General features: G+C 45.7%; 1 protein-coding gene across 1 annotated transcript; it reads right to left on the minus strand.

The window, feature by feature from the left end:
* Nucleotides 1-6,916: 6,916 nt before the first annotated feature.
* LOC129385858 (uncharacterized) lies at nucleotides 6,917-45,149 on the minus strand. The gene is made up of 8 exons (XM_072289467.1): nucleotides 45,113-45,149; nucleotides 44,511-44,792; nucleotides 43,685-43,901; nucleotides 32,597-32,744; nucleotides 29,852-30,100; nucleotides 20,365-20,541; nucleotides 8,236-8,352; nucleotides 6,917-8,174 (listed from the first exon to the last, which is right to left on the minus strand). Exons 1-8 carry the CDS (start codon nucleotides 45,147-45,149, stop codon nucleotides 8,022-8,024), a joined length of 1,380 nt encoding a protein of 459 aa, XP_072145568.1. The 3' UTR covers nucleotides 6,917-8,021.
* Nucleotides 45,150-72,089: the final 26,940 nt, after the last annotated feature.

A 72,089-nucleotide genomic window follows, 5' to 3' on the forward strand; every position in this document is an offset into this window, starting at 1 on the left:
CTCTGTGTTTTTGGCCGTTGAATATAGTCTCCTGGCCCAGTTGTTTACCCCCATATCGCACGCTATGTTGCCTGTTGTGTGTCGAGTTTAGGTGCTCCGGAGGTTTGGTTTATGAATGAAGGAGTCTTTGCAGCTCATATGCTAGGTGTCCTCGTATCTCACGGTCAGATTTACAGCTCCCGAGGCAAAGAATTTTTGCCGCAGGCTGCACCTGTACTTTGTCTGGCTATTTGTTTGTTTGGTCTTTCTCATAGAAGTCTTCCAGCGTGGTAAAGTTGGTAATACCTGTCAGCACCTGTATCCCTGTGCTCAATAAATTGTATTTTTTTGTGCGCTCTTGGTAATTCACATCGTACAATACGCTCTACACAAGAACAGCATCGGCGATTTAGAAACAAAACAAGAAACGATAACAAACAACAAACAACCTAAATACAAAAGTCCACGATCATGACTGCTACCAGGAAAACAGTGTCATCACTCATTATATACGCAAATAACGGCACTCCACTTAACAAGGTTGAAGACCATAAATATGTAGGCGTTACGTTAACCTCGGAGCTTAAGTGGGACAAACAGATGAGTACTATAATCTCAAAGGCGCTGCGCAAATAATATTTCTTAAAGACAAGCCTGATGCTCGCAACCACGTAAACGAAGTTGCTAGCTTATACATCTCATGCAAGGCCTGTTCTCGAATGCGCTAACACAGTCTGGTTTCCGCATACACTGACTAGCATAAGCAAACTCGAATCAATGCAAAGGGAAAGGTGCGATGTTCATTCATAGCAAATGTAAACGTACAGAGTCGCCAACAAATCTTTTAACCCAGTCTGGTATGCGAAGGCTATCCACAAGAGCGAAACGGCCTAGCTTAAAATTCTTGTTTCAACTACTTAAAATAACTATAGGATAGATACTGCCAAATATATGTAACTTTCCCAGGCTCGACCTACACGCAGTAAGCTTGTGCACAGATTGACAGAATACATATGTAAATACGACACGTTGAAGTATTCTTTCTTCCCGCTCGCAATATCAGAATGGAACCAACTTCACGCTACTATCACCAGCATTGAATCATTATATGGATTTATCTCATAAATATTAAAAGAAACTGCATGTGCGTATCAGTACTTGTGCATGCAGGGGCATCGGCACAGATTTCTTTGTTCGTTAGGAAATTTGAGTAAGCCTTCTCATTTAGGACAATTCATTCGTTTGCCATAATGATTCTCAAGCGCTAGAAGTTATATTTGTTTCTCTTGTTTCATTACTTGGCCTCCGTGATACCTGTGCTGTCGTGGTTCTCCTTGGAAATTTCTCGTAAAGCCTAATGAATTTTTTTTCCTATTCCGTTTGATCTTAACATTGTATTACTTGCATAGTTCAGTGGGAAGCGGCAGCACCGCAGCAACAATGTCGCTTACACATGCCTTGCTTACCTTATAGGTGAGTTACTATAATGAGGTATCAAACTTTCGTTCAAACAATATTTCCTTAATGGTGCTGCCGCTCCCATGTGTGGAACTCTTGAGTGTGTTATGGTCCTGTTTTGTTCCCCTGCTTTCTGCAATCCACGTCTAACTACAGAATAACTACTTCAGCTCATTCTAGAAAAACAAACCCAGTTAGAAGCTAGATTGACTAACATAGAAGAGAAACTTGCCACGTTTACTGAACACTGCAAAAGTTATCAAGCCTTGAAAGTACTGTCTATGACCTGCCGCTCACAGAGCAATATCAACAACAAAAATAAATGTATGGAAGATCGATAGAAACGAAACAATATTATCGTGTTTGGTGTTAAGGTGGACCCCAATGACACGAGGAAAGATTTGGAAGACAAGGTTCTCAAACAAATCTTTTATGATTAGCTTGGCAATACCGTTACGTGGCTAGAACGAATGCACAGATTGGGTCAAAACAGCCTGATCCAGTGAGACCAGTTATCATGCGGTTGTACGACTTTAACGAAAAAAACAACCATATTAACGAACTGCAAGAAGTTAAAGGGCGAAGACGTAAGCATATCAGCCGATTTCTCGCAAGATACGCTGCAGAAAAGGAAACAGTTGTGGTGTTCGGCAAGGACTGATAAGCCAGAAGGTGCCAAAGTTAAACTTGTTCATGATAAACTGATAATCAATTACTAAGGTAATACTTGGCACCTGCACACAAACGCTCGCGTAAAGCTCTCCGGCAGTGAAAAAAGCAGATTCCCCAAGAGGCTGAGTGACATAAGCAGTCACAAGAACTAAGGCTAATAAATGGGAATTCTCGGAGCATTATTAATGAAATAAAAGAACTCGAATATTTATCAATTATTCGTGACCCTCATATCATCGGTATAAAAGAAACCTGGTTACATTCCGAGATTCAAAGCAGTAAACTTTTTCCCAATGCATATGGAGTTCTTCGGAGAGATCGGATGGCGAGATGTGACGGCATAGCATTACTCATAAAGAAATCTGAAATATGAATCACTACCTCCCATTAATGATCATGAAAGTATGTGGTGCAAGCTATCTTTTGATGATGCAACACTGACTGTTGGCGTACTCTATAGGACGTCATCAAGTCTAATCGAATTTATCAAAAAAATTGGCGAATATCTTATGACCGTCGTGAATACCAGGAGCCGAGTAGTCATTTTGGGCGATCTTAATCTGCCAGGCGTAAACTGGGAGGCAAGAGTCCCAGGGTCGTTAGACAGGCGTCATGCTGATAGCATGTTAGAAACGATGGCTACACACGGCCTTATTCAGGTTGTTCGGGAGCGAACGCGAATAGAAGAAAACTGCGCAACAGTACTGGATTTCTTACTTATATCCGATGACACGTGTGATTATGAATTCGCAATAGAAGGAATTTCAGGTCACCAGGCCGTTGTTGCCACTCATAAATAGAGCAAGAAATATTTTAACGATAAAACCATAAAAGTTTATGACTTTCCCCACGCCGATGACACGTCTATTCTAGACTACTTGGAAATCTCTCTCGATAAAATGCCCCTATACAGAGACAAATAAAATGTGGAATTACTTTACAGTCATCGTGAAAGAATGTTTGTCTCGATTTGTTCTACAGAAAGAAAAGAAATTAGGGAAACCTAATCCTTGGATCAACGGGAATATAATCCATCTAAAACGACGCCTACGGCGCGCACGGCATAGATTCCCTAGGAATCCAACACTGCAAACCACACTTAGTAGCCAAGTCCGAAAAGAGTCAAAAAGGGCAAGAATAATTTTTTTTCAGAACACTGACTGAATAACAACAGAATTATCCAGAAAAATTTTGGAGGTACTTGTCTGGTTATAATTCTACTGTAAGCAGCATCTTAGTAAATTGAAATATCTGTAACAAGCCACTGGTGATAACCCAAGAATTCTATCGTTTCTTTATCTCTGTATTTGCATCGAAACTTGGTAGAGCATCGGTAGAATCGCCATGTAAGATGCACTGTGATAGCAATGTTCTGGTATCAAAAGAAGGCGTTATCTCCCTGCTTTTAAACTTAGATAGCAAGAAGTCCGCAGGGCCAGACATGATTCCAAACAAATTTTTGAAGAGGTACTGCAAATGGGTTTCACTTTTTTGTTTAAAATCTTTTCGCTTTATTGGATCAGTGTGCTGTGCCGAGTGAATGGCTGTTGGCAAGAGTTGTACCCGTACATAAATCTGGAGACAGGTAATGTTTTGAAAATTATCGTCCTATATCGATCATATCCACAGTATGCAAAATGCTAGAGCATATTAATTGTAAATACCTGGTGCAGTACCATAAAAACCATAATCTTCTTTACAGCAAGCAACATGGGTTCTGTAGTCGCCCCTCAACAGTTACACCATTATTCGAAACTGTTCACAGCTTTGCTGCAGTCATTAGCTCCAAAGAACAAATTGACCTAATAGCATTAGATTTCTCGAAGGCCTTCGACAAGGTGTGTCACAAGGAACTTATTGAAAAAATATTCACGTTCGGCACCAATCCGAATGCTATAAAATGGGTACAGGCCCATTTAGATAATCGAAACAATTCGTTGAGATCCATGGTGAGCGTTCAACTTTAAATATGTCCTCTTGTATCCCGCAATCACGTATCAGAATCGGGTTTTATTGAGATCATTAGAATGATTACAAGTTGTTAATATTCAGGAGGAGGTCCCGGAGTCAAAGACTGCAATGGGACTGCAAGACTGCAATGCCATCTTATTTTTTATATATATTAGGCATACTGGGAAGGACATATATTTCTTTGTTTAGGTGCGGCTATTCGCCAATGATTGTTTATTAATTTGTCGCGTTGAAAATATTCACAATCAAGTTTGATTAAATGAGTCTCTGAGAAAGATTCACAGTTGGTGTGTTCAGTGGGGAATGAGTATTAATCTTGCAAATACATTTTACATGATCATTTCTAAGAAAAAAGAGCCTCTAGTTTTCCCATATACAATCAATAACACCGAAATAAAACGCGTCAGCAAGCTGCGGTACCTCGGCGTCACAATCACTAGCAATCTAAAGTGGCATGAACATGTAAACCGTATCTGTGGTTCGCCGCAAAAAAAAAAAAGAAAAACAACTCGGCTTCCTAAAACGAAAACTTAAGATAGCTAACCCTGATGTTAAACTTAAAGCATATAAAACTATCATCAATCCAGCTTTGGAATATGTAGGCATAATCTGGCACCCCTATCAGCAGTATCTCACTGATAGATTAGAACGGGTTCAAAGACATGCAGTCAGATCTATTCTTTCCGCCTACCAACAACACCAGTCAGTAACAGGTCTGCTCGCTTTAGGGCAACTCCCAGAACTCAGCACTAGAATAAAAATAGCCTGATTAAAATTTTTGTATCAACTATATAACAGCAAAAAAAAAATTTCGATCCTGGCGACCTCCTAGAAGACTAACGCCTCGTATTAATCACCTATGGATATGAAGTGGATGTTCTTAAATATTAATTTCTTCCCAAAACAATAATAGATTGGAATAACCTTCACCCGCAATTAGTTGTTGACACTAAATCAACAGTGAGCTTTGTGTGTAAGTTGAGAACTTGTGTTAAGTAAGAATTATGCTTCCTTGTATACATGTCGTTTCAACGGTAATTGTCATGTATTGTTGTTATTCCAGCCTTGCATGACGTGCATTTTTACACTTCTCCTCTGAACTTCTTGTTTTGTTTGTTGCCACCCTGTAAAAGCTCAGTAAGGCTTACAGTATTTGAATAAATAATAAATAAATAAATAAAATAAATAAATAAATGATTTTTATACCTTGCGCTGCATGTCGTTTATTGCATGATCAGCCCTTTGTTTGTCTTGTAGTGTACAAAAGAATTATTGTTGAGCCCAACTGCCACGCTCTCGAAGGAGAGCAGCTATACTGAAAATAAATAAATAAATAAATAAATAAACAAACAAATAAATAAATAAATAAATAAGTGAATAAATAAATAAATAATTTAATAAAAAAATTAATGATTTTTATACCTTGCGCTGCATGTCCTTTATTGCATGATCAGCCCTTTGTTTGTCTTGTAGTATACAAAAGAATTATTGTTGAGCCCAACTGCCACGCTCTCGAAGGAGAGCAGCCTTACTGAAAATAAATAAATAAATAAATAATTTAATAAATTAATTAATTAATGATTTTTATACCTTTCACTGCATGTCCTTTATTGCATGATCAGCCCTTTGTTTGTCTTGTAGTATACAAAAGAATTATTGTTCAGCCCAACTGCCACGCTCTCGAAGGAGAGCAGCCTTACTGAAAATAAATAAATAAATAAATAAGTGGTCTATACCTTGAAGGAATTCGAAGAAAGTTAAATAGGTTAAGAGGAAGCTTTAGCTCGGGCCCAACTCCGACGCGGCCTATTCAAATACATGTAAAAACGCAAAAACGTTTTCCTGAGATAACCCCTGGACCGATTTTAATGAAATTTGTTGCATTTGAGAGAGAAAGTTAAATTCTAGTGACTGGTGGAAGCGGAATATTGATTTAGGGTTCGAATTTTGTTAAAAAAATTCTCAAAAATTCAGACGTTTGAAAAAAATAGAAGCACGAAGTTTACAAGCTAATAGCTCTGCATCAAGAACAGATATCGCGATTCCGTAAACGGAATCCATTAGACCATTCAAAGCGGACAAACTTGATATGTCAGTTTACATCTTACGTGAATTTGTTACGTTGTTTACGAAGGTTCTGCAAAAGTTGTAATTACAGATTACTCCATTTTTTGAGGTTCATTTGTAACATATCGATTTTGTCCGCTTTAGATGTACTATCAGGTACAATTCACAGAATTGCGATATCATTTTTTCTTGCTGAGTTACGGAGTTGTAAACTTGATAGTCTCGTTTTCTGAAAATTTGCTATTTTTTGCCGAATTTTTATAAAAATTTGACGACCTAAATCGAAAATTCCAAACCAACAGTCACTAGATTTTAAGCTTTTCTTTTAAATGCAGCAAACCCCGTCAAATTTGGTGCAGTGGTTGCCGAGAAAAACGAATTCTCCTTTTACATGTATTTAGATACGAGTACCCGAGCTAAAGCTTCCTCTTAAGGCCTAAGTCAATCAGGAGCCACAACTACGGTGTGCCTTTAATCAAATTATGCCTTTGCACGTTAGTTAGGAATTTGAAGAGCCCACCCGCTAACACACAGTGCTGGTTATTTAAGTTCTGCCGTCGACGTAAATGTTCCCTGTACAATGCACCCGGCTGGCCTTGGTTATTTTCAATTATTTAACGAATGAAAAATAATAGTTTATTTATTTACTCAGTCTTTTTTCCTGATTTATTACTTACCGGAAAACCTATGTCTGTCCAGAAAGCTTAGAATGACTTCGTGAATATACCGTCACGGTGTCATAAGTGGTTATTGACCCTTAATGAAAAAAAAAGCATTATGTCATTTCATTGAATCAATAATCCTCCGAAATGTCTTGCCTGATTAAAAGCGTGGTGCTGGTCCTGTACAGTACTACAGCTGCCTCGGTGTCACTGCGCACTGATCTGTCATGACACAGACTTACCTTTAGCGTCACGTGCACCATCTGCTAATAAAAAACTAGTTTTTTTTTTAAAGTATAATCTCCGTCATGGCCGACAAAACGTAGAATTGGTTTCCTCTAAATCACTCATTGAATCAAAACTGGGATATGCATCTTATATCTGGAGGGCACAAGCAACATATGTAATCCACTTAGTTGAATCTGCTCGGAGCCGCGCTACTAGGTTCATCTATCTCACTATTCATATGACGTCGGTATTTCTGCACTGAAACAAGCATCCGGGTTAACATACTTATCTAATCGCCCAAGTATTGCTAGTCTTGAACACTAACACAAGCTCTCGCTCCACACCCATCATCTCCGAACGATGCACCATTGCCGCAGCACGGCATCTCTGACCGCACCAGCCATCCACAGCAAGTGACACGCCCGCGCGGCAGTACTGCTCATTTCCCGGCCTCGATCATTACCCGAACTGCGAGAGACCACAGCGGCCTTCCTGCTGCCATCAATTAGCCCGTCCTGGCACCAACAACATGTAATTAAAAACGTTCAATATAGTTAATGATATGAAAACGATGTGGAACATATGTAAAACCGATCGCTTATGTATATGCCCTCTCCCGGGGCCTTTTAGGACAATAAAGGGAAACTGTAATGAAGATAGCACGGACAATGTTCCCGACAGGTTACTTGATGTGAGGATGTGGTGCATAGAGGGAGCCATTGCACCCTGTTATTGCTGTCTGAAAAAAAAAAGAAACAACGATTACAAAACGACCACCCTAACGCATTCATCCCCAAGTACGGTGATAGGGAATGCGCACTATAGTGTGTCTCGTTGCTCCAGGTGTCAGGTACTGGATAGGGTCGAGAGAGCAAGTTTGCTATAGTCGAGACCACAGACGGGAAGTGAATCCACCAAAATGTCAGCAGAAACACCGAGCATATAGTAAGGGAACTACGCTCCATCGACGCATTTATTGCCGCACTACCGGGTGGTCCTCATGAATTCGTCGCGCAGTACTTGAATGGGCTCATACGGGCCGCTGAAGGCACATCTGCTCAAGAAGTCGGTGAAGTGAATGTCGAAGTACATCCACGCAGCGCGCCTTCGGTCAAGTTTGCGGGCGATGGTCTGCGCCTGCGCAGCGGGATGTTCGTGTCACTCACATTCTTCGGGCGCTACGGACTACGGGACTCACCTTTTGCCTGACTGTGGCGGTATTGTCGTACAAGAGGACCATTTTCTTCGTGCTGTTGCCGAAAGCAGCGTTGAAGTCCTTGATAGTGACCCGCCCTGCTATTTCACTTTCGCAAGCCTGCAGCAGAGGGCGCAGGTCCTAGATTAGGAAGATCGCCTTGGTTAGGCGCCGTTGTCATATCACACGCGAATAAAGCCAGTTAGTCTGGACGTTGCCTCTGCGGTATGTCCAACTTCACCAGGATGGATCAGTGCGGCTCAGAAGACTATATATATATATATATATATATATATATATATATATATATATATATATATATATATAAGGATTGCGACGTCCGTTGGATTTCCTTCTAAACACGCTATACATGAGAGAGTGTTGTGCGCAATAAAACAACAGAGAAGTACCACTTAAAATTGGCGATAACACCGGTGAAGTTAGTCATATGGTAAGTGATAGGAAAAGGAACATTAAGAAAAGGTGACATACATTATGTACTCGCCAGATCGCACGTGACACACGCAAACAAAACAAAAACACAAGAAAAACAATGACATACACTTCAAAACTACACTACGTACATTTTCCGGCCGGAAGTAATCAAGTAATGTAAGCCGGGATGGCAGCACAGTAGCCACGTGAGAGGCAGTAGAGACATGATTAGTTACTTTGCTAAGAATCCCTGGCTCCGGACAGGCCGCCATTGGAATATGAACCTGGCAATGTTTAACGCTAGAACGTTATCTAGTGAAGCGAGTCTAGCAGTGCTATTGGAGAAATTAGAGGGCAGTAAATGGGATATATTAGGGCTCAGTGAAGTTAGGAGGCCAAAAGAAGCATATACAGTGCTAAAAAGCGGGCACGTCCTGTGCTACCAGGGCTTAGCGGAGAGACCAGAACTAGGAGTCGGATTCCTGATTAATAAGAATATAGCTGGTAACATACAGGAATTCTATAGCATTAACGAGAGCGTGGCAGGTCTCGTTGTGAAACTTAATAACAGGTACAAAATGAAGGTTGTACAGGTCTACGCTCCTACATCCAGTCATGATGACCAGGAAGTCGAAAGCTTCTATGAAGACGTGGAATCGGCGATGGGTAGAGGGAAAGCAAAATACACTATACAAATGGGCGACTTGCCAAGGTAGGCAAGAAGCAGGCTGGAGACAAGGCAGTGGGGGAATATGGCATAGGCACTAGGAATAGCAAGGCAGAGTTATTAGTAGGGTTTGCGGAACAGAATAATATGCGGATAATGAATACCTTCTTCCGCAAGCGGGATAGCCAAAAGTGGACGTGGAGGAGCCCGAACAACGATACTAGAAATGAAATAGACTTCATACTCTGCGCCAACCCTGGCATCATACAAGATGTGGACGTGTTCGGCAAGGTGCGCTGCAGTGACCATAGGATGGTAAGAACTCGAATTAGCCTAGACCTGAGGAGGGAACGGAAGAAACTGGCACATAAGAAGCCGATCAATGAGTTAGCGGTAAGAGGGAAAATAGAGGAATTCCAGATCAAGCTACAGAACAGGTATTCGGCTTTAACTCAGGAAGAGGACCTTAGTGTTGAAGCAATGAACGACAATCTTGTGGGCATCATTAAGGAGTGTGCAATGGAAGTCGGTGGTAACTCCGTTAGGCAGGATACCAGTAAACTATCGCAGGAGACGAAAGATCTGATCAAGAAACGCCAATGTATGAAAGCCTGTAACCCTACAGCTAGAATAGAGCTGGCAGAACTTTCAAAGTTAATCAACAAGCATACGACAGCTGACATAAGGAAGTATAATATTGATAGAATTGAACATGCACTCAGGAACGGAGGAAGCCTAAAAGCAGTGAAGAAGAAACTAGGAATTGGCAAGAATCAGATGTATGCGTTAAGAGACAAAGCCGGCAATATCATTACTAATATGGATGAGACAGTTCAAGTGGCTGAGGAGTTCTATAGAGATTTATACAGTACCAGTGGCACCCACGACGATAATGGAAGAGAAAATCGTATAGAGGAATTCGAAATCCCACAGGTAACGCCGGAAGAAGTAAAGAAAGCCTTGGGAGATATGCAAAGTGGGAAGGCAGCTGGGGAGGATCAGGTAACAGCAGATTTGTTGAAGGATGGTGGGTAGATTGTTCTAGAGAAACTGGCCACCCTGTATACGCAATGCCTCATGACCTCGAGCGTACCGGAATTTTGCAAGAACGCTAACATAATCCTAATGCATAAGAAAGGGGACGCCAAAGACTTGAAAAATTATAGACCGATCAGCTTACTCTGAGTTGCCTACAAACTATTTACTAAGGTAATCGCAAATAGAATCAGGAACACCTTAGACTTCTGTCTAGCAAAGGACCAGGCAGGATTCCGTAAAGGCTACTCAACAATAGACCATATTCACACTATCAGTCAGGTGATAGAGAATTGTGCGGAATTTAACCAACCCCTATATATAGCATTCATTGATTACGAGAAAGCGTTTGATTCTGTCGAAACCTCAGCAGTCATGGAGGCATTACGAAATCAGGGTGTAGACGAGCCGTATGTAAGAATACTGAAAGATATCTATAGCGGCCCCACAGCCACCGTAGTCCTCCATAAAGATTGCAACAAAATCCCAATAAAGAAAGGCGTCAGGCAGGGAGATACGATCTCTCCGATGCTATTCACAGCGTGTTTACAGGAGGTATTCAGAGACCTGGATTGGGAAGAATTGGGGATAACTGTTAATGGAGAATACCTTAGTAACTTGCGATTCGCTGATGATATTGCCTTGCTTAGGAACTCAGGGGACCAATTGCAATGCATGCTCACTGACCTGGAGAGGCAAAGCAGAAGAGTGGATCTAAAAATTAATCTGATGAAAACTAAAGTAATGTTTAACAGTCTCCGAAGAGAACAGCAATTTATAATAGGTAGCGAGGCACTGGAAGTGGTAAGGGAATACATCTACTTAGGGCAGGTAGTGACGGCGGATCCGCGTCATGAGACGGAAATAATCAGAAGAATAAGAATGGGCTGGGGTGCGCTTGGCAGGCATTCTCAGATCATGAACAGCAGGTTGCCATTATCCGTCAAGAGAAAAGTGCATAATAGCTGTGTCTTACCAGTACTCACCTACGGGGCAGAAACCTGGAGGCTTATACGAAAAGGGTTCTACTCAAATTGAGGACGACGCAACGAGCTATGGAAAGAAGTATGATGGGAGTAACGTTAAGGGATAAGAAAAGGGCAGATTGGGTGAGGGAGCAAACACGAGTTAATGACATCTTAGTTGAAATCAAGAAAAAGAAATGGGCATGGGCAGGACATGTAATGGGGAGGGAAGATAACTGATGATCATTAAGGGTTACGGACTGCATTCCAAGGGAAGGGAAGCGAAGCAGGGGGCGGCAGAAAGCTAAGTGGGCGGATGAGATAAAGAAGTTTGCAGGGACGACATGGCCACAATTAGTACATGACCGGGGTTGTTGGAGAAGTATTGGAGAGGCCTTTGCCCTGCAGTGGGCAAAGGCCTGCCCTGCAGTGATGATGATGATGATGATGACTTTACTAAAATTTGAATACCATCTACCCGCCGTGGTTGCTCAGTGGCTATGGTGTTAGGCTGCTGAGCACGAGGTCGCGGGATCGAATCCCGGCCACGCGGCCGCATTTCGATGGGGGCGAAATGCGAAAACACCCGTGTACTTAGATTTAGGTGCACGTTAAAGAACCTCAGGTGGTCGAAATTTCCGGAGTCCTCCACTACGGCGTGCCTCATAATCACAAAGTGGTTTCGGCACGTAAAACCCCATAATTTAATTGTGAATACCATCTGGCTACGCTCCCGTGAAACGAAGCACGTTGCAAGGTGTGCGTGCATATGCAAACTACGCAGAAAGTGATTAGTACCTTTCCGGAGGTTACCCTAAAAATTCGCGGATCCTTTATTTGCGATACATCCAACGTTATGCACATGCTTGACCAAACCGTGTGAAGAAAACAGTATATTGGCCAAACAAAAGCTCGTTTTGAATACGTTTTATTAACCACAGATCGCATGCTAATACGCTTCCTATACCTACCATTAGCAAGACGTGTTCGCCTACCAGGGCATCCCTTCGAAAAACTAAAGGCCTCTATACTTGAATCACGCCTTCATTCCTATCACGATCGCGAAGTCCGCGTGTCGTAATTAATATAAAAGGTTAACACCGTGTCATCTGGCATTAACGAAAGCACAGACAGGCTATCCCGCCTGCCTATTAAGCATCGTTGACGTTAGCCGTGACTCCCTATGCACGCTATTAGACGCTTTTGCTGTTTCTTTTTTAAACCTTCCCTTTTTGCGATGTTGCGTTAATTAAATGTCAGTGACGTCAATAGTCTCTGCACGACACACTATTCCGCCATACAGATGCCAACAGCTGCCCTCATACTTCATCTAGCTCGCTATGGCGGTTACTGAGCGTTGTGTATCACCTGCATTCAGGCTGTACTGTCGAATGGCGCTTTATTAACTCCACGTTTTTTTATTGATCTCGATGGTTTGCATTGTGATGTTCAGTAAAGTAACGATCCATTTCTGTACTGCGTGCCGCGTGGGTACTGTGCTGCCACCCCTGCTTATATACTTGATTAGTTCCGGCCGTAATACGTCTGTATATAGCTTAGTTGTGAAGTGTATGTCTTTCTTTCTTTCTTTGTCACGTGCCATCTGGCCACATGTCGCGAGTACAGAATGTATGTCAACTGTCTTTAATGTTCGATTTCCGATCACTTACCATATGACTAACTTCGCCGGTGTTATCGCCATGTTTCTGTCGTCTTTCTCCGTTGTCATTATTGTGCACAACAATATCTCAGGTATAGCGTGTTCATAGGGAAACCCAATGACATGCATTGTTACTTGACAAAGGCTGGTTCGGCAGCCGAAACGTTGTAAAACACACTGTGCAAGAGCAACGTACGTCGAACTGTCTGCTTCTTCATTATACCACTAGGGCCATCGGGATTCCCTTTACCACAACTATATATATATATATATATATATATATATATAGAGAGAGAGAGAGAGAGAGAGAGAGAGAGAGACGTGAGCTCGTATCACATCAGCGCTGAATTGATTTTTCACTCACTTTCATTGCCATTAATTTATTATGTTTCTGTAATTAAGTTAGGAAATGCAGCTAATTGCGCCTGTTGCCCTTGGTGCCCTTGCCTTATGGTATGACTGATAAAACCAAGCTTCTCGGTTTCCTTTATTCTAATTCGCACGCATACCCGCACGCTTACACATGTATACCCATATAACACACACACACACATACACACACACACACACACACATATATATATATATATATATATATATATATATATATATATATATATATATATATATATATATATATATATATACAGATGTCTCACGACTTCAAGGGTCCAAGAGAACTGGAAGAATGCCAGCATTATACTAATCTACAGAAAGAGACGTTAACTAATTGAAAAATAATAGGCCCGTTAGCTTACTTCCTGTATTGCATGATATATTCACGAAGCTAATTTCCAATAGAATAAGGGCAATACTTCAGTCAACCAAGGGAACAGGCGGGATTCAGGATGGGATACTGTACAATGGATCACGTCCATGTAATCAATCAGGTAATCGAGAAATCTGCAGAATAAGATCAGCCTCTCTATAGGGTTTTCATAGATTACGATAATACATTTTATTCAGCAGAGATACTAGCTGACAGAGAGGGATTACGTAATCAAGGAATACAGGAGGCATACGCAAATATCTTGGAAAATATCTATAAATGTTCCACAGCTACCCGAATTCTCCATGAGCGGGAAGACACCTGTAAAGAAAGCGGTCAGGCAAGGAGACACAATCTCTCCAATGCCATTCACTGCATGCTTGGAAGAAGTATTCAAGCTATTAAATTGGGAAGGCTTAGGAGTAAGGATCGACGGCGAATATCTCAGCAACCTTCGGTTTCCACATGACATTTTCCTATTTAGCAACACTGGGGACGAATTGGAACAAATCATTGAAGACCTTAACCGAGTGAGTGTAAGTGTGGGGTTGAAGATTACTATGCACAAAACAAAGATAATGATCAATAGCCTGGCAAGGGAACAAGAGTTCAGTATCGCCAGTCAGACTCTAGAGTCTGTGAAGAAGTACGTTTGCCTAGGTCAATTACTCACAGGGAACCCTGATCATGAGAAGCAAACTTACAGAAGAATAAAATTGGGTTGGAGCACATACGGCAGACGTCATCCGATCCTGACTAGAAGCTTACCATTGCCACTAAAAAAAAGAGTGTACAATCAGTACATTCTACCGGTGCTAACATATGGGGCAGAAACTTGGAGACTGACAAAGAAGCTCGAGAACAAGTTAAGGACCGCATAGAGAGCGATGAAACGAATAATGTTAGGCGTAACGTTATGAGACAGGAAGGGTGTGGTATGGATCAGAGAGCAAACGGAGATAACCGGTATTCTAATTAAAATTAAAAGAAAGAAATGGAGCTGAGCAGGTCAGGTAAGGCGTAGGTTATATAATAGGTGGGCCATTTGGGTACAGTAGGGCTGCCACGAGAAGGGAAACGAAGTCGAGGACGGCAGAAGACTGGGTGGGGTGATGAAACTAATAAATTCGCAGGCCCAAGTTGGAATTTGGTTGGCGCAGGACAGGGGCAATTGGAGCTCGCCGGGAGAGGCCTTCATCCTGCAGTCGACCTAAAATAGACTGATGCTATATATATATATATATATATATATATATATATATATATATATATATATATATATATATATATATATATATATATATATATATATATATATATATATATATATATATATATATATATATATATATATATATATATATATATATGTAGTGTCCAAAGTGCAGCTGCACTCCGACACACTTTAATTGACCTGAGCATTGACGGTACGTAATCGAAACTTCCCTCCTGCGTTGTAGCAGTGTTTGAACGAAGAGTGCGAATGTGTGTCTTTTTTTTTTCAAGAGGAATGCACCACCAGTGTCGTTTTTTCTTATTGCGATAGCAGTTCGATGGACACTTCAGGCACGTTTCTGCCGTCGGTGTCACCGTAAGGTTCCGCATAAAGACCAAGGGCAATAACACCGTCCCCGTGCGCCGCTTGATCTATGTGCCATTGAGAGCATGCGTGGGGAGCGGACGCTATGTTTTTGGGCTGATAGGCAAGAGGTCGCGGGATTTCCGGAGTGCCCCATTACGTAAAAATTGTAACAGCGCAAACACACGCATCTACAAAGTAACAAGGACGAGAAACAAGCGTTTGTGTCTCGTCCTTGTTACTTTGTGGTTGCGTGTGTTTGCGCTGTTACAACGTTTACGTGAATTATGCACCAACTTGCCTGCAAAGAAGTTTTAATGATACCCCATTAAGGCGTGACTAATAATCAGAAAGTGGTGTTGGGACCCGTAATGAAAGTTTTGAGGGGATCCGGGCATCGCGGCTCAATCTGGCGCGCTCAAGCGAGGAAGGCAAACGCGCCGTCTTCCGTTGCCCGAAAGGCCGTGGGGGAATGAGCGGGTCGGATGGCGGCGTTGTGTGCCGGCAGCAACTTGAGTATTTCCCGACAGGGCGCAGAGGGAACTGACCCTCACAGCTCAATCTCGCACGCCGACGGGACGAAAGCAGGGAGGCGGGAAGGAAGGGGTGGTGTCTCGTACCATTGTTCTGCACACGGCCCATACCTTTGTTCGCGCTGTGTTCTCGCCGCTCTTGCGCTGAAGCGGTAAACAACGGTATCCTTCGCTCGCTTCTGCTGCCCCGCTTGCTCAAACCAGTGTTTTGACAGCGAGCGTCCACGCTCATCGCGTGTTATGTGTTCATGATTGCTTGGGAGCGCTGACATCATGCTTGCTGATTCATTCAGTAAGCAAATTTTCCAAGTTTATGCAGCCGACAAAGCTACTATCCTTACTTCCTATAGCTGTTTACTAATTTGCTTGCAATCGATGTTTCAGATATTATGAAGGGAGCAAGATGATTTATTTTCGGTTATTCAGAAGGGAAAGATGACACCGATAATGGCAACCGCATTCTTAGTACGATCCGCAGAGTACGTGCGGGTATGTCAGGGATAGGGTGAGACAAACAAGCAGAAACCTACCGGTACATGATTGACACTGAAAGGCCTAAAGCACTGCTATAATGCAGCAAAGAAATTACAAAAATACGCATGCTATGACAGCTAGTCCTGCTAACTGCAAGGTTTTCAAATGTGAGTGATCTATTAAAGTATAATTTTTCGGGAGTGCTGCCCATTGCGTAACGTAGATGCATTGTGGCGAACGTTGATTGATAGCCGAAGAGACAATGTTTCAAATCCTTCAGCGTGATGCACACGAATCAAGCGACCACCCAGGGTATCGTTCTGTCACTTTTATGGCCTCTTTCTTTTCTTTTCGAACTCGTATGGCCGGGAGCGAGCTGCCAAATCACGTCGCAAAATCCACCAGCCAAACTGTGAAATGCAGCTGCTGCGAATACTTATTGCTCACCATAAAGAAGTCTGGCTAAACGTCTATTTCTCCGCTGCCTGCGTGGTTTCCTTTTATCTCTTCGTGTCTTTTTTTTTTTTTTAGGATACCCCCGCACTCGGACATCGTTTATGTCAGCAAAAGCAAAGTTAAGTGTAGGAGATCCTTAGATTACAACGCTTTCTGCTAAATTTTGCTAGTAACGCTATCGCAATTGCGAAAACCAAATTTGGGAAACGAATAAGCTGCCGTCAGCCACAGGCGTAAGCACTACCGCTTTCTCCGTTTCTGAAAGAACGAACTTCGGAACGTCGTAGTTCACGCTTGCCCCAGCGTTTTCACAACATGCACAAAAAGCTAATTGAATGTGTGGTCCTCTATATATATCGCAGATACGTTCCACACACTAGGCACCACGTGCTTGCACACAAAGCAATGCTCGCGATGCAAGATCACGCGTCATGACAACTATCAGCATGCATTCCACCGGCGGGGCCTAGTTACCAAAGCACCGCAAGGCAGACGCTTAACGTGAAAGATCCAGGTTCGACTCCCAAGGGGTACTAGATGTCTGTTTGTGCACTTACCTCTACTGCTTATTAAGTCTTCATTACTTGAACTTAACACTTAAGTTCTCGTGCGGTTTCTCTCTATCCATTGTCTACTTGGCAAATACGGTTTCAAGTATAAAGAATTTGGCCCCCAGGATCCCTTTATTCAACTACCTCTACGTTATGTATTTGTTACCGTAAACTACCAATATAGTACTGTCACAGTCTCTGGGTCATTTGCGATGACAATCCAAATAGACAACATTATTTGCTCGGCCGCGCTCACATTAATCAAACACTTCTAGCACAACATCTTTTTTTCAATAGCGACCACAATTTTTTCTCTATTTTTATTTCTCAAATGCGCAATACACCGAACTTGCAGAGTATGACACATCTACAGGGCCCAGTGATAAGTCCAAGCTAGAGACCTTGCACCATTTCTCACTAGGGATGCCCTCTGGCTACCAGAGATGCAAGGTCACACACATGTATACCTAGGACATCGTGCCCACCATGTCACCGATCGCTGCGCGTGGCTTGGACAAATCATGCTATGCAATACGCGCAAAACCGCACAGAAAACAACATTATCAGTGTCTATTTAGCAGTAAATGCGAAAGAAAGGCTTTAGCATTCCGTCGTACTTCTTTGAGGTCGAGGATCCGTCATTTAGGCCGCGTTCCCCGCAATGGAAAGCAACACGTCCTGCCTCTTCGAAGAGTGAAGGGCACGTGAAGTAGGCCAGGAGCAAACTGCCATACACATTTACGAATTTCTAAGCTGTGCTATCGCTTCTCTACCTCTGCCACGTTTACTGGCTTCACACGCTTGACACACAGGCACCTTTTTGTACTTTGAAAATGGCAATGCTCAAACGTAAAAAAAGAAAAGGTCAAAAGTAAGGTCCGTGACGCGGACGGGATGCTACGCCTTGGCTACGATATGCGAAAACGCCGAAAGGAAGTGCCGCTCGCGAATGCTATTCAAAGGTAGTGGAGAAAGTTTACATGGTTGCACGGATGCTCGCCATCTGGCAGCATGCCAATCGGCATTTAAATTCATAATGTCTCTTCTAATAAGGCACCCATTGAGCGGGAATAAGAACGACAAAACAACGTCCGCGGCTTCAGATGAGACTAAGCGATTGGCGATCTTACCGTTCAACGACAGCGAGACAGTATCGTGGGCGAATCAGGATTAAAGCAGGCGGCCGTTGCACGGCTATATTGTTACTGAAACGCGGTATATGCAACGGGAGCGTCCTGGTTAATCTTACCGGAGCCCAGTAAACTCTGCGCATGCGCAGTCATAGTAGCCGGCAACGATAAAGCTCACGGTAAATCGGTAACGACATACTAGAATTGTTGCGCGCCACTACCGGAAGCGTCCAACATTCAGCGATCAAGTTAGCCAATCCGCGCCCAGAATTTCTCATACAGATATACCTTGGTTTGCGGTGTTGGCAGGTAACGATTGCAACTAAACTAAAGCGCATTCATGTATACCACCCAGATACGCACCTCCTGCGGTGCCTAAATATACTGTTTGCGAGAATATGTCCTTGTCTTAGATAGGTGCAACGGTATTTCACTCCAGTGTCAGGAATAAGCAACAGAAAAGGCGAAGTCGGGTAGCGAACTACAACCGCTATAGCTTCAAGTTTCAGACATCATAATTCTCGAAGGAGTACAAGAGAAAAAAAAAAAGAGGAGACCCGGCGATGTTACGTCTGCAGATTGAACGCATCTAAACAGGCAATCACAAATATTGGCATTATGTTAAGAAGCAGGTATAGGTCACACTGACAGTGAGGCCGTGAACAAGCGACGGAGTCCACGTTTGTTTTTTTTGTTTCATACAACGCAAGCCAGTAAACAATGGGAAGTATGCCATCGCATTTTTCGCTAACGCGCCAAGTTCGCATGAATCTTTGTTCCATGAAACTTAGGCCTAAAGTTATGGCTCGGCGCAGGACACGCCTTCATGTATTGGAACCTTCTCGAATGTCGTTGCCGATTGTATAGCGAAGGAATGTTGCTATAAAAGATTAAGTACGAGACGTGAATAGTGGAGCTCAATCTGAAACGTGATTTCACTGAGTACAATCACCCGCCTAATCACCCGCCTAATCAATGAGTAGTCACGCGCCTAATCCGTACATAAGATGCTATCGCTGTGCTTAAAGTGTGGCCTGTTTTTATGAGCACAACTTTACCCAATGCAGCGGAAAATTGCTGACTCACGGTTTCGGCACAGTGCGTTTCTTGGCCTTTACTACAACACGACAATAGGAAAGCTAGAGCGCTATTATTCCCCGTCGCAGTGTGTATACCACCGGAGGGTGCTTTCGGCGCCATGGAGACGGACTTGGCTGCACGGCGCGTCCTTTCATCTGTTCTTTGCCATTCCTTGTAGCAGTCACCACTCTTTGTCAGACGCACTCGCAGTATTTTTTACCAGTTTACGCGAACCATGAGGCTTCCTGTATTGACTCTCACCTTTCGCAATATGACGGAACCGCAACGAAATGTGAGCTTTTATATCGATGATTAATTAATGGTGTTTTATATTATTTCGCATAATAGTTGCCAAGTAGCAAGACAGAGAATCCGCGTTGGTTTCCTTTGTAGCTTCGTGCTGCATACGGGTGGATGTGAATTTTTCCTTTCATGAACCTTCATCTGCCTTGAGGAATTTCGCAGAACTGGTTTGCCATATTCATAGACCATGTTGAGCCTTTTTGTCGGCCCGAAGGCGTCGGTAGCAACGATCATTAACACGAAGTGTCACTTCTTTTCTGAATTACAATGATGCAGAGCGCTTCTAATAAATTGTGGCTGAACAAGGCGTCACAACATGGCGCTATCAATGATGCTACTGCCGTTCGCATCTCCGGATGTTCCAGCATTCCGTAATTGGTGACAGTAGACCGTATGGATGATCTCCATAGTGCAACGCTCATTTAGCGCAGGCGGTCTGCCATAACCATACTGAATGATGTGCTTAGATCACTCTAAGAAATTGCTGCTCCATACCATGTCCAGATGTGCAAGCGTGGCTGAGATGCAGGGCTTGAAGAGGATTTGGGTGAGCGGGACACTGACGTCGTCACTGAAAATGTAGAGCAAAGCACCCATCTCGATTGAGACGCCCGCTATGGCGTAGTCAGAGATGAGGCGGCTTTTCTCTGAAACCATTTCGGCGTTGCGCACCTGCGAAAAGCCGTATGAAGCCATGCTAGAAAGGCAGCTTCCACAATGACTGTGCAACAAAACGCATGAGCTGTCAAGTTTTCTGCGAACAACATCATTCGCGAGCTGCGAAATGTCGTTAAGTTATGCGAACTTCTCAGCGTTGTGTTATGCGCGTAGTACAACTCGGAAAGTTCAGCGACCCCCCCCCCCCCCCCCTCTCCTTAGCAGGAATAACAACGCTCATTTATTCTTTACCTCCTTAGTGCAGAACTGTAGTTCAAATTCAATCGAAGACCTTATTCGAACCGCCATTTCGCCGAATTCGAACCTAGACAAGAATCTCTCTTCATCAACGCTTCTCAAAGAGAGCCTCAACTGAAAAAAGAAAAGTTATGATGACTTGTTCTTTTCCATATGGTTCAAGCATGCAGGGTGTCTCGGACTGCATAAATATATTAGCTGAAACAAATCAACTCTGTTTACGGAGTCTTAATGCCTCAGTAAGAGCAGTTAACCACTTGCCAAGTCAGCGGCCAAAGCAAATTGGGACAGATGTTGCAGTGTTCCCGTAAGCAACTTGTTGCACTTAACCAACGTGGCTGCGATAAAAAAAAAAAAAAAACCGGGAACACATCGTATCGTGTGAAACAAGAGCAGTCGTTTATTCTGGGTATGTGCAGTAATTAACACTGTGTTAACATAGTTGAAGCATCAACATGCTTGTCCAAACTGGCAACGACCGGTCACTTAGCAGCAAACTAATTGCGCAGAAATTTTATAGAGGGTGTCCCAACTCTCATGCACAAATATTTAAAGACGTTCAAATGCCACGTAGCTCGAAAGAACCAAACTAATGTGTTTCGCCGTCGTATGGAGATACTCAGAATACCTCTTGCATTTCTTCTAGTCCCATTATTTGTCCTAATTAATTAATCAACTTCTCAAATAATATAATTAGAGGACAAGCGACAAGAAAAACACTGTAGAAGAACATGAAAACCTCACGATACAGCTTTCTCTTGCCCCAATACGTGCTACATAAAAGTGTTTTTCCGAGCCCCGCTCCACCGACCATCAGGTTACACTCGTCTGGTTCCCGGCTCATGTAGGCACCGTCCACCCGCACCTCCCCAACCTCAACGTTAACCGCGCGGGAGAAAGGCAGGCTGCCCCCACCGGTAGGGATCGCCTGACACGCTACAATGATCTTGTGAAGTCCTTCTTAGAGCGTAGAACCTTCCCCGGCCCACACAACAAACTATCCCGAGCGCAGGCTACAACTTTCCGCCTGCTACAAACCAATACTTACCCCTCGTTACAACTTTATAACAAGATCTACCCAGACATTTACCTCAATCCCACGTGCCATATTTGCAAGACACAGCCAGCCACACTTCCACACATGCTTTGGGACGGTACACACCAATAACCCGACACTAACCCCACGACCCTCTCGTCGAGATGGCACGCTGCCCTGCGTAGCCCCAACCTTGACGACCAACTCTGGGCGACCCAGTAGGCCTGCGAGGCGGCGAAGAGGCAACACCTCGACGTCCCCACGTGGGAGGCCTAGGCCCAGCCACCATCTCTTGCTGGTTTCAATAAAGTTTATTCAGTCAGTCAGCGTGAAAGAAGCACACGAACACACGCAGAAGTGCGCGCGACATGCCGCTCGAGGGGCATAGTGCGTATTCGTGGGCGTCTTTCACGCTCTATAAAAAATAACTTATGGGGTGTTACGCGCCAAAACCACGATTTGATTATGAGCCACGCCGTAGTTGGGGACTCTGGAAACTTGGACACCCTGGGGTTCTTTAACGTGCACCTAAATTTAAGTACATGGGTGCTTTCGCCTTTCGCACCTTTCACGCTCGGAAAAAACACTTTTATGTAGCACATATTGTTTGAGATGGCTATATCGGGAGTTTTTCGTGTCGCTCTACAATTTTGTGATTGACACTTTTCATCTAATTATAATATTTGAGAAGTTGCTTAAATACTAAGGACTAATTATGTAATTAAGTGACGGCAAACACTGTTACCTTGGTCCTGTCCAGCTACGTGGCATTTGCATATTTCTTAAATCTTGATGTATGATGATTGGGACACCCTGGTCTGCCCACGAAGGATACACAGATACACAGTAGAAGCAGATTATTCGGACAGAACCCATGTAAGGTGGCTATCCGAGTTTACGAATCGCCTAGAGGCGTCACGTGCGAGTAATCCAGCCACGCTCCTGCTTCGCGCTTTCCTTCGGACACACTGCGCCTTCTGGCGGTGCCGTTGCGAAGCGCGCGCATACCCAGTGCCACACACACACGTTAGCGTCAAAGAGGTTCGTTGAAATCAGCGCTGAAGACGACGGCAGCACGAAAGCGGAACGGCATCTACGTTCGGACAAAGGGGCGAAATGAAAAAAGTAAAGAAAAAGATGCCCAGTGCACCGCTCTTTAGGTCCAAGGTAAAAATGACCACAGTTGGTCAAAGCTAACCTGAAGTCCTCCGCTACGATGGGCGTGGTAATAAATGTAAAAACCCAGAGATATTTCTTTTTGCCACCTGAAATTTATTCAGAACATCAGACAAAAGAAAACCGCACCTGAGTGCGCATGTCATTAGGTTACTTGGAATTGATCAGCATGTATTTGCGTTTCCATACTCTTACAGAGAGATAGAACGTTCTAATACACAGTTGTGATGCTACCTTTGCATATGGAAGGCCATCGTCTGTTTATCGTCTTTCGCGCTTATTTCAAATATGCATCCACTTCAGCTCAGCCAGCTTTCTACCTTATTAGGTTCAATAAAGTACGTCACATACCCAAGGGCACACACCCTTTCGAACGTCCCACATTTTAAACTGCACAAGGTGCTGGTTCTGCCCAAGTTTTTGGCGAGATAGCTAGACAGCCACTAAGGAAACCAGGGCCATATAAGGCAAACCTATCCCATGGTGAAATGATTCCAATGCTCTGACGTCAAATTTACGTAACCGATGACGAAAGCTTCGGGCGGTGACCCGCAGCGTTGTTTGAACAGCCCAACCAAATGCTGCCCTCGTTTATATGAAGTCACTTTCGTTTGCTTTGCGAGAAAATAGCTTTTCTATCCTTCACCTGTTTTTCTTATCTATTCGGCTGACATGAGGTGAGAAGCACGCCGGTGTGCAGGGAGTTTTGATGAGTTCGAGATCTAGCCGTTAAACGAGAGGGTGTTAGGCATGGGACAATCAAGCACACTTTACTTACCCCTAAATATGTTAACGTGTTTATTTTGCTGAGTATGTATGGATGTTTGTCTTGACGTTGTGTCTCTAATGGGTCGAATTTCACTAGAGATTTCCGTCTATAATGTTCATGTACAGTATCTCGAGGTGCTCTTGACCAGACGTCCATCCTGTGACACATTATATGGCAAAGGGTCACGCCAATTCTCCCAATGTATATGGCATGACAGGTTTTCGGGCATTTTCAAAGGAGGGTTGTTTTGAGTAGTGTACAGCCTTTCACTATTTATTGTTAAGCGTTGGCTTCGACTGAGCGTCGTCTACCCTGAGGGCTCTATACCACACATGGGGACATTAATGATCATGTTCTTATCAGAAATCTCCGCAAATCAGTCATGACGCCAACAAGCCACTACGAATTTGCGACTATGAACTGCGACTGCTGAAAGCGACTACGAACAGTGTCAAGCTTTGCCGTGCTCATCGAATCATCATCATCATCATCATCATCATCATCATCATCATCATCATCATCATCATCAGCCAGGTTATGCCCACTGCAGGGCAAAGGCCTCTCTCATACTTCTCCAACTACCCCGGTCATGTACTAATTGTGACCATGTTGTCCCTGCAAACTTCCTAATCTCATCCGCCCACCTAACTTTCTGCCGCCCTCTGCTACGCTTTCCTTCCCTTGGAATCCATTCCGTAACTCTAATGACCATCGGTTATCTTCCCTCCTCATTACGTCTCCTGCCCATGCCCATTTCTTTTTCTTGATTTCAACTAAGATATCATTAACTCGCATTTGTTCCCTCACCCAATCTGCTCTTTTCTTATCCCTTAACGTTACACCTATCATTCTTCTTTCCATAGCTCGTTGCGTCGCCCTCAATTTAAGTAGGACTCTTTTCGTAATCCTCCAGGTTTCTGCCCCGTACATGAGTACTGGTAAGACACAGCTGTTATAAGCTTTTCTCTTGAGGGATAATGGCAACCTGCTGTTCATGATCTGAGAATGCCTGCCAAACGCACCCCAGCGCATTCTTATTCTTCTGATTATTTCAGTCTCATGATCCGGATCCGCTGTCACTACCTGTCCTAAGTAGATGTATTCCCTTACCACTCCCAGTGCCTCACTACCTATTGTAAACTGCTGTTCCCCTCTGAGACTGTTAAACATTACTTAAGTTTTCTGCAGATTAATTTTTAGACCCACCCTTCGGCGTTGCCTCTCCAGGTCAGTGAGCATGCATTGCAGTTGGTCCCCTGAGTTACTAAGCAAGGCAATATCATCAGCGAATTGCAAGTTACTAAGGTATTCTCCATTAACTCATATCCCCAATTCTTCTCAATCCAGGTCTCTGAATACCTCCTGTAAACACGCTGTGAATAGCATCGGAGAGATCGTATCTCCCTGCCTGACGCCTTTCTTTATTGGGATTTTGTTGCTTTCTTTATGGAGGACTACGGTGGCTGTGGAGCCGCTATAGATATCTTTCAGTATTTTTACATACGGCTCGTCTACACCCTGATTACGCAATGCCTCCATGACTGCTGAGGTTTCGACTGAATCAAACGCTTTCTCGTAATCAATGAAAGCTATATATAAAGGTTGGTTATATTCCGCACATTTTTCTATCACCTGATTGATAGTGTGAATATGGTCTATTGTTGAGTAGCCTTTACGGAATCCTGCCTGGTCCTTTGGTTGACGGAAGTCTAAGGTGTTCCTGATTCTATTTGCAATTACCTTAGTAAATAGTTTGTAGGCAACTGACAGTAAGCTGATCGGTCTGTAATTTTTCAAGTCTTTGGCGTCCCCGTTCTTATGGATTAGGATTATATTAGCGTTTTTTCAAGATTCCGGTACGCGCGAAGTCCTGAGGCATTGCGTATACAGGGTGGCCAGTTTCTCTAGAACAATCTGCCCACCATCCTTCAACTCGGCTCATCGAATCGGCAAGTCCTAATTCCTGATTGGTTGAAAAAGGAGCTACGGCTTTTCTGCTTGCCAAATTACCAAAATGGCGGAATTTGACAACATGAGTGATTCCGCTGTGTCAAGGATAGCGAAATTGCTGGAGGAACGTTTGTAGCTTCGTAGAGCTCCAGGTATATTCAAGCTGCCGTAGTCTGCATGGTGTTTAAAGAATGGGGTATCTGAAATGCCGTGCATGACACCAAAGATCAGATGCTCCGGGTCTGTTGATAAAGCTTAGGAGGCTTGCGACGATGATTTTCGCCTATTCCACACTTGCTTGAATGTAAGAAATTGTTTTAATGCGTAAGAATTCTACAGCTACTTTCCTCGGAAATATGTCAGTCTGTCCGTCTGTCTGTCTGTAGCGGGTGACACGATGCATTCTATAGGTATACATGCGGCTCTACGGCGTTATATATGTGAATGCCTTATGACTACATATGACTTCTGAGATTTATGATTATGACTATATAGAGTGTGTACTGAAGCATAATTAAGAGTAAATAAGGTTGAAACTAAGACTAAATAAAACTTCTTAAGATTAGGGACGCGTAAAGTAGCGTAATGGGAATTAAATAATTTCTAAGTGCAATCAAGAATATTCAGAGTAAGTTATTACGCCTAATGAAGCCTATGTAAGAGTGCTTAAGAATATTCTGCTCAGCTTATTTTCAATTGAGTAGCATTAAACTGAATAAGACTAACCAGGTTTAACCAACGGAAATCAATATGACCTTAGCCTAATATAAGAAGTGTCCTGATTATACTACTTAAGCACAGTCAAGGTTAATAAGGATATTGAAAATAATTCATACAGAAATATTTAAATATAATTAAGATCAATTGCAATCACAATAATTCCGCCCACTAAATATGATTCCGACTAATAGTTTCCCCAATTATGTGATTGCCATAGGTCATCTCAATACTTCAAGGAAATTGCGTCATCCATGACCCAGGGAGCCATGATGTGTGTAATATAAGCGGAAAAGGCCACATCGCTGAATCTACTATATCAAATCTTGTACCAGCTGCAAACGTGGCTTCGGCGTAGCATTTTAGAGCATAGTTCTTAGACGCCCGTTCCTGTGTCGAGCGTCGGAGTAAACCAGTGAACGAGCACAGAGAAGAATGAAGGAGCGAACCTGCGAGGGGGGAATGAAAGACATTGGGAGCAAAGTGGCGGATGAGAGTAAGGCGCAAGCTTGAGAAGAAAAAACGTAGTGCAGCCACAACAGCTACGAGATGGCGCCAGAGCAGCGCCCGTAGTGTGGGAGGTCTGTCTGCGGTGGCGGCTACCGCGAATCGCGCCCGCGCGTTAGCCATGCGCTACCTCTCGCGATCTCCCGATGAGCGAGGCGGCGGCGCCCCACTTTGCTCCTTTAACAGCGTGCCACGTGATTGCTTGTGTCAGCCAATATATCGCGAAATGAAAACGGGTATAGAGCTGCGATCAAATTTCGCATTAGGGAGTGTCGCAATCGTCGGTGATTCTTTTTATAGAAATGTCTTGGAGTACGTCGCACTAGCAGGTAGTACACGCAGCCTGCGAGCCACGCAATCGCTGTTTATCAGTGTAAAGTGTGGCATCACAGGAAGTTTGTTTATCGCCCTCTGAACTCCAGTGCTAACGAATTTATAACAAACATATTAATTTTCGAAGTGTCCGTCGAAATGAATTGGGGTTCCAGCTACATTAGTGCTGCAATGCATGAAGCAGCGGTTTCCTAAAAAAAACTGTTGGGACGTCAAAGCATTTCGTCTGACGCTTTGAAAATTAATATCGAGGAAATGCTGCTGTCCAGAGAATTCGTTCCATTTGGATACGCCATGCGAACTCAGCGGCTATAATTCGTAGGTTGAAATATTTGGCGCAAAGTAACTAATCAAGAAATGAATCAAGAAATACGTTACTTTATCAATTAAACATTTTGATTTTTCGTGGAAGTAAGGGCCACCTCATTGAGAAATTTGGATCATGGGTTAAAATTGTGCTATCTACCATAGACAATGTTTAACAAATTTGGTGCGGCTAAAAAACACGGTATAAGTCTTGGGATTGAAACGATGCAAACTGTTACAGGCGAATTTCTGTGCACCGTATAATTATTACAGTGTTTAAAAATAATTTTAATACAATTTAGTAAGTTTCTAAGTAAAGATAGCCTAATATTACCTGAGAAACTTGGCTTCGCAGCAAACATGTCGGCCTCTAAAGCCTTGGTAACAGTGGCATAAAATATTACCAGTGGTGATCATAACAGTAAGTTGCAATTGTTGTTTACTTAGATATCGAAAAGCCCTTCACTAAAGCTGGTCAGTGCATATTATTCAAGAAATTGAATCGCATGGCGTAGTTAGCAACACTCTTCAATTCCTTACAAGCTACCTGTCATTGCGGAAGAAGAAAGTGTCCTTTGAAAGCATCCACTCTTCATACTGCAGTGTCTCAAGGATCAGTGTTGGGAGCAATTCCCTGTTATTTTCTGTTTATTCAAGCGACCTACCCAAAGCTCTGCGCACCTCTAATGTACTAAAATATGCAGATGATGCAACTCACGTATTGTTTGTTAATTCGCTTCCGCAACTGCAAAATAATACTACCTCCGAGTGACAGGCTGTCTCTAGCTAGTTCTCGCAAAATGACCTAACAATAAATGTAAAAAAAAAGAAAACTCTAATTCTTCACTCCGGGAGAAATATATAGAAAACATTTCTGCTGCTGCTAAATTGCTCTCATGTGGTCGCCGGACTGAAGCAGTGTATGCACTGAAGTCTCTAGAAGTCATTTTCGATGAATACCTGAACTGGAATAAACAAACAGACAGCGTCTGTAAAAATACCTTCCAATTGCTTCACTTCATATAAATCGCGGTCATACTTCGCTTGCAGTGTACTGAGAGTGCTATATTTTTCATTGTTCTACAGCCACATTCCCCATTGCCCAGAGTCGTGGGGTTTTACACACGCTTCCTACTTATCACCACTACGTCTTCCACAAAACCGAGCTTCGGGTATCATCGCGTGTACACTGGTCACTCATCCTGCTAACGAAATCGGTAAGGAGTTAGGTATACTATTCTTCACTGTTCTGTGCAAAAAGTAGAAAACGTTTTTGGTAGACAACATAACCATAGTCCACTTCCTTCTAGCGTGTTCATGTCAGCACTTTGCTATGCGAGACAACAATCAAATGTTAACTGCAATTCACCGATGTGACGCATTACCACAACACCATAAAACTGAACGCGTCTGTGGCCCTATAGGGCCAGAGACATGTTCCATTTTGTGGTGTTTAGGTTTGGAAAGAATTACCACTTACATTAAAAAATGCCAGAAACTTCAAATTGTAATCTAAGCTGTTTTACGTAAATCAACGAAATATTCTCGAGTGACCTACCAGAAAGCTTACTGGCAGTTGTATATGAAAATCTTCAATTTTCACGACCAATTGATTTGTATATCGAACTATTCAATTTTTACGTATCCCACGTTTCTTTTCCTCTTTAAGTTGGTTCCTGTAACCTATGAGTAGATATAGATTGCTATGAACCGCAAAATAGCTTCATGAATATCATTTTATTTATTGTGTACACGTTTTCTACGTTCCAATAATAACGCTCCTTGATTGATGATTCATTAATTGGGTGACTAAATCAATCATTCGTTGCATGAGTCAAAGTTATGCGGCTTGAAATAATGTGTACGCATCATCCGAGAAATCCCACTGGTGAGTTTCGGCAGTGACCTTTTTCAATTAGGAACGCATTCGATTGCTCACTTTCTCTTACTGAAGAAAAAGCTGCGATTTCAACAGCGATCTTGTTTATAAGTTTTAAAAGTATGGAAATATCGCTGCGTGTTTGTTTCACCAGCAATAAACGTTTCATTGCTCCCGGTGAAAATTGCTTGCGCATTACACTCGAAATTACGTTAAAAACTAGTGAATATGGCAGTCAAAGTCAAGTTCATTGAACCCCTTTATAAACAGCAGAAAATTACATGTCTGCACCTCTTTTCATTGCAGAAAAAGCTGGATCAATTTCAGACCCAGCGAGAAATTTCTTACACAACGCGACACGAGTGTCCCACTAGGCAACGACACACCAACGTACCAGGCTCGGGAAGCGTGCGTCGGTGGAAATGAGTGTTGTCGGTGGAATGACCGTGCAGCTGGCTATGTCGGAATGCCAGGCGTTGGTGGAGGAGATGGCAATCACAGTGTCGGCCCCGGACTGACGATCTCCGGCCATCTTGATCACGGCCTCGTACTCGTCAAACGCGTCCACGGTGTCGTAATTGAGGCCACCGATGGCGATGACCGTTCTCTTGGTTTTGTCGTCTCCTTGGATGCCCCTGAGTTCCTGAACATAAATGGCCGAGCGATTTGCACCCGGAGCACTGCTAAAAACGGTGCAGCACACTGACAGACCGGCCGAGCGTGCGGCTGGTGCTTCTGAACGACCAGCTTGAAGCGACATCGAACCGACAATTTCGGCCGATTGCTTTCGAGCGCTCAGAAGTGGTCTGAAATGCGGTCACATGTTTGGCTGGCTAAATGCGGATCGCTTGCAGTACGTTCACCCGGTGTTGCCCCTCCCATCGGCTCGAGCTGACAGTGCTCACGGGTGTCCCGAAATATAATAACCAGCACGGTTTTAGGAATGGCCTCTCATGCGGGGCACAGTTACTTGAGCTCACAACAGATATGCGCACTAAGTGTAACTTACAAACTTATTACTTTTTTCTAGATTTTTCGAAGGCATTTGACCGCGTCGGAGATTGTCGCGTAATGTCAGAACTCTCCGAACTCAAGTGGCGCGGGCTTACCTAGTCATGGCGCCGTAACTTTCTGCCTAATCTTCAAGAGTGCACTATTGAAAACAACTACTCTTCCTTCGTAACAGACGCGTCGTCTGGTGCACCACAGGGTAGCGTCTCGGTCCGCTGCTTTTACCGCAGAATGCGTCCTCTATTCCATAAATAGTCGCCGTCGACTGCTTGATTTATCGCCCAATTAAAAGTTCAGTTGATCCTCTGGTTCTCCAGCTAGCCATTTAATGAATTATTAGCTGGTGCAATAAATGGCTAATGATTTCATGTACCTCATTATGCAAAGAAATGTCGTTCACCGTGAAGCCGACAACTTCCCCGTATACTTAACATATTAATAATTACGCTGTTGCAATGCCTACACAGTATAAGTATCTAGGAATTCTATTCCCATCGAGTCTTTCTTGGTCAGCGCACATAACATTCATTTCAGCTAACGCCTCTCAATCGTTGGGATGCTTGCGAACAAACTTAAGAAATACCCCTTGTAATTTTCGCCCGACACCTTATCTAACACTAGTTCGTCCCCAACTCGAGTACGCTTCTCCCATTTAGTCCATCGCAAATATACTGAATTGAAATGCTCAAACGAATTCAGAACTGGTCAAGTCTGCTCATCTCACGCGATCACAGCTGCCAACCCAGTGCAACAAAAAAGGAAACTTTCATTACAATCCTTCAACACTTTCCGAGATATCGCCCTTTTAAGTTTCACAAATTCATTCACTCCGCTCTAACGCCAGTATGCTCGAAAGGACCCTAATCCACGTCCCCCAGGCTTCATAATCATTTCATCTGTGAACCCATTTACGAATGTACACATGCCGTCAAGTTTTAGAACTTTCTCGCGGATGCCATCACATGCCTGTCCAACTGCGATTCATTCCATGACGCCTGGACAGACTATACAACAAATAAAATGTGAGATTTTACGCTTGTCACACCATGCTTTCTTGTATTTGCGCTATATTTTGTACCTCATTGTCGCGCTATTACCGTTATATCGCTCTGCTGCGTTAGTACCGTTGTTAATGCGCTCTAACACTCTGGTCTTGGTAATTACGCGAGTGGATTGAAAATACTCGGTGTGAACTGGTCCTTTTTACTATTTTTTTACTAATCATCCGTAAGTAATTTTTCGCACCTCGGTTGTAGCTATAGTTGAGTTATGTAAACTACTACTGTTCTATGTATGTCACATATTCTATGTATTTTCTAAGTATTATCTATGTATTTTCTATGCACTACCCCCTTACACAATGCCTCAATTGGAGACATTGTGTAAGGTATTTTTAAATAAATAATAATTCAATAAATATGAACAAGCTATGGTCAGATAACGACTGCTTTCTCGGCGGCACACTTTAAACACAGTTCACCCTCACTTCTTGCTATTCGTCATGTCAGCAAAAGTAAATTCAGCCATCGCTTACTGGTATCTTACGCTAAGGAACGTATTACCACCGATTTGTAAAATTACTAAGATCAGATGTTTGCGTTGACGCTATTAGGCCTACAATGCTAGCAGAGGCAAAGGCGTTATAACTTGTATCTACGACATGACCCCGCCGCATCTGGCGTTTTTCATCCTATGGTGATATGAAACGCTGTAAAAGCGCAATTGTCATTGCATCGATAATTCCTTTCTCCGCTCCAGTGGAGTAGACCTTACGTGAAAATGTCGATCGCGCGGCATATCTGCCGCAGTTCCCGGCGAAGTGCGGCATGTGTATCAGGGTAGGGTGTCCCACACAGCTGTAGCAATCAAATGGTATTGCTGTCCCTGCGTTGACGGTCATCTTACCGTGAAATGAAGAAGCGCACAAACAAACGGCACTCTTGTCGCCCAAGTACAGAAGTTGCTTCTGTCACTAGCGCCTTCGCGTTACGCGGAAGGGTGTCGAACGAGAGGCCTTGCCTTCAGCTTGAACCGAACGAGGCTCAGAATCAGGTTCTATGAGCCAGTGGACCAGTGGAACCAGCCGAAGCTAACAAGTTAATACTTTGACGCACTAAAGCGGTCCTACCTCGAGCAAACCCAAGGCGTTCCGAACCATGCGCTTAAGGTCTTGCACTGCGCCGATGACATTCAGGGAACCGTAGTTTACGACATTTTTCGTTTGAAGATCCTCCAGCGCTGCCTTTGCATTCGCCACCAGCTGGCCGTTTGCCCCACTGCAATGAAAGCGAATGACAGCCGTTTCGTTTATAGAATTTACGCATACGAATGCACAGTAGAGCAACATTTTGGGTAGGGAAATTTTTCGAGCAAGCGATGAGCCTAGACGGCGAAATCCATTTATTACTCCGCTGATCGATACGAAGGTTCAACAAATTCACGGCATTACCGATTGGCGATGCAGCCGGGCGGTGTGTGCAGGCGTGATCAGTGTAAGGCTGCGGTGTCTCAGTAGAAGAACGGTTCATCAATGTAAAGCCCCTCTGCAGAGACTTTCAGCACATGACCTCGCTTACCTGGACCTGATAATTCGGCGGCTCGACGCCGAGATCGCAATGATAAGAAGGTTGTCAGTACTTTATCGAGAAACTCCAGGAGATGTCATTTTAATAGTGGTGCTAACACATCTGCAAACATCCGAAGCCGAGCATCAGTGATGGCCAGTTAACTGCCACCACAGAAAGGGGCCACGTTGGTCACGCCATTCCATTCATCGACCGAAGTTGCTAACTGATAGTGGTGCCTTTTCTTGGAAAACCTGCGGTGAAGCTGACCCAGACATGTACAAGATGATTTGAAAAAAAAATTAAGAATAAGATATTGAATATTACGCGAAAAAAATGCTCCATAGTGTACAAAATGCTTTGATATTGAAACAAGAAGTGAAACCGAGGGGCCAGATTTTTTTGTTAACCATATCATAAGAAGCCAACAAAGACACCAAGGAGAACATAGGGGAAAAAAATGCCTACTTACTGATGGCATTAATGGAATGATAAATTAATGTGAGGAGCAAACATTAATGTGGTTGAATTTATCAACAACTGGGCAGCAAAGGTTGTTGATAAATTCGACTTCGCCTGCCTCTGCTAGCCGCCTGGTTAGCTCATATGGTATAGCGGCTGCACCCGAAAGGCGGTGGTCCCGGGTTCAAGTCCCGGACCAGGACGAATGTTTCCTCAACTCCGAAGCTTTCCTTTCGAGGAAGCCGTATGGGTTTCCTTTGTAGCGCTTAGCCACGTTTGGGTGGATGTCTCATTTTCCCTTTATTAATTACTCCTCTACGCCTTGCGGATTTCCGCAGAACTATAACGTGAAAGCCTGTATATACGTTTCTGTTACCATGAAGCAATGGTCACTGGGGTGTGGATTTCAAATACACCCATACCAAGGCACTATTGTTCTCCCTGTTGATATAGAACTTCAAATACTGGTCTATGAGAAGTAGGAAATATAATCATAGACGTTTACGGCGTCTGCGGGCCTTAGAAAGTCTTGATTTAGAGAACATTTGCAAGATGGTCCAGAAGCGGGAGAAGAGGTATTTTGCTACCAAAAACTATAGTCAACATAATACCATAGGATATATCGTGCCCATTCAATAACCGTGCCTTTAGTAATACGCCTTAAGTAAGAGTGCAAAGTGCCACAGAAATGTATTTAAGTTACTGTGCGTATTAACATCTTTAGAAGCCAAAAAAAAATATGACACCGGGGACAACATAGGTGAAATTGCTTGTATTGAGTAATTGAATTACAAAAATGATAAATTAAATACGCAAGAAAGAGGATGGGAAAACGGTGCCACGGTAGCTCAGTTGGTTAAAGCATCACGCCCGTAATACGAAAACGTGGGATCATGCCCCACGTGCGGCAAGTTGCTTATTCCTCCATTTTCATCGCCAATAATTTATCATTTCTTTAATTAAATCAGTAACTACAAGTAATTTCCCCTATGTTGTCCTTGGTGTCCTCATTTGCTGGCTTCTAATGATATGATTATTAAACATCGGGCTCCTCGGTTAGCCCTCTTTCTTCTCGTTGTACGCAATAGTGTTTTGTAATGTCTGTAACACCAAATTGGAAGCACACTATATCAAGTAGATTATCTTTAGTACACTATTTAGGGTAAGCACAAGTCTGAGTTGACCTGTTCCCCCTTGCATCGTTGGGACAAGTCTTGCGTGCTTCCCTCCACGTTTCCCTTTTGTTCTCAACAGCGATGACAGACTCCTCAACAAGCGCAGTTCAACAACAGATTCTGCAACAGAAATCGCAACACCCATTGTCTTGCAATATTAAAGGGACCCTGAAACGATTTTGACGATTTTCTGCAACCGTACTGAGTCGTTAGAGTAGGTGCTTCTGATCATTAATTGACGCGTCTGAGTGCTCCGCGTAAAGCGCGAAATTTATTACAAAGTTTTAAAAACGCACGTCGCTGCCGATCGCAGCACACTGCGCGGAGAAATTTTAAACCACCCCTACCCATATGACGTCAGTGGGGCGAGCTATCCGATTGGCTGACCAGGGCGCGTGATCGATAATTTTTCCAACTTTATGGCAAACAAATGATGTTCGTAACAGTTGGAATGTTAGTTCATTTGTTTTTATAAAAGGAAAGTAACCTAAAAGGAATACACAAGAACAATTTTTCAGCACACTTAAGCACTTTCGGCACACAGCAAGTGGTATCTGCTTGTGTTACAACGTGCTCCGTTTTTGACGAGAGCTCCGCCGTCAGTGTCGGTCTGTCTTTTCGCGAGCGCTATGATTCGACTTGCGTTGTGGGACGCAAACGTAGCGACTGGCAATATGTCAAGCTGCGACATCGTGTCCCTCTGCAAGCCAGTAGACGAGCGGACTGGCTGCAGCGCATCGGACTGCCGCTATCCGATCGGTGCCAGGATTTGTGTGATTGCGGCCGTCACTTTATACCGGAAGATTACTAACGCAATAGCGTTTCACGAGTCCGGTATTAGGGTATAGGCAAGCGCAAGGGGACAGAGCCTGGGCGTATCCCCTTACGTGTCGTTTCATATAAAGTCCCTCCATCCACGTTTCCGCCGACACGGTAGCGCGTGGATGAAGGGGCTTTAGTTTCATGGGATGAACAGAAGCGCAAATGTGAATGGTCTGCACGGTGCAGCCACCTGGTGGCATAGAGCCCAACCAGACACAGTAGCAGTAACAAAATGTATTCTTCTTTGTTGCTGGTGTAAAATGTTCACAGGCGTGTAATCGTTAACACGTTGTTTCTGTAAATGTTTAAAATGTTTTACACTTGGTTAGAGCAATATTAGCTCTTTCTTTGGCTGGTTAAGCTCTGTGCCACTGGTGGCTGGACCGTGGAGACCGATCAGGCAGCTCACGTATGTGTACGCCAAAGTTCCTTTATCAGCCTGAGTTTATGCCTCCGCCTTTCCGTCGAAACGTTCAGCCAGTGTGTGGTTACCGGAATACCAGACACGTTCGGCGCTGCGACAGAATGCTCGCAACGCACGCTGCTTCGATAGCTCTCGCTTGGGGTTGACGGCCAAGCGGCTAGCAGAGAGGTTTCGCGCGGGCGGGGGTGGGCTCCAAAACAACCGGAAGTGGACGATGTGACATCGCGTCGGCACGCAGAACCAGTGAAGGCGGAGCTTAGCTCCGATCGCTCGGCGAACGAGTTGAGGAGGGAAAGCATGGCTAGGGAGGTGGGTAACTTGTAATCACTTGTAGGTCCATTAATTCGTAACGCTTCACTTTAATTGTGGTGCGAATGTTCTACTTAGGCTGTACCCTGCGCGTGTACAAAATTTGTCCGAACCGTCTCAGGGGCCCTTTAATTATACAAACACTCCAGACAAAATTTCTCCGTCGCCTTGAGGTTTCGCATCAAGCCTAAGTGAAATAAGACGCACGCTGCAAGTGGCCGGCAAGGTTTCTAGACTAGTGGATGTGAGGGTAAATGTGAGAAGGTGAGCCAGCCGAGAATAATTGTGACTCGAAGTGCGCCAGCCTCCCGCGCGCCTAATGTTGCAGGCCACGTGATAGAGAGGGCGCAAGGGAAAGGGATTTGGGACCACGGTAACACGATCAATCGTGGGCTGTGGGGAACGGGAGGATAGGGAAGAGCGAGTGAATCTGAATGGCTGTATGCGCGGATGAGCGCCTCGCGGTTATCGCACCCTATTCTGCAGGTCATCTGCGGTATTGCAAACGCAGGGGAAGCCGCGACGGCAGGTCGTGCAATGTTGGCCTGTCTTGCCGTGGGCTTAGCGCTGTAGCTCGTTTAATCTTCATATCCGGAGACACTAAATGGCAAAGGCAGCCGGAGGTGATCGCTCTGCGTGACCGGCTCTTTTCGTCACGAAAGAATTGGGAAAGCGCGTGTTTGCTGGACGTGAATGAGCCCTGATCATGTTTTCCTGTGTGGACGTGACACCTTGTTTGTTATTTCTATTAGGGGACGAATGTTTACTGTAATTTCTATGGCCGATAAAACTAAAAACTTCTTGTTGTTGCCCAATACCTTGCTATCACAATAAACCCTTTGCCTTTTGGGTGGAACAGCGACTTTTCAAATATGTGCATCTATGTATGACTAAGCGTATTTAGGAGGACATCGTCGTGCGTATTACTGGGGCCGCATAACGTAAAACTACTCCAATATGTTTTTATTCCAATCTCCTGATGTCAAATTTTCGTAACCACCGACGCAAGCATCGGGCGGCCGCCAGTAGGGTAGTCTGAACAAACCAATTGTTACGTTTCGCCTTCAACGCGCGGTAATGCCGGCGCGGCTGCAACGGACGCCGGGGCTTCGTTCAAAGCGGCGGACATTTTGGCCCGTTCGACGCCGCCGCAACGCCTCCCCGCCAAGCGTGTCCAGGCGTGTTTCAGTGCCACGTGTCTTCGTGTGTGCGTGTGTGTGTGTGTGCCCACGCTTGTCAAAGCGCGGCAGCCGGGGAGCGGAGCTCGCCAAGTGAGGTGCCAGGAGGTCTGTCCGTCGGCGGGTTGGCGATGCGTCACTACACTCGGTTCAGCATGTCTCTCGGCTCGACCGTGCGCGCCGTCGCGTGGGCTCATGCTCCGCCGTCGCGTGGGCTCATCCCGTGACCTTCCTTCTGGCCCGCGACGCCGAGAGTATAAGAGCAGCTGCCCCCGGACGCCAGGAGAGAGGCTCCGATTTGTACTGTTGAGTTACGTGCTCTCCCGTCTCTCCACTTCGGTCGACCTGACCGGCCGCTCTTTTGCTATGTTAAAATAAACAAGTTGTTCTGTTACCAGTCTTCTCTTGCTTTGCCGGGACCTTCGGATGCTTCCAGTGCCCCAGGCCGCCAGGCCAACGCTACCCTTGGGGCTTGCGACCCATTGGCAATAACGTGCGTCAGCACCGAGACCCCAACAACTGGTTGCCAGTGGTGGGATCGCGACAACGGAGGCCAGCAGCGAAGAGATGCGGTTGACTGTATGCTGAGCAGCACAACGACCATCCGGGAGCAGTGCAACGAGCCCTGTGTGATGACTGGTTGCCTGCAGCGGAACGACTGCGCTGAAGTCTTGGCTGCGAGGTTTGGTGAGTGCGGGACTTTCTTCTTCTGAGTTTTGCCAGGCTTTTGTTAGTGTTAGGAACAGAGCTGGTAATTGTGTTTGTCGTTGCTGCCGGGTTAGTTTGCGGCAAGACAATAGTAGGCAGTAGAGAAAGCAGCATTCAGAGCAGCCATGGATTTGAAGTCGTTGCGCAAACCGATATTGCTGGAGCTTGCAAGAGAGTTGGGTCTGGATGTCTCAGACAAACTCAGAAAACCAGAACTGCTAAGGGCTATTCTTGAGTTAGAAGCTGAGGATGACGAGCTGTCGGATTGCCTTGAGACCATTGAGGAGCGGGCAAAAAGACATGAGCGCGAACTTATAGAACAGAAAGAAAAAGAAGAGCGTGAACACGCTTTGGAAATGAAGCGTCTCGAGTTAGAGATGGAACGCGCTCGTAATGGAAGTCAGGCACACGGTGCAGGAGAACGAGTATTGTTCAAAATGACTGACCTGATGCGGCCGTTTAAGCTTGGAGAGGACATTGGTTTGTTCCTGGTTAACTTTGAGCGAACGTGCGAGAAGCAGGGGTTCTCTCGGGAAACGTGGCCACAGCGCTTGCTCACTTTGTTACCCGGCGAGGCGGCCGACGTAGTCGCTCGCTTGGAGAGAGAGGAGGCAGAGGATTTCGACAAAGTGAAATCGAGTCTGCTAAAAAAGTACAGGCTGTCAGCGGAGGCGTTCCGTCGGAAGTTTCGGGAAAATGAGAAAGGCAAAAGTGAGTCATATACAGAGTTTGCGTACAGGCTTATGTCAAACATGCAGGAGTGGCTCAAAGAAGAGAAAGCGTTTGGTGACCACGAGAAAGTTCTGCAGTGTTTCGGGCTAGAACAGTTTTATAGTCGGTTACCTGAGAACGTGCGGTACTGGGTCTTGGATAGGCCAGACGTTAGTACGGTGGCTAGAGCCGCTGAGCTAGCCGAGGAGTTTGTGACGCGTCGGGCTCGCGGAGCTAAGGACGGTCAAAAGGGTGAATTTGGCTCCAAGTTTGAGAGGCCGAAGTTCACGCCCATGAGAGCAAAGGGGGACACACGTAGTGCGGATGCGAGTGAAAGCAGTCCGACCGAACGTAAGGAGACGGCGGCAACCGAAGCCGAACGCAGAAAGAGGTTCGAGACGAGGCAAGCGCGCGTTTGTTATACGTGCCAGAAGCCGGGTCACTTTTCGGCGCAGTGTCCAGAAACAAAACCAAAAGTCGTGTTTTTGTCTTTATGCAGCACTGACGAGAACATGAAGCTTCTCGAGCCTTACATGCGAGACCTCCTCGTGAACGGGAAAGAGTGCCGAGTGCTTCGCGATTCCGCAGCTACAATGGATGTAGTTCACCCCTCTTACGTAGAACCCGATATGTTCACGGGCGAGTGCGCATGGATCAAGCAAGCAGTGGAAGCTCATAGCGTGTGTCTGCCGGTAGCAAAAGTGCTTATTGAAGGACCTTTCGGAGCACTTGAGACGGAGGCCGCAGTGTCATCTATGCTGCCCCCCCAGTACCCGTACCTATTTTCGAACAGGTCCGATCACCTCCTGCGCGAGAAGGGGCTTTTGTTTGGTGAGGCTAGCGTTCAGGCCTTAACCAGATCGAAGGTTCGGGAGCTCGCTGCAAAGGCGGTAGTTGCGGGACCGACGTTGTTGAACGATGAAAAAGGGTCAGAGGCGCAGCAAGCTGGTATTCAGAGCACGCCCGAACTGAATAAAATTGAGCCTGTAGCGGTAAAGGCACCAGATACTGGAGAGGAAATTCCCGATGCGGGAAAGTTAGAAGAGCTTCCGCTCGAGCTTCCGGGACTACGCTCAGTGACGAACAGGAAAGACACCGATCAAGTCATTAGTGACTTAATAAGTAAAGCCTCGCTGTCGCCTGAGCAGAAAACCGAACTACACCAGCTCTTACAAGAGTTTCAAGGTCTGTTCTCTGAGAGGCCTGGTAGGACTTCTGTCCTTACTCATGACATAGAACTTACCTCCCCAGAGCCAGTACGATCCAAGGCGTACCGGGTGTCACCCCGCCAGAGCGATATTATGGAGGCTGAGGTAAAGAAAATGCTACAGCTCGGTGTTATTGAGGCGGGTGAGAGTGATTATACCTCCCCTTTGATTTTAGTTGAGGTACCGGGCAAGGAACCTCGTCCTTGCGTCGACTACCGCAGGCTTAATTCTATCACTAAGGATCAAATTTATCCGATCCCTAACATCGAGGAGCGCCTTGAGAGAGTGAGTAGCGCTCAGTTTATTTCCACCCTAGATCTTGTCAGGGGTTATTGGCAGGTTCCACTTACAGAAGAGGCTAGTAGGTATGCGGCGTTCATTTCACCAATGGGGACATTCCGTCCTAAAGTTGTGAGTTTTGGTTTGAAGAACGCGCCATACTGCTTTTCAAGCCTCATGGATAAAGTGTTGCGGGGACAGCAAGAATTCGCTTTACCGTATCTAGACGACGTAGCGATATTCTCCGCATCCTGGCCTGAGCATATGGCGCACTTGCGGGCAGTGCTAACCCGCCTGCGCGATGCGGGCTTGACAGTCAAGGCTCCCAAGTGCCAGTTAGCACAGGCCGAAGTTGTCTACCTCGGACACGTGATTGGTCGGGGTCGTCGCCGCCCCTCTGAAATAAAGGTGGCCGCTGTGCGAGACTTCCCGCAACCGCGCACGAAGACCGATATTCGGTCGTTCTTAGGTGTCGCCGGCTACTATCAGAGGTACATCCCCAGGTACTCTGATACCGCGGCTCCCTTGACGGATGCTCTAAGAAAGACAGAGCCGCAAACAGTCGTCTGGGACGAGACAAAGGAAAGAGCTTTTAGCGCCCTAAAGAGCGCCCTAACAAGCCAGCCTGTGCTACGATCGCCCGACTACACAAAAGGGTTCGTTGTTCAGTGTGATGCTAGTGAGCGAGGCATGGGCGTTGTACTGTGCCAACGGGAAAATGGAGAAGTAGAACACCCCGTCCTGTATGCTAGTCGTAAGCTGACGAGTCGTGAGCAGGCGTATAGCGCCACCGAGAAAGAGTGTGCGTGTATCGTGTGGGCCGTTCAGAAATTGTCATGTTACCTAGCTGGCTCGAGGTTTATCATTGAGACGGATCACTGCCCTCTCCAATGGCTGCAGACCATCTCTCTCAAAAATGGCCGCCTCCTGCGCTGGAGCCTCGCTTTGCAACAATATTCCTTTGAGGTGCGTTACAAAAAGGGGAGTCTCAACGGTAACGCCGATGGCTAAAGTCGAAGCCCCTAACGTGGGAATCAGCCTCAAAATTGCTTGTTACGGATGTTTTTCTTCCTGAGGCAGGATTTTTTTTAACTTATTGCTTTTGTGTAGTGTTTCAAAGTGATGATGTGCTTTCTAGTGCAATTTTCCGATTTGTGGACGCGTTCTGAGTGCTGCTAAACTACTGTAAGGAACTAGGCAGCAGTATAAAAGGGGAAAGAGCCTGGCAGGGCTTAGTGAGGGTTGTGCCGTGCTTGCTGACTGAGCGGTTGACTTTCAGGCGTGGTTCTAACGCTTGCCGGAAACGAGAACAAAAATGTCAACTCTCCCGAAGTCACTTTGCAGTGTCCTGTGTGAACCTGAACGTGAGAACGAGGCCTTCTCTGTGCGCTGCGCTCAAGAAACGCCAAAGGACGCCCGACTTCGGTTATGAGCATCATCGAGCGACATCCCTCCGGACAGCGGATGCAGTCCCCTGACCATCGGGATCTCCTTCCCCCGGCGGGGCGGTCTGTTACGTTTCGCCTTCAACGCGCGGTAATGCCGGCGCGGCTGCAACGGACGCCGGGGCTTCGTTCAAAGCGGCGGACATTTTGGCCCGTTCGATGCCGCCGCAACGCCTCCCCGCCAAGCGTGTCCAGGCGTGTTTCAGTGCCACGTGTCTTCGTGTGTGCGTGTGTGTGTGTGTGCCCACGCTTGTCAAAGCGCGGCAGCCGGGGAGCGGAGCTCGCCAAGTGAGGTGCTAGGAGGTCTGTCCGTCGGCGGGTTGGCGATGCGTCACTACACTCGGTTCAGCATGTCTCTCGGCTCGACCGTGCGCGCCGTCGCGTGGGCTCATGCTCCGCCGTCGCGTGGGCTCATCCCGTGACCTTCCTTCTGGCCCGCGACGCCGAGAGTATAAGAGCAGCTGCCCCCGGACGCCAGGAGAGAGGCTCCGATTTGTACTGTTGAGTTACGTGCTCTCCCGTCTCTCCACTTCGGTCGACCTGACCGGCCGCTCTTTTGCTATGTTAGAATAAACAAGTTGTTCTGTTACCAGTCTTCTCTTGCTTTGCCGGGACCTTCGGATGCTTCCAGTGCCCCAGGCCGCCAGGCCAACGCTACCCTTGGGGCTTGCGACCCATTGGCAATAACGGGCGTCAGCACCGAGACCCCAACACAATCAAATGCTCCCCTCGTTCATAGGAGGTCAGTTTCGTTTGCTTGAAAAACGAGCGGCTTGTCTTATATAACTGGCTCACAAGAGGCGAGGAGCATGCTCAAGTGGGGAGGGATTCGATGGGGCGGAGCCACTGCATTGAATATGGCCACCACTGAAGAGGGTGGTGCCGGCGTCTGCGATAGGTCTACTTTCTCTTACTTAGCTTGCGGTGGCTCGTCGACAATCGCGGCGGCATGCAACGGAAGCTTAAGAATGGCGCTAAAACGGATCCTCAGCAAAGAAGAGTTGGCAGAACAAGGTCGTAAACGTGCCGAAAGTTCTCGAAAACGTTGCACGGCCATGCAAAAAGTTTTATTACAAGCAAATAAACCGATGCTCTCCTGCAGGGGCGAGTAGCCCGCGCCGGAGCGATCAGCGGCAGCCATCTTTTATTCGTTTCGGAACGCGCCAGCCTGCGGCTATTCAGAAGAAAATTCAGTTTTGTTCGGCATATTAATGCATCTTTAACGCGTACGCCTCACTTTGACGCGGTAAATTTTTGCGGTATTGTGGCGTCACCTGAGAGGCAGGTGAAGTGAGTGCCGCTCGAAAACTTTTGACGAATAGCTGAGGGCCAATGGCAAAAAGGCGTTGAATCGGAAATAACTATGTTTGCTTTGTTCGGTCAAATTATGCATAATCGGTGTGTACACGTCATATCAGACGGGGAGCTATCGCGGCTTTCGTGACGTCGCATGGCAGACAGGTTAAGTGGGGGCGGTCCAAAAAAATTTTCGACCAAGCGCGGTGGGCTGATTGAAGAATTGGAATAGAAAAGTTTCGAATAGTTTTACGTTATAGCGCCCCTGGTGTGCTTCAGTATAACCTTTAGAAATAGTGTGGCCATAGCAACTAGCGCACATGTGAAATAATCCCTCTGCTATTTCTTGCATTTTCTGTCGTTTAACTCCCCTACAACAAGCTACTCTCGGCACGAAGTCCAGGACGATCGTTTCGACACACTTGGCCACCGCGTAACGCCCCGGTAGCTGGCGCCAGTCGCACCTAACTGAGGGGCTCCGATGGCGTCGGCTAGTGACCCTTTGAGTGACGCCTGAATCCTACCAGGGCCCCACCTCTAATACCGGTCCAGTTACCTTGTCGGTACCAGTTCGGTACCATGTATGGTATAATATTGGTACTAGAAACGTGAATTCTTGAATCGTGAGCACTAACTGTACGTCGAAGGAGAGCCCTCCTTTGGTTCGGCTTAATGACTTGATGTGCGCCAGGAACACTTTGTAGCTGGAGACGGGGGTCAACGACTGGAGTTCGCTGGTGTTCGAGTTGATGTACACGTGCGTGTAGTAGATGTGGTCGCACAGTCCGTCAGGAGGAAACCTCTTGATCGCAGCCGCAATGCCGCCCAACGTGCACATGAGCTCCTTGATGGCTGCACAGAAGGCGTATGTGCACAAATAGTGCGTCGAGATGAATGCTCTTTGGCTATGGTGCCGTAATGCAAGCGTGCGCCAAGCGTGCAACTAAACATGTCTTTGTCCAGATTCCAACCAGCTCATCTCTTTGCTGTAAATGCTAAACGAATGCAGGTTAGGTAACCGAAGAAAGACGTTGTAAAAGCAGGTTACCCAACCTTTGTGAATGCTTTCGTACGAAACACATATTAAAGTGCAACTTATCCTTTCAAGGTATAAGCTATCCAATATGAACCTTCTTTTTCACGCGGAGAGATCATTCTTAGAGCCTGACTGATACGCCTATTCTGTTTATTTCATTTGCATGCACTATTTCCACGCTAAATACGTAGGGATTCTTTACAGACGAAACATGAAGCGCTAAACAGTCCCAAGTCTCACTGGCAGCAGCATAGAACTTTACGTCCGCGCAAAATATCGACATCAATACGATGCGAGAGAAGAACGCGTGCTTACCACCGACAGCTCGGTGGCTACACCAAGTGAAAGAAGCCTCTACACCGGCTGTAAAGTGCCTTCGACTGCGCGCTTTTCTTCATCTGGGGCACCAATTGCTTTGGACTCACGTTCGGGTGGTTCGTTTGAGGGTGTGGTTACGGCCGGCTGGGGTTGTGGTTGGGTAGCGCCCGGCTGGGTTTGTGGTTGGTTAGCGCCCGGCTGGGGTGTTTGTTGGACAGTAGTAGCAACACTGCTACTGTCCGGCGTTGTTGTTTTACCGGCGCCAGTAGGTACAGTTATTGGTGGAGGTAGAGAAGTTCCTCCTCCCCCTCCTCCTCCCCCTCCTCCTCCTCCACCCCCTCCTCCTCCAGAGCTTCCGGCGTCCGCGTCCTCCTCGGATACGTCGTCACCTGCGTGTTGTGCCGTTCATTGCAGCGATAGCAGGTGACCTCTGTGCGCCGTGACGCGTGCAACGGTTTCTGTTCAGATTCGAAGGCTAACTACTCCACTTAATGAGAACGCATGATGAAACCTCACCACCGAGGCCGCCGATGAGGAGGAAGCCTACGACTGCCAGCAGGAGGAGTAAAGCCAAGGCACCGAATATGGCGAACTTAGTCGACGAATCGCTGCACAAGAATCGTTAAGTGACGATGAGGCCCCGCTCTTCTTACGACTGCAAGCGAAGCCGCTCTTTATCAGATAAAGTCTCAGTCATTCCTCAACCCACCTTCTTGATACCTCAGTACACAATAAAGGACAGCCATTTTACGCATTTTAAAGGTACTTCCTGGCGCTGTAGCTCATATTTCTTTTTTAAAAAATTACGGCGTTAGGGGCGACTCGCGTGGCAAAGGATACATTACTCTGGCACACGCGGTTCGGATTGGAGTCCACGTCGATATTATTTGCAATGTAGCTATAAACTACCCAGAATTTCCGGGCCTACTTATGATGGCAGTTGCTATGTGCAAGTAATTGGTCCAATAGGACAGCATGCTTATGCCTTACAAGAGAGCCGTAAGCGGTAATTCCTGTTTCGAAGCGTGCGTAAAAGCAGTGTTGCGCAAAAGAAAGGGCGTGTACACCTGTATAATTATAGCAGCCTAAAGTAAGCATGCGAGAAGCGTGGGTCAAGTATGTTAAGGGTAACATGCAAAAGACACGGAGGTCGGTGAGAAAAAGTCCGGTTTGCTCCTCTGTGCCGGGAAAAGTAATTTGGAATCGACGTATATATGAAGGTGGCAAGATGAGTATCGACACAGAAATAGGCGCTCAAAATTCTGCGGCGACATGAGTTACTATCAAAGTGTGTCTCGCAGACGCGTAGACTTGTGAAATTGAACTAGAGCTCTGCTGCTTTTAGCGCCGACATCCATCGTGACGTCCACATACTCCGGACTGGAGTAGATTCGGAATGTTTTTGAAACATGTAGACCCAGATATTAGATTAGAATTCCATTGCTACAAAGAGATAAATTAGTTTTTCTTTAAATGTGCAGCGCTACACGCTTGCGTTGAACAAGCCTCAAAATTTCTTACATCCCTGAAGCGTTTATCTTGCCACTGGCAAGAGCGTCAGACGATTCTCACACTAACTCTGCCCTTTTACAGGGTTCGTTCAATCATACGAGTAATGTGTCCACCGTTAGATGAGCTGCGTGCAGAAAGACAAACTTACTCTCCTTCAGCCGCTGTAAAAGAAGTGAAACGTGTCTTTATGTCCATTATGCGTAACGAACGTTTAAACCCCCTCAAAAGCCCATGGCCAGAAATGCGGGACACGTGGCACCCGAAACGCACCACTCCCTCCTCAGGCGGATGTCCGCTCGACGCCGCGTAATTGAATGAGCACCGCACATAACGCACCGAGTATTTGGAAGGAACTCAGTTATCAATGACATTTTTATCATTGCATGAAAAAGACCAATTTAACAACATATTAGGCGCAAATTTGAGCGCTGTGGTGATAACCTGGGAATTTTATGGCCCCAATGGGAACTTATGAGCACCGAACCCGAACTGGCTTTCCCAAAGAGGACTTTTTGAAACAACAATCTAATTGTATTTGGTAACTAGACTTTTACGCAATGAAGTAGATGTTAGTATTTACTTGTAATAGATTACATTTTTGGTAATATTAAAACCTGATGATTACGCTGCCTTTAAATTAACACTCACTGTAATCCAATTACTTTTTTGGCAACTATTAACATGTAACTAGTTACAATTTCAGCCTACAGGACTCACCTTAGGTCGGAGATAGTGTTGACAGCGTTCAAAACATGCAGATACGTTACTTTCTTCCCACAGTTAGCGTCCTGCAGCTACGCCTCGAGCACCTAAATGTGGCAGGCTTGAATATTTGCACACATGACTTGGGAGCCCTCACTCGGAGTTTTGCTCCTGGAATACATTTCTATACCTCTATTGAATGCATGTTTAAGCTCCCTTCACCATCGGAAGCAGCTCCTGTTCAATGTTTCTTCACATAGTGCAGTCTACTCCTCCCATATAGACAGAAGTTCTGTGTCGGTAAATGTATGCTTGCATCTGTTTGATATATACGTGAATATTATACACTTATTTGCGACTTTACTATACGATCAGTAACCTTGGGCTAATAATGTACAGCTTTATGGTGAATTATCACACAGATTTAACCACTTTTTTCAAGCAACGTGGACGGCGTCCTTTACAATTAGTCATTTAAAGAGAAATGGCGAGCCAGTGAAGCCAGTGATGGCCACCAGGAGGAGGTCCAGTAGATGTTGGCCGACAGTGAAGAAACGCTTTAGTGGCTCGATTGCGACGGCCACTTCAGACGCTCTGTCAGGGATCAGGGGACCAACCATGGACGACTTGTGCGTACGACTTCCCCAAACCCCATCAGCAGTTAAGTTCTGGGCATCGCGGCATCGAGTAACCATAAGGGTATGCTCTTAAAGTGTTGCAGCAACAGGTGGCATTCGCCATGTAACCGAGGTTGGCAATTGCTACACCCTAGCGCCTGTAATAACGTCACCGTTGTACATCCCCACATGCTCGACAAACGAGTCTCTCTTGCGAATTCAAACAGAAGACAAATCTTCTTTGCGGGCTGTATGGACCCCCATGGGAATACAAGGTGTTGCAGGCACGTATGCGGAGGGTCTCCCTCTTGCAGATTCTCAAGCATCACGTCCCTCTGACTTTGTCCCTCTGACAAAACGTTTCGAGTGCCTACTGTCTCTTCGCATGCAGTACAGTTAATACAATCCATGCGCCCCGTCCTAAATAGTCATGGTGGTGTATTAGCAAACGTATCATGTGAGCAAACTGTTCTTACGTTACAACAAAGCCATTCTCTCCGGCGTCCAGCGAGTTTTCAGTGTCACTGCAGATGTATTCTCAAGAAAACGATCTTAGCTAAGAAAACTGTGGAAACCAGTGTTTAGATAAGATAAGCAACGCCTTTATGATTGCAAAGAAGGCATTGAAAGGATCAGTCTGGTTCGTTGTATTTCCGATACATTTCTGCAATGGTATTAGCCCTACAAAGCTCGAACACTATTCCACATTAAAGAAAATTAACACAACTTGCTCACACGTATTGCTGGCCACGGATAATATCTTGGTATAAAGAAAACAGCAAAATGATTGAGTAAAGGGTAATTAGTGTGGTAAGTTTTTAATCAGTAATTCATTTGCTGAACTATTCACCACTGCATACGCTCCCTCAAGAATATCATAAACGCAAGTATAGGGTGTGCATAAGGTTTGCAAGCTCCACAGCTGCGTTTTAAAGCATCATATTCAGCGTATCAAAAATGATACGTTGGGCTTTGAGGGGCTAAAAGTAGGTTACAATATAACGCCAAAGTAATCGACTGCTCCTTCGTAATTGCTCAGTTACTTTCGTGGTGCCGGAATTGGCAACCTTAATCCATCGTATCTTTTCAAGACGTAATCGCAATTGGTTACACTTTATTCTGCAACGCCTACAAGTCTCTTGTAACTGTGCTTTCTTGGGAAGTACAATTTTTTACCTGCCACGCCAATTCACTTGCCCCCTCCGAGAGAGGGCGTTGAGCGTCTCGTGCGTCTGATGTTCCACGTTTGTTTTAATTAGCGCAAATGATAGATTTACACAGATGTTACTATAGAGACGGTTGTACTTGTATATGAAATAGCTTGCTTGCAGGACGTGTATACGGCGTCGTTTCATCATATCTCAGTTGCACAGTGCATAATGGCACCCCGAAGTAAAAGAAAAGAACAAGAGCAAAAAACAAAACAAAATGAAGTGAGAAAACGTAGAATGCAACCGATTAGAGGCTGGTAGTTTTATTGCTGCGTAATTCATTGACGTTTCAAAGGCATTCAATTCTATTGTTCATTGCATATTGTTTCAGAAGCTAGAATCGATTGGAATAACCGGCCCAGCTTTAACATTACTCCGCAGTTACGAGATCTAGAACAATCGGTATACATATCTGGTACTTGAATGAATGTTTGATGTTTAATGGCGCAGGGAATATCTGGTACTTCCTCACTACCTAAAGTAACCAACACTCGTGTGCCTCAAGGCTCTGTTCTTGGTCTTCTTTTATTTCTAATATATATCAATGACCATTCATTATGCCTAAGGTCATCTAATTGTATACTCTATGCTGATGACCCTACCATACTAAGTGCAGGTAAACGTATAGACTTTCTCTTATCTAAAATTAACAAAGACGCCTCCAATGTATTGAAGTGGTGCCGGAGTAATGGGCTAAGTATTAACATTAAGCAGTTTAACTTTATTATATTTTCTTCGCACAATAGGTACATTTTTGGCACTCCATCTATTCTCAATGGTAATGACATATTTGCTTCTGACAATGCTACCTTCCTGGGGCAAAATTGGATAGGCATCTGAAATTAACCACGCATATGAACTCACTCATGAAGAAATCAGTATGCGGCATTAGAATTCTTCTAAATCCTAGGTCATATTTTGATATTAACACCCTGCTATCACTTTTTTACGCATTTATTCACAGTCACCTTAATTACTGTACCTCTACATAGGGTAACACTTAGCCCTCGTATATGTCCCCGTTGCAGCACATTCAAAATCAGACTATACGTATGGTTACTTTTAACAATACAACAGCTAATGCTTTGTTGTTGCTTCGAGATCACAACGTACTACCACTGGATAACTTAAAAACTCCCTCGGCATTTTATTTTACGAATTATTCCATGGAAAACTCCCAATAGCCCTTATCGACCCAGATCAGTTCCCCCTTGTTGCTACCACGACATTCGCTTCACAGAATAACTTCTTGTAGCCTAAACGAAGAAGTAATAATGAAAAATTCTAATTAATTCTAAATGCTAATTTTGCCTCAGCTTGCCTATGGAATGCCTGACCCACTAAGCTTAAAGAATATTCTGCCATTAGTTCACATAAATTCGAGTTGCGCAACTTTTTGCCTTCTTTAGGTATAAAATTGACTTTCTATATATTTTATGTATCTTTGTTTTTCTTTTTTTTCCCTGTATTTTCTTTCATACCTATGTTTCATTATGTATCACGTATTTATGCTCTTACTTTAGTGATGTATATCTTATTTACTTTCAATTTCAATAACATATCTTATTTTCCTGTTGTAAGTATTAACAGGAGGTCTTGACCGTAGAGTCTTTCACTATCAGACCTCTTTCTGTATATATTTCATGCCTAAATGTACTTATAATATTAATATGCAAGAAATTCCAAATTTCAAAAAAAATTCGAAAATTTAATGGGGAACATGGCACTTCAAAAATACACGCTTTTTCATGAGGGAGAGAGCAAAATTTTCTACCAAATGCAGATTTACATTAACAATACCCTACACAACAGAGAATAAAATCGCAAGTAAACGTGTCGGTAAATGCACAGTGAACAACCTAAATAAGCATAACTGGACAAAGTACTCGAATTCGGAGGGTTTCACATGTTTTCACATGTCAGTGTTTCATGAAGCACATGAAGTTTAAAGATAGGACACGCGCATTGCTAAACGTAAGCGGCATGCCATAAATACAACATATGTATACTTACGCGTAGACGACACACTTGCTGTAAATGGAGAGCATGTGATATAAGCGGCTCTCAAAGCTTCCTTACAAGCATGCAAGGGCACGGCTCTGGTAATGGGCTTCTGGCGCTGCAAAATAGAAGACTATAGATGCGTACGTAGTGAAATATGTGGACCAATTCAGCGCACCTTCTCTAGAGGCAGGCTCGACGATACACGATTTTGGAGTAGCCGTGACACCCTCCAGATGGAGCGTGTGTCACGGCTCGGGTATTTCGTCGGGGTTCCAATTCAACTAAAGAGCGGTAGGCCGGATGGCTTTCGGAGCCCGCAGCAAACTACAAGTGAGATAGTGCAGGCTGACATCGGTTGGACCTTATTTGAGGTCAGGGAATTAAAAAAATTTTAAATATGGGGTTTTACGAGCCAAAACCACTTTCTGATTATGAGGCACGCCGTAGTGGGGGACTCCGGAAATTTCGAGCAGCTGGGGTTTTTTAACTTGCACCTAAATCTAAGTACACGGTGTTTTCGCGTTTCGGCCCCCTCACAATGCGGGTGCCATGGCCGGGATTCGATCCCGCGACCTTGTGCTTAGCAGCCCAACACCATAGCCACTAAGCAACCACGCCGGGTGAAGCTGGGGAAGCGCAGAGCAAAAGTTGTTTTGAAGTCAGACTCAGGAAGATGGATGAAAGCAAAAGGGCTGCTTAAGTGCACAAGAATATGTACCTGAAAATCATGGACTTATAACTGAGGAAGAGATCAAGAAAGTTGGCAGCCAAATACATGTTAACCGAAAGCACAATTAGGCAACCAGGAGTCATGAAAAAGAAAGTGAGACAAACAGAGACATTGAATTCCATACAAAGAAACGCAAGAAAGACCACGGAAATTTACAAGGATGACAAGAAATAAATTAGAAAGGAAAGTCTGAACGAAGAAAGGGTCAGTCTTTTGAGGCTAGAGCTACTTTTATAAGGGCAAAACACACATGAGCAAATATTGGCAAAAATATATAGTATGTGCCTGTTGCAGCGAATACCCGGACACTAATCAGTACATCCCAAGGGAATGCGAAGGTATCAATCCAGTGAGACCCGTAGGTAACGTACACCTTCAAGAAGGGCTTGGATTTGGAGTGAATGGATGCATAAGTATGTCAGCAGTCGAGATAAGCCAGAGACGTATAGAGTATTGGTAGAAAAAAAAGGGAAGAGGTTGTTACGACCGGATGCGTTACAGGCTTAGGTAGCGGCACATTGTAGATAGAGAAGCTTGAAGGAAGAGAAAAAAAAGTTAATATATATTACAAGAATGCTAGAATGGTAAGCATACCGAGCACATCTCTTTAAATGATATAGGCTAGGTGACATTTCTTTCACCGCCACATTTAAAAGCGGATTCTAATAAATCATCATGAGAAGCACCGCAAATGAGCACCCAAGAGGTATACATGGCATTCTGCTTCTTCCGCTGCTACTCGGACTAGACAATGCATAGTTCGGCCTATGCGAAGAATCCCGTGATGGGCGCAGCATGCTCGGCAAATATGAATAAAGTGAGATGGTCAGACAGGCTAGTTAGATGAAATAATAATGAACTCTAATGAAAGCGCACTAGTATACCCAAAAGATGTTAAAGAAAAGGTGTCACCGAAAATTACCATACTCGCTAATGCGAAATTTGAGAGCAGCTGTATGTGTGCTTTCAATATCGCGTGCCAATATTTTGTATTATCATTGTATACGTTCACGGCTTATAAAGCGAACTCTGTGAGTAGCGTAGCTGGCGCGGACAATCTGTCTCACGCAGGACATTGCACACGGAGCGAAATGTGGCGCTACTGCCTCGCTAAACGGAAGATCACAAGAGGCAGCGCGTGGGTGACGCACGGACTCGATTCGCCTCAGCCGCCGCTGACAGATCTCCATTCACGCACCGATTTGTTTGCATGCAGACGACGCGCGCTGCTCTGGCACCACATCGTAGCCGTCGTCACCGCACAGCCCGTCTTACGCAGCACTGCGCTTTTCTTCACACGCTTTCGTTCCACCGACGACAAGAGCGGTCCTTTGTCACGGGGAATCGTACCACCAATGTCAGCGGTGAGACCAACCCAAGGGAGCACCACATCGAGCCTTACTCGTACCCGCTCGCCATCGCCCCTTGCAGGAGTGGTGATCCCTGTCACACACGTTGGTGCCGCGGACGAGCGTAGCCCACCCTACGCCACGCCACCCTGGCTTCCCCTTCGGAAGCGCAGATGAGATCACCCACGCCGCTGCGGATGCCCTGGCCACCACCATCTCAGGGCATGCGCAGCCTATCTCACCCCCGCTCCTCCTCCCATTTCCGCGTCATACTTTCAGTATAGCCTCCTCCTCCACTTTTATCCTCGCTCTCTCTTCTTTCAGCTCCCGTTACCCTCCGCGTTCGCTTTCATACTTCCCGGTGGCTACTTCGCAATTGCTAGTAAGTACAGCGAGCCATGGTACTTGCGGAGGCGCCGGACGCTTGCGCGCATGCGCGAGTAAGCGCAGGTGCGAGAGAGACAATGTGGGTGCTTTTGTTCCTTCAATGTATGGGTCTGCCTAGGCACTACGGAGGAGAAGTTAGCGCGTGGGAGAAGTAGGGACCGTGGAACACGCCCGTGCGGAAATATTGAAAATCTAGAACGCAGAGCGCCTTAGCAACCGCGGTTGAACGCGAGTGGCTGAAAAGGCGCCGGCGACGAGAATACGCCGCGCCCCCCTAACGCGTTTTACGCTAACCTAACTTAATGGTAATCTAAGCTAACGTTAACCTAGCCTAACGAGGCCGAAACAGAACGACAATGCTCACAACGTAACCGCAGTGAGGATACGCCGCGCCACCCTAACGGCTTTTACGCTAACCTAGCTTAACGTAATGTTACTGTAACCCAACCTAAACTAACGTTAACCAAACCTAACGTAATACAACGTGACCGAAACACAGGGACGACAATCCGCACGGCGTAAGAGCTTTGAGAATGCGCCGTGGCACCCTAACGCCTTTTGCGATAACCTAACGTAACCTAAGCTAGCCTAAACCTAACCTAAACCTAAGGTAACCTAACCTAACGTGGAGGAAAGGCAAAGCCAATATTCCTCACGGTGTGACATAAGGAAATCGCGTTCTACCGTGGGTGCTAAAGGGCTGTGCGTTTATTTCACTCAACTGGGACCACTAAAGAATACTCCCAAAAAGTCCGGGAGAGCAGGCCCGACCTATACTACGGCCCCTGTCGCTGCTCCGGGAAAAATCAATGGTGCTTTTTTTGTAAGGTAGAGTGCCGTAAGGCACGACAAAGGTATATTCCGGCATGACGATCTGAGCACCAGCGCGGCACGGGCGAGAAAGTCCTTCCGACGCACCTTCACACACAGCAATCACCAAATGCATTGGGCGTCGGTGACCGCTGCTTCACCTGTTTCACCGCGCCGGCAGCCAGCGTCTTAGCGACCCCAATGCGACAAACTCTACCCCACTGCGCTATGCCGGGCCGCCTAGGGACAAACGCACGCAACACGCACAATACACTTCTCAACCGTAGTGGTTAGGCAGAGTCACATATTCAAGGAGCGAAGGCCCCAAAATTTTCCCTCTCGCATCCGCTGTTACTTGCGCCTGCGCAGAAAGGTCTACCGCCGCGAGAACTGCCACTCCCCGCTGTACCTACTAGCAATTCTAAAATATCTATGGACACTTTGCTGACCTAAACTGCGATAGGCGAAAGCTTATCTATGACAGCCTCTGTTGCTGTTGTCTGAACTGCTCTGCGAACGAACGCCGTTGTGGCCGTGAGCATGGGATGCAATCACAGCCATATGGCTGCAAGATTTGTCGCCGATGTGCGCGGACACGCGCGCGCATGTCTGCGCTCTCCCACGCGCCCACTCGCACAGCGCTAATGGCATAGCGCCTCCTCTCCTTGCTCCCCTCACCGGTGGCGCCTCCTCTCCTTGCTCCCCTCACCGGTGGCGCCTCCTCTCCTTGCTCCCCTCACCGGTGGCGCCTGCTCTCCTTGCTCCCCTCACCGGTGGCGCCTCCTCTCCTTGCTCCCCTCACCGGTGGCGCCTCCTCTCCTTGCTCCCCTCACCGGTGGCGCCTCCTCTCCTTGCTCCCCTCACCGGTGGCGCCTCCTCTCCTTGCTCCCCTCACCGGTGGCGCCTCCTCTCCTTGCTCCCCTCACCGGTGGCGCCTGCTCTCCTTGCTACCCTCGCCGGTGATCACCGCTTTCCTGCGTCCACCACGGACTGCGACCGGACACTCACGAGCCTCTAAAGGCTTACGCCTCAAAAATTCTTCCCGGTGTTTGTTCACTCGGTTGCGAAGTACGACGCCGAGGCGTGAAATGCTCGATGCAGGAACGGCTGCGCTTTAAAAGAAAACGGGCCAGCTCTTTACTCAGAACTGTAAACATTTATTTGGCACATTTCCTTTCATAAGCGCCACAGATAGCGCAGTGAAGCGCTGTCCTGCCTACATTTACCTTTCTCTTTTTGTGCGTGTACGGTTTCACTTCAACATCGGTACATTATACCCAAAATGAATCCGCCATCGAGTTCCGCTCGGAGTGTGGGGCCAAGTTTCAGGTGAGCAATGTGTTGATTCTACTCGAAAGTGCCGTTTGCCACAAACAGAACGTGTAAATCTGAGCGATCATTTTACCCGAATAAGAGAGAGAACATGTTTGAAGTCCGGTTAAAAAACCGCTAGTAATTTGGTGGTCACTGACAATGAATTGCTCAATTAAATGTAATTAGCCAAATTCTTAAACTTTATCGTTATCGTTTAAGGAATTGTATAGATACTGGTAGGAGACGTAACACTGAGTTGTTTCCTGCAAAGTAAACTTTAGGTGTTTAGTTTTCCGTCAAAATAAAGAAAGCCTGGAGAACACGAAAAATAACGCTTCACTGTGTGCCCGCGCATGCGGGATAGCTTACGCTATAGGGAAGCTCGTGGCGTCACCTAAATTGACAATGTAGCTTTGCTTGTGACACCCAGAAGGAACGCCTTGTTTTCTAGAAGCATGGCCGGGGACATAAAGCCCGTTTCCCAGCTCGGCTAACATTCTAACATTTACAAAACACGACACAGAGAAACATGGTACGTTCCTAAAGCGCGCACTAACTACGGTCAACAAATGTTACGCCACGTACTGTCATCTTTGTTAAACTCATTAGAAACTCAATAGACACCCATCTGTCCTTCTAATGGGCTCATTGTGGATTCCTCTTTTATTTTATTTTTTTTGCTCTGGTATACACTGACGCCATGAATGCTTAACCTATTTTCTCTGCTTGTAAAGAACTTATTTATACATGTGAATTTCAAGGCTGTATTATTGTGTCATTTTATACTATTCGCTTTCTGTAATATAATTTCTTGCAGCATTCTATTGTTGATTTTTTATTACCCGTATGCATTTCGGCTATACAATGCTCACTAATGTTCACTTTCTTTTTGTTTATCCATTAGTGTATGTTTGCGTTCTCCTTATTGACAGACCCCGTCAAGCCGAATTCATTTGGCTTTTTGTCTGTACTCCTGTCATCTGTACATGTATAGATGCAAATAAACTTGAATTGGCTAAGCCGCCGTCTGCACAAGCTTTTGTCCCCGACGGCCACAAAAGGCTGAAGATCGCATTCAACGGGCTCAAAACTGCGGAACCCTAGTTTCCCAAGTTGCCTCCTTGAAAGGGCATCCCAAAGGCGCTGCAATGCAGGACCCAAACATGAACACCCGTACCTTGCTTTATAGGTGCTTTATTAGGTGTGTTGTATTGTGCGAAACAGCAGGACCCACCGTTGCCGAGAAACTCTTGTACGTATAACTACTGCGCCTCTACGCGTGCGCACTGGTATGCAACCTGCTCACAGAGAAACACCGATCCTCATGCCTATTTCTCATTTTCCACGGTCGCCTAGATTTTTTCACTTGCTTCCACTGAGCTTATGCAAGAAATTTAACCTGACTCTATCTTCGAATGCGCACAAACTTCTGGAAAAGAACTTGGCCTTTTGTCACCCGGAATAATGGCAATAAAATGGGATTAATTTTCTGACACTTCAATGATTGGAATTTTAAAGATATGAGAGAATAGTGGTGCCATGTTTGACGTAAAATAGGCGCGCGCCTGTCTATAATTCGTCGAAGTACAAGAAACAGCGCTTACGTTTTATATGTAGGCTGTCCACGCCCCGTGTCAATATGTTACTTCGTTTGACCTTTACAACTGTGCATGCCAGTTTTGTATCGAGTGCAGTAGTACCTTTCCCACACGTCTCTTGGCTGCAGTAACTTTAACGCGACAGCGTTGGCGGCCCCATGTCGCAAAAAATACGGCTTGGGTGTCGGACGCCGTTTCGCGAAAAGTCCTTCCCAACCAGAACCACGCAGGTCCTCCGCGTGGCGCAGGGCCGTTGCTGAAGTAACGGAATTTCTCAAAGTAAGATGCGTCAGAGAAATCATAATGTACGACCTAAACACAACCCACAGACATGATAGCATCGGGTCAAATCTGCAAACACCAGAAAATATAGTTTTGTTTCCCGAAAACTCAAACACAAACACCTTATCCAACGTATCTGCCATTCATGCAGCGACGTGGTCCGCTCCGTTCCTTGCGACACCACCACCCAGATGGCGCTCACCTCCGCGCCCCCACAAGAAAGCTGCGGTTGCCGGGAAGCGTGACAAGCAGTCAGGGAATGCTATCGCGTTCCAGTCCAAAAGCCGAAGCTTAAGCGTCCTCGATTTTTTTTACATCAGTTTTTGTTAGAAATGTATCTTCTAAGTTGCCCTATTAGATTGAGGAAAGCTCTTGTTTACTTCAATGCCAAGCCAAGCACACATGAAACAAAGGCCTTTGCGGACAGCATCTGATCATGAACATTTATTTCTATTTCGAATAAACATATCCCTGTTCGATTGGACCCACGCCTGTCGAACGATGCACCATTATTAGTTCTCACGATAATGGTCCGTGCAAGTCACGTGGAACACCCACGTGGAGAGAACACTTACACTCTACTCCGGACATCTCGGACGCCATTGACATTTCGGTCGCTGCGACAAGGAAAAAAAAAGCGCGAATTAGAAAGGGATTAAGCTTTCCCACATAGACGCGCACATTATAAGCTGCGACGTTATCCCTGAAGTTAGTTCCACCGTCTGTGCCACGAAGGAAATGTATTTTTTTTTTTACAGCGAAGCTCTCGATGGCTATACTCGCAGAGAACTTTCTGTGGCGATGAAGGGAGAGCTACGGGGGGGGGGAGGGGGGTCGGAGCTTTTGCACGTGTTACTTGCTTTTGGTTGCTCAAAACAGACGCAGAAATGTTTATTGGTAAAACGTGAATTTACTCTACTCAAAAAGAGCCGAAGATTTAACCTAGCAAATTTTAAAAGCAAAGTTTTAAATAACCGTTCACACCGCAACGCCCCAAATACTAAACGTTTTCTGAGATTTATGACATCACACTGACGTGGCGGCTGAAGGGCTTCACTTCGAAATTCAAAAATTCGAACTTTGGCCTCTATTGCCTCTTTGACTGACAAACTCGTTACCTCGAAATGTTTAGAATAGGGTTTTGAACCAGCACTTTATATATATAAACTGAGTGGAAATTTGTATTTACCATTTCGCTAAACACAAAACCTTCCAAAATTTTTATAATTGTAAGTAAGCAGCACCGTTTGACACTTCGGAACACCAACCAATTTATTAGTGCATACTAGGAAGATAACCTACCTTGAGCCTCTAGAAAGAAACGACACACTAGTAGTGGATGGAGGCGCATAATCCTATCCTTAAGGATATCATACGTCATGTCAGAGGAAGCTTTACGTCATGGTTCCCTCTAAATACACGGTAAATAGGATATTATTTTTCTCGGGGTTCACTAGCCAATTTTTATAACGTTTCTGTCATGGGCAATTAAATTTTAAAGGTAGCTTATAAAATTTTATTTCAAATGACATAGCCATTACAAACGAACTGTGTGGAACAATTTTTTTAATTTATGTGACCAGTTTCATCAAGATGTGGTTCGATATCTCAACATTGAAAAGAAAATGAAGAATTTAGCGATGTGCTCCCTAATTGAGCATAAAAAAAACATTTCAATATTCTGTAAGCTGTGCTTATTGAGACGTGTGAATGGGTGAAACTCCGATACGTTGTACCCGTTCGGAAATGTGACAATATTAGAAATAACACTTTTGCAAAGCTCACGAAAATATTGTAAAAAAATTCCAGGAAACTGTGCTAATATTTGCCCCTTTTGTCCGCTTAAGATGTTTTAACGGAGAATTTTTGCAGAACTGAAATATTTGTCTTTGGTGAAGAATTCGCGAATTGCAAACAGCGCCTCAGCTTTTATAAATCTAGCAATGTCTGGCGATTTCAGTACAAAGATTATTGCCTACACGAAATTTTCTAATCATGCAGCCGTTAGAGGTGAATTCCGTCTGGTAAATTCCGCAAATGAAATTAAAATCACTTGAGTGGCTGTATAATGATAGCATATCTGCATCTTACACGTGTTTCATTAGGGAAATTGTAGTTTTCCCGAGGTAAATATTTATCTTAATGGTTTAACCTTTGGCGCAAATGAGAAATGAGTCTAGGTAGCCGAAGACTTGCAGTTTTGTCAGCTGAAGGAACGCCGTTGTCGGCCTCCACTAAATCGCTCTGCCAAAACAAAAAATTTACTATTTCTTGGACGTGAGCCTTTTCGAGATTTTGGTTAACCTGTCCTGGCACATCACACTGATCACTTAGATAATTTTATGCATTTTAGCACTAATATCGAAACAAGCTGGAAATATGTTCGAAGCCAAACGCATTGGATGGTGAGCCATAGCTTATCATAGCTGTCAATGTAGCTTTCTCGCTAGACAGTTCGCGACCGTAATGGTGGCGTAGTCCACTTTCGCGAGCACTGCATACGAGTAAACTTTGCTTGTTCCACGACCTGGGAAGTGTAGACGTGGCTCTCGTGACAAAACCATGCGCAAGCGACGAGCCTCAGCATATGCTGCGAGCACGTAGTTTTCATTTGAAGTGCGACTAGAGCCGCCACGAGTCCGTCAATTGTGTAATGCAGCGAAGCGCATTCGCGAAATAGGAAGTGGCCTACGCTAACCACACTTAATTATTGACCCTCGTTTCATTTCGCTGCAGAACGGAAGCACTGCATGGACGAACGCTGTAATAAACCGCAACGTTGCTTTAGACGATTACTTAGTAGAAGCGGTAAAACAGGGCCAATGGGTAACGTATATGGCACAAGTTGCCCAGATCTGCAGTAATGTAACACGTCTTGTTGAAGCAAACAGAGTCGATCATCAGTGCCTTGAAATTATGCACGTCAGCCATCACAACGTGCCCGGAGAAGGCGCAAACTGGCTCGTAGCCCCCGCCCTTCTTTGAAACAACGGCAGCTGGAATCACGCGAGGTAGAAAGAACGCGGCATCAGTGCAGTGGCTGAAAGTGCCACTCGGTTTGAAGCTTACCCATGATGACGCTGCTTGCGAAGTATCCTTCTCCTAGAGATCCGTGTGCTGGGGCAACCTGCAAACAGTACAGGCAGTGCTTGTGAAATTCCTTCACTATCACGTGGTGGCTGCGGTTAAAATATTCGCTGCCTTGGCCCTGAGGGGCGCTGGCTGACATTCGAGCGATAATTATGCGCACCAATACCGAAGAAAGTAAACGTGAGGATGGCGCTGCGTTGGCTTATTTGTTAAGGCACGGCAAGCGTAATGGGGAACATGTGGCTGTAGTCCCCACCTTCGGAAATTTATCATTTCGACAACTTGCATTTTCCTTTGCGCTATTATTTCTACATTTGAATTATGGATGACAATCGACTTCCCCTACGCTGTATCCGCCTCCGTTGTCTGTTACACCATTCTGCTGCCACTAACGACAAATCCAGCACCTCGGAGCCCCTTATTCCCCTCGCTGACTCTGTGCCACTGCATCAGACGATGGCAAGCAGGGTTCTAAAATGTGGATTTCATCTATTTGGTTGTAGTGAATGGTTATCGTTTTACAAATCTAGCTTGCACTTCCGACAATGGAACAATATCACTTCGCGATGAGTGAAAACAAGATAAGGCTCTCACATTTCAGCAGGCAATGGTGATGCTTTATGGGCATCGCCTTTTAGACGGTGCCGTGACAAATACTCACTAGCCAACTTCATTTAGGCGGGTATGTTATACAAGGCTTTCATTCCGGCAGTTTGTATACATCTACATAATCTGTTTATTGCGACACCAATTGCATGGACACCCCACGCGCATTTCTGCCGTCGTCATTGGCGTTGCCGTCGCCGTGATGTTCCGTATAAAGTCCAAGGACGTAACATCGCCGCCGCTTGCCGCATGTTGTACGTGCGAAAGAAAGCATGCGAGGGTGAACCGACGAGGGCGGCTCCATCTCGTGCGCGCAAGGGAAGAAAGCGGGGAGGAAGCGCACTGTCTCCTGTCACACGCAAGGCACCGAGGGCAGAGAGGGGGGGGGGGGGGGGGGCTTCAACACCGGCGACGTGCTGCATGCGGCGCGGCGTTGCGGGTCATAGCTTTTGACAGCGATCTGCAATGACTACAAAGTCCAGGTGCCGCGGGCACTCATAGCTTCGAGTGCGCTTTGTTCTCGCCGTTTAGTTCGCGTTGAAGCGAGAGGCAACACGAATGCCGATTTGCTCACTGCTGCAGCTCTTCCTCACGTCAGCATTTTCACATAGTGTGTCTGCGCTCATCGAGTGAAACATGATTGTGTTTTCCTGTGCGCGCCTGACATCACGCTAGTCAATTTAGTTAGTAAGCGAATGTTCACAAATTCATAAGGCAGATGAAACTACTATCCTCACTTCGTGCAACTTTCTACTAATTTGGTGTCGCAATCACTGCTTCGCCGTTCTGCCAAAACTGTGAATTTCTCATTTTCCTTGACATTCCTATATCTGCCTTGTTCTGCTAACTATGCCTGTAACGGAGCCAGTCATATCAATCTATTGTCTGGTTTTTTTCGAGCAGTACTCTATACCTATCTTGCTTATCTCGATGATTGACCGGCTGATGCTTCCAACCATTTGGAATACAAATGCTTCTCGCACGTAGTAAACGGAATGGGCGCGCCACCTGGTGCGCATGTGCAGTTCTACAAGCTTGAGAAATCATGCAGCCCGATACCGCGAGCGGGAAATATTCAGCATTAGTGATATATAATTGGGTTATCGCCCTATCTAGAATCATTTTATAAGTGCCTTGCTTGCTGTTTTGGGGGAATTCGATGGCATATTACAAAAAAAGAGAGAGAGAGGGCCACGCTGTTTTATAGTAAATGGGCTGACTCACATTCTAAACGACAGCACTGTTCAAGGTAAAAATGCTTTAGCGTTTGGTACGCTACTTTGTGCAGCCTTCATAGTTATGCCAGCAGACACTTCTAGTTCCCGTGGAACGTCACTGCACCCGTGCGCCTTCCTAACTTTATTGTGCAATTGAATTTATATTATTTCAATTATGGGATTTACGTCCCAAAAGAACGATCTGTTTATGAGCATGCCATAGTGAGGCACTCCGGACTAATTTTGAGCGCTTTTGGCTCTGTAGCTTCCACCCAATGTGCGATACACGTGCTTTTTTGCATTTATCCCCCACCGAAATGCGACTACCACGGCCGGGATTTCATCCCGCACCCTCTGGCTTAGTTGCGCAACGCCGTAGCCACTACACCACCGTGGTGCGCGTTGTCAAGTAGTTAGCGGTGCTTAGTTGGCAACGTGAGGAACACTGAAACACAAATGAAAATTTTTTCGTTTTTACTGGCCAGTGTATACGTAACTCTGCCACCTAAGCAGTGCTACATAACCAACGAAATCATACTGTAGAAACTTACTGCCATCAAAACACTTCTGGTTTATTCCTAAAATCCTAGGAGCATTCCTAGGTGGTTAGAAATATCCCACGGCTAATTTTGCTTGTCTTGTAGGACTTTCTGGTTAGCTAGCCTTGTCTATCTAATGCTAGCCGCGGTAGAGCAATTAGCTACTTTTCTGAACGGTCTTTATGAAGGCTTGTGTGACATTCAAAGACGCATCAATGCTGTGTATGTGCTTTGCAGATGGCGCGGTTGTAATTGCCATCGTCAAAACTCACCTACCAGGCGCACGCGCGCTGATAGTTGGGCGCGTTGACGCCATCACTACACTGTTGCACCCTTTGGGGAGTATATTTGCCACACAACAATAATCGTCATCTGTCTTGTCAGCATTTCCTTTCTTTAACGCGATGAGCCCGGTACTTTTCAGTAACGAATGCTATGCGCGTTATCAGCATGACATAGCATTCCCGACAGGAAAGTAACGAGCGCAGCGTTTTCAAGAAAGGAAATACGGGCAAGACAGATGGCGATTATTGTTGTGTGGCAAATATACACTCCGAAGGGTGTAAACTTTTCTTAGAGTGTAGGCACAAGACTCCACCATAGATGCTTAGATCTCCGCTTATGAAGCAATTGGAGCTGGAGCCACGGGTAGATAGATACCCGAGTTAGCGTAGTATATGAGGGCGGGAAACAAAGGCACTCGTGTTCCATGTATTGGCTGCCCGTTAAGGAAACTGAAGGGTTCAAGCATAATTCGGAGTCTCCCATCATAGTGTGCCTCATAATGAGATCGTGCTTTCTGAGCATAACACCCCAGAATATATTTGGTGATCATGAATTGATATTGTATGTCCCATGCGCACGAACTGATTAATATTACTCTAGAAATCTACTTCACATTATCCCCAAAAGTCTCACTACATTTTAACACAAATGAACGTACTCTAACACAATTTGAAGCGGTAGAAAGCGAATATAAAATTGACTGAACAGTATTCTCGCATTTCGTATACTATTGTTCAAACCTAAATTCAGGATACCGCAGTTTTTACCTCCATGCTGAAGTGACTAGCGCTAGAATGGACACGAGACACTAAAAAGGCGACAAGCACAAGCGCAATCTTCAAACTGGTGTTTATTACAAGAGGTATGTATATGTACTCTCGCACACTTGATCGCGATCAGTCACAATCGTGCAACACAACATTGGTCATCACAAATAAACAAGAGCGCACCATGGCCGTGCCGAAGCTTAAGGCGACACACAGGCCCCCACACAGCCTGCCACAGGCCCCAGGAATGCAAATTATTTAGCAGTCATTGGTAGGGATGGTTTGTTAGCGCAGTTACCTTCTGCGATAGCCGCTGCCCCAATGATGAGTCTAGTGTTTTCCCGCCCGTTGCTTGATATTATTTCGGTTTTTTCAAAGAGTAAATGACATTTGCATTGAGAGCAATGGATTCCAAGAAGATCTTCTCTACTTTTTGAACTTTCTCATTGTGTTCCTGTAGTCTCACGTTTAGGCACCTTCCTGTTTGTCCCACGTAACGCTGCCCACAGGAAAGAGGTATGCCATACACTACTCCTCTTGAGCATTCGACGAAATCCTTTCTGTGCAGAATGTTGCATGATTTTGATTGTCTGCTGACAGGGCTGGTTTTGGCGCATAACTGAGATAACTTGTGGGGTGCGGAAAAAACCATCGACACTCCCGCCCTTTGGCCTGTTTTCTTTAGTTTATGCGAGATAGCGTGGGTGTATTGGATGACTGCTCGATTCCTGCGAACAGTATCACGTGGGCCGGGAAAGGCGTCACAAGATTGCAACATCCCACGCAGCGTCTCTGAAACGGAAACAATAAGGCTGCTGGGATAGCCAACAGCCTTCAAAAGACCTATCTGCGAGTTACGTGGGAGTTACGTGCGTTACATGGCACAAACAGGAAGGTGCCTAAACGTGAGACTACAAGAACACAATCAGAATGTACAAAAGGGAGAGAGCGTTTCCTTGGAATCCATTGCTCCCAATGCAAATGTCATCCACTCTTTGAAAAAAAAAGCGAAATAATAGCAAGCATCGGGCAGGAAAACACTAGACTCATCATCGAGGCAGCGGCTATCGCAGAAGGCAACTGAGTGAGCAAACCATCCCCAGCATTCACTGCTAAAGAATTTGCATTCCTGGTGTCTGTATAGGGGAGCCCACCTTAAGCTTCGGCGCGGCTACGGTGCGCTCTTGTTTATTTGTGATGACCAATTTTGTGTTGCACGATTGTGACTGATTACGATCAAGTGCGCGAGAGTATGTATACATATCGTTTTGTAATAAACACCAGTTACAAGTTTGCGCTTGTCCTTGCCGCCTTTTTAGTGTCCAGTGTCCACTCTTACGCTAGTCACTTCAGTCTGGAATACCAACTAGCCCGGTCTCACACCCTGCTTTTACCTCCAACCGTCCCTTGCATATTCCTGAAATTGTTGGGCTATTGATCTCAAAACATATTTTCACCGAAACTCGTTTCTGCGTCTTTACGTAAAGATCGTCTGCCATATAAAGCGGCAGTAACAGCTTCGGCGTTAAGCGCTACACTATATACACCGATAAGGGCTGGACGGGTTGCATTTGCAACAAAAAAAATTGACAGTGGCTTAGCTCGGCTATGCCAGGATATACGTAGCGAAAGCTAAGGCATAGCATGGTTAGCCTTGGTTAAACTTGATTGCAAGTCGAAGTTAGTCTTGTTGTCTAGCTATGTTGCGGCGTTTAGCCAGTCGTTCGGCGCGCTGTTCGTCTGTTTCCTGGGCGATTAGTTTCCTCTTCATCTCGTTCCGATGTCGATTCAAGGCCTCCTCCTGCTTATCAGAATCGTCGCCGTCCATACTGCCGCCTCAACTGTGGTTTCAGCGCACGCGAGCTCTCGTTTTCAATCGTCCGACATGTTATCAGGCATGCGACGCAGCTGGCGAAGCGAGCGGAGGCGAACTCAACGACGAGGAACGCGGTGTGACGTCATGTGCCACCTCGGAGCACCGCCACGGCGAAATCTTAAGTTCGCGGCCAGTAACGTTTTCGCTTTAAAACTGGTCCTAGAAGTCCGCAGACGCGAAGCGAAAACTGTCGCAGGATACGCCATGCAGTCACGTAAAGAGCGTCGACGCTGAAAGCACGTCATCACGCAGAAAAGCCAGTGTCTCACCTGAAAATGCTAAGTCGGGTCTGAACAACGGACGTTACCGTGCAGCTTTGAACAAGTTGATTTGGATGATGGTGATGAAACGAAGGATGGCGCATACCCACTACTGCTGACTCGCCAATTACCGGGTTGTTGCTACAGCAGCACGCAATAAAGTAATGCGTATCCAGTGCACATGTAGGAATGTATGTGAAGCGGCATTGGAACGCTATAAATATCGCGCACCTGGGTTACGCTATGGGAAACATATTATAATGGCTTGTATTTCTTCTTTGACGTTTATTTATTTCAAATGCACCGGTCAAATTTTGGGTGATGCCCCATTGCGGGTATGTGCCATAGTATCGAAATCATCATCATACTCAACGGCGCAACAATCCTACGCAGAAAGTATTTTTCGTACTAGAGAAGTCTACATGCGAGTATGGCCAAATGGTCACCTTTATTGCAGCCACCCAGATCAGCAGATGTGTAATGTCGAGCTCTTCAAGAACAGCTTTAGCTGCTCAGTGCATGGGGCAGCGGTGACAGGTTTACGGTTGTCGAAGATTTTTCAAGTTCTGCCCCATTCGCCTACAGGACGTGTAGTTTTGAAGACAGTGTTGTAAAGGGTGCTACGCGCCATGCGTTCCATGTATGTGGTTGTCGAATAAAGGTGTGGGCGTTCGTTCGGTCAACTCGGCTCCGAGTCACTTGTGTAGACGCGGCTAGCGTCTGTCACCACCCCACATCGTACATAGTGTCAGAAGTGGCCGCCGTTCGCTCTCTCTAATGGCGAACAAGCCGAACTCTGCGTTTGCCGGGATACCTTAACTCCAACAGCCATCGAGCTTCGACTTCGTCGACCCAAGTGCATGGTCTACCTGGATTGAGCAGTTCGAGGACTATGCCTACGCTACAGGATTGCACCAAGCTACCGACGAGGTTCGGGTACGAAGGCTTCTTTATTGCATGGGTGTTAAAGCTCGACGCGTGCTGGCGTCTTTAAACTTGCCGGCCGAAGAGGTTCAGTCGTACAGTGTTGTTAAAAGCAAGTTCACCTCGCATTTTGTGCACCCGCTAAACGAAGTTCACGAGAGTTATCGTTTTCACAAGCGGACTCAGCAGGGAGACGATTATTCCGCGTTGCGAAACATGGTAAAAAGATGCAACTACGGCTCAGCGTCCATCGAGGACAGGCTCCTTCGAGACCGATTTATTGTTGGTTTATTGGACAGCAGTTTATCGGAACAACTCTGCCGCACTTCCGGCTTGACGCTTGGTAGAGCGCTTTTGGATGCACGGCTACACGAAGATGCCGAACGAGAAAAACATGAATGAGAAAGCCAGTTATCTGGGCCAGTCACCGTTGATGTAGCGAAACACAGGCCGACGTGAAGGCAGTCATGTAATCAAGCGTCTGGATCAAGAGAAACGCTCCTCGCCTGCGCGCACAGATCGTGTCACTTATGCGGACGAGAAGAGCATCAACGGAAATTTTGTCCTGCCAACAAAGCTGTTTGAAAGTTTTGCAAAAAAAGAAGGAAACTTCGCAGCAGTTTGCTTAGCCAAACAACGCTAGCAAAGCTGACAGTCATATGCCATATAGACGCTTGCGGTCAAGAGCAGTCATGAGGTAAAGGCTAAGTTTGTTTGGGTCCACGTGAATGGAGTGCCACTCATGTTCAAGGTCGAACCAAGAGCGGAAGTTACCGTCGTTCCAAACACTTTTTCTGGAGTACCATCGCGACTCGAAAAACCGGATCGTCTTCTGACCGGTCCAGGAAATTGTCCCTTGAAAGTAACAGGCCAATTCACAGCTACGTTGGGAGTGGAAGAGCCGCACCTGCGTACAGTCAGTATACGTCATGCCTTCGCAGTCTACACCTCTACTACACCCTACTACCTTCTCATTGGGAGTCGTGAAGTTCATCGATGCCGCACAGTGACCTGAAAAGCAAGCTAGCTCTGCAAGCGATCCAAAACCTGGCCAGGACATCTTCGAAGGTCTTGGTACCGTAGGGGAGGACTACACTATTCGACTTAAGCAAAATGCCGGGTCATTCGCTCTCAGTGTACCTCGCCGAATTCCCATTCCTCTGTACAACCAGGTAAAGGAGGAGCTGGACCAGATGCAAAAACAAGGTGTCATCAGGCGCATTACGAAGCCGACACCATGGTGTGTCAGTCTGGTCGCAGTACCAAATGCATCAGGCGGCATCCGAATATGTGTGGGCTTAACGAAGCTCAACAAAGAAGTTCTCCGTGAAAAGCATGTCTGTTCCAACGGTCGAATGGGTGCTCGGGCAACTGGGCGACGCCAAAGTCTTCCCGAAGCTGGACGCGACATCAGGATTTCACCAAGTGTGATTGTCCCAAGAATGCCAAGAGTATACCACATTCATTACACCATTTGGACGCTACTGCCACGGTGCTACGGTCGCCTACCTTTTGGCTTGACTTCACCGGAATATTTTCAGAGAGAAATGGCTCGAATTCTGGAGGGGCGACCGAATGTCGTCAACGTGATAGATGACATCCTGGTTTTTGGAAAAGATCGAGAAGAGCACGAAAAGTGACTTGTGGAGATTCTGGAACGTCTGAAGACAGCCGGAGTTAAACTCAACAAGTCAAAATGCTGCTTCGGTCAAGACAAAGTAGAGTTTCTGGGTGTGGTGATCGACGCCAACGTTATCTCACCAAGTCCCATCAAACTCGAAGCACTGCGCAACTTGGAGCCACCCAAGGACGCTGCTGGGGTTAGGCGATTCCTCAGCATGGCTGATCATATTGATCGCTTCCTGCCCAACCTTTCGCGGGCAACCGCCCTATTCGCCCCTTGCTAGGCGAGCAAAATGCATGGCAATGGGGACCGCTTCAAGAGGCAACTTTTAATCGGGTAAAACCGACGCTCCCCTCGGACCTGTGCGTCGCTAAGTATCATCTCGGTCGTAATACCATAGTCTCATGCGACGCGAGCTGATTTGGATTGGGCACGGTTCTTCTGCAGGAACCATCAGGCGAGCGATGCGCGGTAGCGTTCGCATCCAGGTCGCGTACTGAAACGGAGCAGCGCTACAGCCAAACCGAGAAAGAGGCGCTGGTGGTAGCATGGTCAGTGTACCCTTTTGACCAATACGTGTGTGGCCTAAACTTCACGCTAGAAACCGATCACCAGCCGCTGGTAACACTACTTGGAAACGCTGACTTGGACACGATGCCCCCACGAATTCAAAGGTTTCGCATCAAACTTACGCGCTACCAGTTTAGCGTGGTCTACGTTCCTGGCAAACAGCTAGCCACTGCGGATACTCTTTCAAGGGCTCCGGATAAGAAGCCCTCGATCAGTCTGGTGGATGTGGTAGAGGAGTTTGTGGAATTTCAAGTTGCTATGGTCACAGACACGAAGCTGGTTACTGTAGATGATGTTCGCAGGCACCAAAACTGGACTGAGAATGCAACCAGCTCGTCAAATACTGAACTCAAGGCTGGCCTCGTCGAGACAGGCTTCCAGAGCATCTCAAGAAGTACTGGAGCCATCGAGGTGATCACTCTTTGTGCAACGGCGTCCTGCTAATAGGTAATCGCTTTGTCATCCCGGTTTTGCTGGAAAAGGGTACGCTCGAACTTACCCATGAAGGCCACGGAAATTAACCGATGCTGCCTAAGAGCCCAGGACTCCATGTGGTGGTATGGACTTTCGCAGCATATACGGGACAGAGTCAGTCACTCGCTGGAGACAGGGTGCAGTCACAAGAGCGCAAAGTGAGCCATTGGTGGTAACGAAGACTCCAGAACAACCATGGAAAGAAGTAGGAATGGACTAGTTTAGTTACAAGGGACACAACTACCTACTATTAGTTGATTATCGTTCTTGACCTCAGTTGTAGATGTAGTTATGCCAGCGCAGCCGTGTAAGTATTACACCGCTCGTAAAACATACAAATAACGCTATGGACCACTTCCAGACATATTCTACTGAAAAATGAACACTTAGCCCACCCCATTTGGAACATTCCCTACAGAGTGGCCATACCTTGCCCCTTATTTTTCCCAGATATAAAGAAGACGCCTTGTTTGCCTCCCAGGGGACACCGGAGAAATAAACTACGAATCTCGTATGATGCACGAGAACAGATGGAAAAGCGGGGAGTTTTGTAGACTAATCTGCAAGACTTGCATTTAAAGCAGGAAAGTTACAGTTTCGCATCACATTGCGTTCAAAGTTCTCTCTAATGTCACGGAATTTCAACCATTTCTCATGGTGTTGTTTTAGAAGTCTCGGAAGTCTCGGAAACATTTCGATTAGCGGCAGTAGGACACCCTCGATTGCTTCAATGAGCAACTTTCTACAAAGGCCGCAATGAATCTACACAGAATAAACATTTATCACTCGTCAGTCAGAACACTGATTCGCACTTCGAATAAGTACACACACCGTTCCCCACATGTATATATATATTACCGAGGATACTCAGGCAAAACAACTAAAAGCCGAGCATAACGCAAAAATATTGGGAGAAAGTGACTTCGCAGTAAATGTTTTCAACGCACACAAGCAACCTACACAGTGCAAATTTTCGGCCCACGTCACCAAAAAGCGGTCCTCAATTTTTCAAAATACGAAATACCTGCAGTTTTCGCTCCTACCGGGAAACGAGAAAAAGTCGTGCTCTAATTTGGTAACAGCCTGAAAATGAAATCATGAAAGCCAGAAGTGACACATGCCTTTAGAAAAAATTCAAGTCAGTGTTTTATTGGTACTGAAATGGCTCTGCACGTTCGACCAGGGTCATTTTTAAGAGCACATCTGCGAGAAATCGTAATTACACGATAAAATACGGCAGTTATACCTGTGAGAGATTTAATTAGATTGTTTATGGTGATAATATACTAAGACTGCAACGCTATGTGGGCTTTCACTAGACAGAGATTAAATAGTTCCAGCATTTCATAAATCAACGATTTCATGCCGTAAGGCACACCAGTCGTTGGGCGCGGCAGATTGTAATACTTTATCTGGAACTTCCCGTCACCCACAGGTTAAATGTACCAAGCTGACGGTGTTTTCAAATACGGAAATGGCGGTCCCGATATACTGGGCGTGATGCAAGTTGCGCAAGCTGACATTTGTTAGGACGGTAACTTCCCAGCGTCAGGCGTTCTCCGCAACGCGAGTGTGTATGATTGACCCCGGGCGTCGTCCACTGCAGGGCGTCCCGAGAAGCCGCAAAAGACAATCCTCGATGTCCAAGCAGGGGATGCGTAGTAAAGAAAAGCGTTACTTAGGTAGTCACTCCATCAAGAAAGAAAATTTAGCTTCAGCTATTGTTTTGTTGGACTTTCCCGCGCCCAGCCGAAGGTGAACGCTTTCCAAAGTGGAGTTCGGGGCAAATGACATACTTCAACCCTCCTCCCACGCTTATGAAAGTGGGAGGGGGGCAAGTGGGTCATTGCCCTCCCGGTAGAGATTCCTTGGTGCTTAGCAACCGTGGCGTTTAGAAGCACCATCTCTCGAGGCGATGCGAAATCGGTGCCGCGGCGTTCAGCGCTGAGCACCAAAAGTTGACAAGGAAGTGTATAGTGCCCTGTGTCTGTCTTTTGAACGTCGCCTTTGGAAAACATAAATAAAACCAGTGTAGCAGCAGTTACAGCTCGAGTGATATCGTGAACAATCATTTGGAAGAACTCGGAAGAAATTTTTTTTTGTAACTTCTTCGGGCAGTAACAAATGTTATGGGCTCCTGTACAAAGAATCGGGAGCCAGAGAGCGCATTTTTTAATGTTTTGACTGGTGCCCGGATGATGTGTTGTTCTCGAAGCTTGCCGGTATGTTCTCGCTTGAGTGCCTGCGTAACGGCTCTGGCTTTTGGCTGAAGGTCACTTACAAGTCACCGACAACGGGAGCTAAAAACATTTCATGTGTAAAGGGACTCTAAAGGCAAATATGAAGTAAAACTAAAGTGATAGATTAGTGCTCCAAATCTCTAAGTTGTCAATATTATCGCCAACAGACCCTTAGTAAATGAGAAATTGGCGTAAATGCAGGACTCATTTAGACACTCCCCCGAGACTTTCGAGTACTTGCCTGGTGACGCAGGCGCTCCTCATTTAAGTTCTGTCACAGTACTCAACCATTCGTTATAACAACGTCATTGCACTGCATTATAAGACAAAACAAAGTACTTGTGAAGCTCTATTTCATCTCTAGAAAAAAGAACTCATTGACATAACCCTTAACACGTATATGGGCGTTGGAAAGGTTTCGTTTTCGGTCGAACGTTACGAAATTTTGAGGACGCGTAAGTTTCGCCATTAAGAGTGGAACGCGATAGCAATGAAAGACCCCTGACTGCTTTTCATGCTTCCCGGCAACTGTTGCTTATGTCCCCGTAACCGCAGCGAACGCTATGCACGAAGCCAAGCTTTCTAGTAGAAATGTGGCCTCTTGCATGGGTCGATTATCGTTATTGTTTCGTACTTTTAATATTTCAGTCTGAGAAGAGCTAACCTAAAAGATATGCGCTGTCGGTGTTTCTTCCGTT

Source organism: Dermacentor andersoni, chromosome 7 (assembly GCF_023375885.2).
Source record: "Dermacentor andersoni chromosome 7, qqDerAnde1_hic_scaffold, whole genome shotgun sequence".
Lineage (NCBI taxonomy): Eukaryota > Metazoa > Arthropoda > Arachnida > Ixodida > Ixodidae > Dermacentor > Dermacentor andersoni.

Excerpts from the sequence above, each read along its gene's own strand:
- LOC129385858 (XM_072289467.1), bottom strand. The coding sequence starts at position 45,149 with ATGGCTGTCCTTTATTGTGTACTGAGGTATCAAGAAG. Across the intron at positions 30,101-32,596 it reads ACGCCTTGGGTTTGCTCGAG|GAACTCAGGGGCATCCAAGG; the intron begins GTAGGACCGCTT and ends ATTTATGTTCAG. Across the intron at positions 8,353-20,364 it reads CGCTTGCACATCTGGACATG|GCTTGCGAAAGTGAAATAGC; the intron begins GTATGGAGCAGC and ends CCTCTGCTGCAG.